We start from the raw sequence: 72,089 nt of genomic DNA, 5'->3' as shown, positions 1-72,089 counted from the left end.
CCAGATTTCTAACCCTTTTTCTTTTGACTTCTATTTTTCTTTCTTTTACTTTTCTTCCCTTTCACTTGATTTCTATTTGGATTGATAGGTCAAATTCATTGGAATTGGATAATTTCGAGCAAGCATGAGCAACGGAAAGGTTTCGTGTTTTTATGTGAATATATTCTTTTTTATCGAATTTTGAGGTACAATGGTAAGGTAATGTAGTGAGGTAATTTAAGGAAAGTTGTGTTAAAATTTGAAGCAAATTTGAACTTGTTGGGTTCACTGTGGTGCTCTCATTATTAGTGGATGTCAAACCCACTGTAATCATGTTTTGAAACTGCCATACTTGGTGGGTTCAATTACTCGGGATGATATTGGACAATGAACCCACAGTAGAATGCACCAAGCAAAAATTTCAAGAAGAAAGCCAAGTGGCGCGGGCGTGCCAAGCAAGTACGCAGGCGAGTTAAGGGTATGCGCGGCCACGCGCGACACTGGCGTGGGCGCGCAGCTAGGTCGTGCGATCGTGCACCCAGCTAGGCCGAGCCCCTTTATTTTCTTTCTTTCTTTTTTCTTTCCCTCATTTCCCCTTCACCCTCAACCTAGAACACTACTTCCTTTCTCACTCAAGAAACACCAAAACCCTAAGCTTTGCTCATTAAATTTGCATCTTCAATCATCAAAAATCCATCACAAATTATCAAATTCTTTCTACAAAATCATCCTTAACAACAAAAATCAAACTACTTTCTTCAATTATAAACCTCAAATATCTCTTCTCCATTGAAGACCAATTTGGGGTTTTTCTACTTGGTGGGAATTAGTGGCTAGTTCTTGATCAATCGTGCTTCAAGTGTGGTATAATCTTCTTCTATGACTCTATTTTACATAATTGTATCATATTGTTGCAAGATTTTGGTAGTTCATGTTAGTGAATAGTAGTAGTATGTGTTTTGGTGATTTTAATGATTAAATATGATTTTTTTTGTTGATTATATGTGATTGTTGTGGATTAATTTTGCTTAACATTGTATTGTTGTATGTTTGTAAAGAAAAATTGGTTAATTTGGTGGTGACTGCAAGAAGTTGAAATTTTGGAATTTTTGGTAGTGAGTTGTTGCTTGTGTGATTGATGTCATTGATCAAGGAGTTGTTAATATGGTATTTGGAAGTGTTTTTTTGGTGTTGTTGTGGTGTTTGTTGAGCTGGTAATTTGGATTTTGAATTGGTTTATTTGGAGGAATCACCATGTCAAAATATATTAAAAACCTTACCTCCAAAAAGAAAAAGACCACCATCACCATTGAAGAACCTTATTCAAACCCATCTACTTCTCAACCACAAAAGCTTACTCCCTTACCAAAACAAAATTCTGTGACCCAATACATAAAGACCGATATGCCAAGCTCAAAAGGCATCGTTCCTTCAAACCTTCTCATCATTACTTTTAACCGGATATGGTCAAATTGGGAATTGATGAGGATTTAAGGGAGTTGTTCATAAATCTTCGAACGAGCACTGGTTACCGCACTTACTTGGAGCTAACTTTGGAGTTCTTGGCTACGGCTAGATGTGATGCAGTAAAAGATGGGAACCATCGGGTCACTATTCAACTCTTCGACATTCACCAAGATCTTTCTCTCGCCGAGTTCAATGCGACGCTTGATCTAAATCCGGGGGCGGATGTCTTGGACCCCGAGTACTTCTTCGATGAATATGAACAAACTTATGGTGGAATGATTTTTCGAGGGAAGGTGACTTTATTACTCGGTATGCCGCGATGAGCAAAGTCTTCCAACCATGTCTTCGGATTCTTCATCGGCTTTTGGGATATTCGATAATCCCAAAGAAAGAATTGAGAAAATTGAGTTAATTAGAGCTCCGGATTCTATGGTTGGCTACTAGGGAAGAGTACCAAGGTCGTTTGAACTTATGGTTCATGTTTGTAAGATATTGCAAGAAGTTGCAATCTAGGGAGTTCGGAGAGATCCCTTGTGGTAGCATGGTTACAAGGCTCGTGACCAACCTTAATCTTGGCCACTATTCGCCTTCTTGTACTCCAGTGGGTAGTCCGAGCACTCCTTAACTTGATATTGCACAATTGAAGCAAGTTCAATTTTTTGGCAAAGAATGACGATGATGAGGTGTTCGAGTGGCTTAGAGAGAACAAACATTGGTGTTATCTCCCTAACCCTTCCTTCACTTCTATCCACCAGGAGGATGTGCCTAATGTATCGCATGTTCCCCTAAGTAACCGCCTCCCCCATGATGATGATGATAAGGAATAAGGAGAAGAAGAAAATGAAGAGGAAGAAGTGGCTCCACAACAACACTTTCAAAAACATCGCCAACAACAACAACAACGACAACCACAACAACAACATCAAGAGCAACAACAATACAACTTTGCTAACCCCGATATGGATGCTTGACAAGAGGAAAATGTATGTCGTTATCTACCCTTCCCCCAAGTTAAACAAAATTTGTAAACACCTAACCAACCTTATATGAATATAGGGCAAGTTAAGGGTCGATCCCTAGGGAATGCAATGATGAAAACTAGAGTCTTAGTCAAGCTACCTCGAAGATGGAGTTGAGATTATGGTTGGCACTATGGTAAACTGAAACAAGTCTAATCAAGTAAAACAAAGGTATAAACACTAGGGATATGGGTTCCACATGCAAGTTCAATGATAATGGTAGTTTAGAGCTCAATCAATTAATTCAAGTATTGCAATGGACAAACAATACTAGCAATCAAGAGAGTTCAAATGTTATCTCCTATAGGCCAATCTAGGTGTCACTATGAAAGGCAAATCAAGAAGAATCACAAGCAAACCCAATCAATTAGAGCAACTTTCAATTCAATTGTTCATGTCATTAAGAGTTGCAATGCAATCTAGATTAATCTTATAGGTTCATCACTCCTAGTCTAATCAATCACATGCAAAACTATGTCAACCAATTTAATTGCAACAAATCAATCAATCAAAGAGCATCAACTAGCAATTTCATTAATCAAACATGCTTCCCCCTTTCCCTAGCAACTAATCTACTCACTAATCATGGTGAAATTCAAGAACAAATTACTAGAAATTGCATTAATCTTCATTCTATATCAAAATATAAGAGAAATCAAAATATTCAACAATATCAAATTCAAATCCAAAGAAGAACAAGCAACAAGCAAAAATCAAATAGCAAGTAAGTAAAATATGAAAGAAGGAAGAGATTCTCACTAATATTGATGATTGAAAATGAAGAAATCCAAACTTGATTGATAAAATGTTGAGTTACAAATCCAAAACCAAGAACTTCTCTCTAACTTCTCTCTAAATTCTCTCTCTAAAACTAAGCTAATGAAACATTATCAAAAAGTTCCTTTTGAAAAGGAATTACAATTCTATTTATAGGTAAAGAAGAAATCGGCAAATCCCGCGGTCTCTCTCGATGAATCCGCGGCCGCGGAGAAATGGGTACGGAACCCTCCGCGGGCTTTCTGGGCAACACCCGCGCCCGCGGCCAAAGATGCCGCGCCCGCGGCCAATCCCCTGCTCCCAAAACTCAATCAGGGGGTCGCGGTCTCTCTGAGATGGAGCGCCCTCTCCAGATTTCCCGCGCCCGCGGAGAGCCCGCGGGACAACCGCGGGAAGCTCCTGCCAAAATCTTGCAATTTGCTCTTCTTAAGCCCGCGCCCGCGGCTCCATTGACCCGCGCCCGCGGCCTGCTGGAAATACCTTGGAGACCTCTCAGAGGCCTCTCCAAGGCCTCTCTAAGCCCTCTCTAGCCAAATGCTTCTTCCTTACTTGATCATTAAGGCCCCAACTCGATTCCTTTGCAAAGGTGATTCTCCAAATACCTACACAAGCAAACAAAGAAAGGAAATAAAAGGAAAAAGAGCCAAATAAAAGGAAAACACGAGAACCATAAAGAAAAGAGGAGAAAGAGAAACCTAAGGAAAAAGGACCAAAAATAAGAGAAGAAAGCATGAAAAAGGGAAAGAAATAACCCTAAAAGACTACCCTATGAGTGCCATAAATGACACTCATCAATGCTCTTAGTGCGCAAATGAAGGGGATGCAAATTCTTTTGGAAGGCATGTATGATCAAGATTTTGAAGCAATGTATAATCAAATGAGAGGCTTTTCGGAGATGCAACAAGGTATGTTTCTCCAACAACAACATTTGTATGATGCTAGTGTTAACCGTGGGGAGATCTCCCCCGCGGTTAACTATCCTTATTTTCCACCCCAACTTGGTCCTATTCTATCAAATGGGTATTCTTATTGGCAAGGACCTCCGGGGTCCAACACCGAGACTCGCTCATTCCCCGATGAGCACAGTAACTACGATTACCGTGTTCCTAGTAGGAGCTATTACAGGGGTGATCCTAACTACCCTTATGTCCACCCCGATCATCCACTACCTTTCGCTTTGCCCGAGCAATATTCTCCCTTGGTCCCTTAGGAACAACATAACTTTAGAGGCCATTATGGTTGTCCACCTGGTTACACCGGAGGATGGGATCCTTATGGTCCCCCATCCAGGTTTTCCTATGACAGGGATGACAATGATAATGGCGGGCCGAGTGGTTGTTAGTTCCCCTACTTTGTGCATTTTTCCTCAATCCCTTATTTTATGTGTTGTTTGCTTTATATTGATGGGATGTTGAGATTTATTCATGTTTAGCTTGGGGGAACTTTATCTTCTTAGGGGTTTGTGTCGGTGGCCAATATTGTTATTGGAAATTTCCTTGTCTACTTCTTGCCTCGATGATTGAATGTTACATGCCATTGTCACTTCTTGATGGTGTTTAGTTGTTGTTTCTATGAGCTTTCCATGTCTATTCTTTCTCTCTTGATGATGATGTTGTTGTTGTGTTGATTTCTTTTATGATGATGCATGTTGTTTGCTCCCGTGAATCCAAAGCCCTAATATCCAAAACCCTTGAATCCAAATACCTTCAATCCAAATCTTGTAGTTTAGATGATTAGTTTCAGGTTTAGTGTATAGATCTTTTGGATTTCTTTGTTTATTCTTACTATCTTTTTGGTAGTTTAATTTGATTTTGCTTTGTAGTTTCTCTTTGTTTAATTTTTCTTTCTTTTACTTTGTTTTGGAGTTACTAACCGTTTTCTTTTTTTATAACTCTATTTTCTATTTTTCTTCTCACTCGGCTTTGATGATGATGCTATTGATTCTTGGAGCTTGATGAAGGTGGTAGATTTTTTTTGCCTTATTTTTATTAGCATTGCTTGAAAGTCCGGTGAGATCCTTCTTATTTTCTTTCTTTTATTTCTTTACTTTTCTTGGATGCATAGATTAGGATTATTTTTAGGAGAAGTTGAATGGTTCAAGGATGTATGATTGTCACACCTAATTCAGTTGCGCTCAACACCACTGCTAGTGATGCGCTTGCGGAAGATTCATAATTTCATAAAAATATAAAATCGAATCTTACCATAATGTCGCGCGTAAGATATCCAATTGTGCTTCCTATAGCAGCGCAACTAAATTACTTGCCCTGGAATGCCGCGCGCAACCTTATTAGATGTGGCGACACTACTGTGGTTGAATATTTAAAACACTAATTGCACCCATTCCCTATAAATAGGGAATTAATACGAGGCTTAAAGACACAAACATTAACCTAAAACTCTGGAATAAAAATCTTGTGAACTTGTGCTACCAAACCCTTTTGTCCTAAACACTCACCCATCTTAATCTTTGTTAACCGAACAAGAAGGAGTCCATAAGTGTTCTAAACGGAGATCTAGCAAAGAGAAGTGGTAACTTCCCGAGCACTTAGATAAATTATATTTACTTTTCTTGTGTAAAAGAGCCTTAATCAATTAAATGGTGTTGTTTGACCACTTTAAAAGGATATTTAATTAATCAATTCCACATAGTATCTTGCATTAAATAATATTTGAATTGAATAATTAATTGATTGATTGATCACTTAAGCCAAGGCGGATCTTGTTTATTTTTGCTCCTTTCATAAATTTGAATTAAATAAAGAATAACGACTTTGCAATGTAATTCGTACGTGATTAATGCTTGTAAATAAAATTAACTAACTTAGCTTTAGGTATCACGTTGCATATATTGTTTGGTTATGAAATTGTGAAAAAGGAAGAGCTAGTAGCAGCCCCACTAGGGATAGAATAGTGGTTCTCTTCTAAAGGGAACTTTATTTTAGTACCCTTTCTCCCGTACTCATTTCTGGTTTATGTAGACCAATTTGGGCATGGGTAATCTTACGATTTGTGTTAATTATCCCATGAACTCCACACAGGAGAAAGGCATGAACGAGGTTTATGATTTTCCCAAAACTCATTGGCGACTCCTACTTGTTTCATACAAAAAAGTGTAATGATAGAATCAATTCTTATTCAAGGTCCCCCAAACATTCAGGAATTCAAATCCTAATACACTCTAACAAGTGTAAAGTCCTAGGCTTTTCAAGGGCCATGGGCATATAAGGAGAAGGACCCCCTACAATGGGAACACCCTCCTTACAGTGGCGACTCCTCTGGGGACTTAAAAGTTACAAGATTAGTTCTTAGTTATGGTCCAAGGTTTCCAACACTAGGTTGCCTATGGGTTGTAACAAGAATTAACTTGGATAATATCTAGTTAGAGGGAGAGACTTGAACGCATAATATCTTCCTTTTGCACAAAAGTAAAAACCAAACAAGCAACATTGCATCATGCATAATCATATCACACTTTAACCTTTAGGGATTGGCTCATCGACTAGGGTTTGCCAACATTGGGCTTCTATCCTGAAATTAATAAAAATCATCCCAGCCATATCGCCAACAAAATATTGGGAGAGCGATGCCATGAGTCAACACGTTGAGTGATTGATTTGTGCATCGTTTCTTAAGATATGGTATCTTTTGACACCCAAACTTTTGACCTTAGAATGGCATCGTGTGTATCTTGGCTTATGGAATGCTTATGTGATTACGTGAATATGTGCGACGTGTTATGATAGCTTTTTCTCTTTTTTCTTTGGCTCAGGTTCCGAATTACGAAGATGTCTCTTCGTAATTTTGAGTCATATTCGAAGGGTAACATAAAAAAAATCGAAAAAAAATAATAATGGCAAATATAAAAAAAAACGCCCGAAAAAAAAATTCTTACGAGCAGGTGGCGCGCGCAGATCAATGAGTTGAGGGACCCCATCCAGCACAAGTGATTCGGATGCGCGCGCCAAACACGCACAGCCTAGTTACTTGCGCGCGCCTACTTTTACGAGCCATTTAGATTTTTTATCGAAAAACAAATTGGCCCATTCAAACAATATCTTCATTGAAGAATTATTTAAAGGTGATGTTATCCGTTTGAATATATCTTGCGTTCTTTCCTCTTCTTTTTGACTTCTAAACAAGCGTATCAAATTACTTATCCTTTCGTACATCTTTTATAGGCGGTTTTCAAGCTTGGGAACGAAGACTCCCGGGCACTCGCATTCAACGTTTATCATCAAACAATCCACCCATTTCTAACTACCTTCCCTCGACAACTAGTTCTAGTCCAACAACAATGTCGACCATTGAAGAACTTCAAGAAGAGACTCTTCGTTTGAGAGAAGAAAAGGCTCAAGAAGCCGATGAGAAAAGAATTAAGAACCTCGAGAAGGCTGTAAGGAAAAATGCTGGAACTTTAGCCTTACAACAAAAGATGGAACAATTGTCCATCAAAGAAAAGTCGTTGGGGAAGCAAGTTCTTCGTTCTACAATGGGGAACAAGTACTTCAACGCAAAAAAGTTTGCTCCTCTCGCAGGACTTGCTTTACCGGAAAAGTTCGTAGCTACGGGCTTGCCGATATTTAAGGTGACCAATAATTACTAAACCATTTAATGTGTTTTACAGGCACCATGGCACTAAAGGGAGTTGATACTAAGCTTTATGCTTTAACTTTCCCTTTATCTTTAGACCCAACCGTGAGAGAGTGGTACTATGGGCTAGATCCAAAATTCAAAACAACATGGGAATATGTTGTTTTGGGCTTTCATTACCCAATATGAGAGTAACGTAGAGTTTAAATCGACTCTAAGTGAACTTGAAATGCTTAAGCAAGGCGACGATGAAGGTTTCCTTGCTTTCTATGGTAGATGGCAAGAAAAGGCAGCTCACCTTGCCCAAAGGCCACTTGAACACGAGTTAGTACAAAAAATCATTGATGATTGTCATGAAAAGTGCGCATCTATGTTACCTTGGTATAGACACTTTTCAAAAGGTCTATTATGTGGCTACTAGGATTAAAGATGATCTTGCTAAAGAAAAAGCAAACAAACCTTATCATCATCAACCTAGGAATAACTACAAAAAGGGGAATGATGATACCTCATCCTCTATTGATGTATTTGCGACCTCCATGCAATATAATAATACGAATCAATATAACAGTAATGGTCCTCGGAGAAGATGGAAAAAAAAAATTTTACACCATTTCTTGTGAGCTACAAAGAATTATTAGAAAAATTGAGCGAAAAAGGTCTACTTGCACCAACAGGGCCAACAACACCCACTCCACCAGAAAGAATGTGCGCTTAATGGGATGGCAGTGCTTATTATGCTTATCATAGGGGCCTCAGGCATGATACCGAACGTTGCTATGTCCTAAAACACAAAGGCAAGATCTAGTAGGCGATGGGAGAATTCCCACGCCTAAACCTAACAACAATATATCCCCACTAGGGGTATTTCACATTAATGAGGACCATATGGGAAGTGATACATTCAATCCTTTGGACTATATCACACTTATAGGGAAACCTATAACCACAACACTCATAGGGGCAACTAATGAAGTGTGTGGGTTATGGGACGACGACTTTCAAGACTTACATGTCTCTAAGTATGCCGCCCTCCCACCTCCATCTTGTTTACAAAATGAGACAAATGGTGTGCTTAATTGGGATCATTTCTTTGGGAAGTCACAAGCCTTATCAAATCTCTCCATGGATAAACAATGCCATCAAGCACAACTCATGGAACATCTTGAAATGGAGGCACGTTCAAAGCCTCTAAAAGAAAGTTTGTTCACGAGTCCTACAACTAACCTAAATGAGATAGATCATTTAACTCGTTCTAGGCGAGTTTATCAAACACCACCAAATGGATCTTCGACCACACAAAATCAAACTCAAGGTCAAGTACAAAACCTAATACCACCTCCACTTGAGGTAGAAGATCCATTGATTAAACAACTTCGCCAATCCACGACGAATGTTAGCATGTGGGAACTCCTAATAACTTCTTAAGAACATAAGAATTCTCTTATGATATTATACCAAGCACACCTAGATAAACTCATCGAGCTCTTTGAACATATTGATTTTAAATATCTCCTAAGGGATGATAATCAATTTGCCGATGCGCTAGCAAAATTAGCCTCAATGATCAACATTCCAGGTCACTTAAATATAATGCCATTATGAGTTGATAGAAGAGAAGAACCAGCATATTGCAACACAATAGAGGAAATAAATGACAGAAAAGGAGACAATCCTTGGTATGATTATATTCTCTAATATATTACCCATGGCACATATCTTGAAAATACTTCATCAAAAGACCAACGAGCCTTGAGAACACTCGTGGCCCAATATGGTCTGTTAAATGGTCAATTACGTAAAAAGGGGCCGAATGGTCAAAGCTTATGGTGTATAGACCAACCCGAATCTAAGCGCCTTATGGATAATACTTACAAAGGTGTTTGTGGACCTCACATGAAAGGTCAAATGCTTGCTAAAATAATTTCATGACAAGGGTACTATTGGTCCACTATGGAACATGATTGCATACAATATGTTAAAAAATGTTTAGAGTGTCAAATGTTCGCTAATTTACAAAACCTTCCACCATCCAAACTATACAATCTCACTTCCCCTTGGCCTTTTTCGACTTGGGAATTGACATAATTGGTAAAATTTCTCCAACAGAAGCAGGAGGGCACGAGTACGTATTAGTAGTCATCGATTACTTTAACAAGTGGATTGAGGATGATTCTTACGTGAATATTACTTCTAAACATGTCGCAATGTTTCCCGAAAGAAACATATTTTTAAGATATGGAGTTCCACACGAATTAATTAGTAATTAGGGATCTCAATTCAAAGCTGAAGTCGAGACCCTTTTAACTCGTTATAAAGTAAAACAACATCACTCATCTCCATATAGACCTCAAATGAATGGAGCTATAGAATCGGCAAATAAAAAAAATAACAGTCATCATTAAGAAAATGGCGGAAAATTATAAAGACTGGCTGAATAAACTACACTTTGCTCTATGGGGTTATAGAACGTCTATACAAACATCAATAGGAGTAACTCCATACTCCTTAGTTTTTGGAATGGACGCAGTTAAACTAGTAAAACTGGAAATACCATCCCTACGTACGCATCGTACTCGAAAGTAAGCTACCGGAAGCTGAATGGGTAAGAGCAAGGTATGAATAGCTTTTATTCCTCGATGAACGACGATTAAAAGCTTTGTATCAAGTACAAGTCTACCAACGACCCATTGCGCAACATTTTAACAAAAAGGTACAACTCAAAAATATCAAAGAAGGTGTCTTTGTACTAAAAGAGGTTAGAGGTCCACCAACCGATCCAAGAGGGAAATTCAAACCTAATTGGATAGGACCCTATCGCGTTATTCAAATTCTATCATGAGGAGTTGTTAGATTAATGGATATTTGAGGTGATGAAATTCGCCAGTTAATAAACATAGATCGACTTAAAAAATATTACATATGAAATCCGGATAAACTCGTTCATTCATATAATAAATCATTTTCTTTAGCATTCTATTAAAAGATTATAAGTGTTACACACTTTACCGAATAACACGGTAAAGTTCATAACACTTAGGGGGGAAATTTAAAAATAAAACATAGACCATTCGAGTGTTCAGATTATTTCGAACATCACGAAAAACTCTTCACACTTTGGGGGGGGGGGGGTAATAATGCGAAAAAAAAATTTAACACTCATAGCACAGTTGTCACGCACAACTAAAACAGTTGCACGCAGATGCACGCGGAACGGAATCAGTTGCGCGCGACAGGTTTACGCAACCTTAGACGTTGCGAGTGCCACCTGATGACGAACTGCGAACCTAGAATTTTTGTGCTTGAATAAAATTGCGATTTTTACTTGCGATAAATAAAGGGGGGCGTTTATCGAAAATAACATATACTCGGATAATAACAATTAAGCTTTGCTTTAAGTTACTTAACAAAGTTTGATTAATTTTTCATTTAATTTCTACATAAGAGGTTGAAGAAAAACTTATATATATATATATATATATATATATATATATATATATATATATATATATATATATATATATATATATGTATATAACTAAGAACTAATCTAGACCGTCAGATCTATCTTAAATTCGCGCATGATGAGTGGCTGTGATTAATTTAGAAAAATTAATGGAATTCATCAAAGAACAAGGGCACTTTTCTCTCTCTTAAACCTCACTCAAGCAATTTCTCTCTCCTCAAGCAATTTCTCAATCCTCACGCCATTTTTTCTCAAAATCGCCATTGATAACTGATAATCTACTCAAAATCTGCTATAAAATTTCTTTATTGTTTTATCAATATCTTCTGTAAAGGAAATTAGTACATTGTTGTAGATTTTCGAGTTGAATTTTGCTGAAATTGAAGTTGTTCAAAGTCGAGGTTGTATTGCGAGAAATGGAGGTTGCGCGAAATTGAAGGTGTTTGAAGTTGAAATTTTACATGAAATCAAGTAATATTTCTTAATTTTTCAATGATTCGTTGTTACTAGTACTTTTTTTTTTGCGATTTTGTTGTTTTTGTTTTTATGTGATATTCCTGTCACATATTGCCTCTGTTATTTTTTCATTGTAATCTTGCTTTGTTTATTCTTCTTATATGTTAATTATAACCAAGAATCCTAATGGAAATTTGGCTCATATTGTATGATTTTTAAAAAAAAACAAAAACTTTAACTTTAGCAGTAAAAGTAAGGAAGATTTGTATATTACCACCCAAAAAGAGGTCCTATTTTGAAATTACCACCCATTAAAAAATTTATTTTAAATAACCCCCCATTAAATTAAAAAACATTTCAGATTACCACCTTTTTTGAATTTCCGGTGGAATTTCCGATTGTGGGTACCACATTATTAACTTCCCTCCTTTTTTTTCTTCTTTTCTTCGGCCTAACACTCTGACTACTCCATTAAACTCAAAATTTAGCTTCTTTCACCAATTTCCTCACTTAATTCTTCCAAAATCATCAATTTTTTCCCTCTTTCTTCCTATATTTCTCTGTCAAATTCTCAACCACCCCTTTAGGGTTGAATAAAAACCCTAACTTCACTTTTTTTTTCTGAAAATTGAATGCTTTGGTTGTACTTGCATGTACTGTTAAAGTCGCCTTCCTGCAAATTAATTGCAAACAGGTAACCTAATTACAAAAAAAAAAACCCCAATTTAATTACCCCATGAACCCTAATTCCTAAATTAGCGAAAAAACCTAATTTATGAAGTAAATGATTCTTACCATAGATACGAATAGAGAGTCTGAACTTCAGTAGATAACTTATTCACACGATACCAGTTCAAATTTGGGAAAATTTGGATGAAATTTGGAGCAAAATTTGTGAATTCAAGTTGGAGAATTTATAAACAAGAGAAATCAGGGAGGAAAACAGTCAAAAGAGTCAAATTAGCCGTTAATAGCCGTTATGTGGGACCCTCAACCGGATATTCCACCGGAATTTCAAAAAAGGTGGTAATCTGAAAAGTTTTTTTAATTTAATGGGTGGTTATTTAAAATAAATGTTTTAATAGGTGGTAATTTCAAAACAGGACCCCTTTTTGGGTGGTAATTTACAAATTTTCCTAAAAGTAATTGGAAGAAGAATTGGAAAACAAGGTTCTCATTTTGCAGCGTGGCATACCAAATGTTCGATGAAATTCTTGTGAAAGATCATATATATATGTGGTCTATTGATTGTGGTTAAAAGTTATAAATACAGTTGATGTTCAATCTAGGGTCCATTTCATTAAGAAAATTTTGATTTAATTATGTATACATCTCATAAAAGTAAACTTAATCTCATCAAAAGTAAACTAAATTTTGTTTTAAAGTAAACTAATGCCAACAATGACTTTAAACTATCTGTGTCTTGGCTTTAGGTGTGTGGTCTTATAGATATCAATTGTGTTTTATAAGCCATGGAAATTTAGGGATTTTAGAGTCCGGTGTTTGTTTTAATTGACTGGTTTGTGATTATAAAAACTACATTGAGGCGTACAAATGGGGCAGCTGCTAGGAGCTCTTGAGTGCCACCTATTACTGGCAAAGTTCATGTCAATTCGGAGGAAACAATTTTGAAGGTAGGGGCTGGGGTTGGCTTGGGTGCTGTAATTAAGGATGAATGAGGGAACATAATGGATTTTATGGTGCGAAAATTGAATGTAGTGGTGCCTGTTGTTGTTTTGGGTGTTTTTGTCCCTCGGGAGAGTTACGTCACGAAGTCTGATCCGGCTGAGTTGTACCTGCAAAACAACGGAGACTCCGGGTGGTTGGAGCTCCGCCTCTGACGATCAAGTTAGTAACTTGAAAGGGAATAAAGAGTACGGAAATTTAGGTGGGGATCTGCCTGGATTCCAAGCTCAAGCTCAGGTATTTCTCTGATGTGAGAGAATACAGGTGTAATAAATGATTGAATGTGTCCCCAAAATGGGAAAATATCTTCCTATTTATAGGGTCCTTGGAGAACGTGCCCCTATCTAGGTCACTTGACCTAAATTTCAGTGGGCTGCGCCGAAAAACGGCGCTTCTAGGGATTTGGGCCCTTGAAGGCCGCCATTTCAGAGATGTATCTGAGGGCGCCAAGTGTCAAGAGGATATTAAGCCACATGGGCCATCCTGAGCTCGACACGTGGCCTCCTCTAATTGGTCCACGTGTTTAGGGTATTTTTACCCTAAACATTTGCCCCTCACAGGTCGCACGTGCATATCACGTGGGGCCTGTGACACGTGTCCACCTCTCAAAGGTGAACAGTAACGGGTAAAAATTTGAATTTCAAATCAAAGTTTTTCCCCCCGCTTTCACCTTCTATAAATAGAAAGTTACCCCCCCCCCCCTTTTCTCTCACCTTACGCTCATTTGACTTTTTAGAGAGAGAAAGAGAGAGCTTTTTAGAGAGAGATTCTCTACCTCCGTCTGCATCACAGCAAGTTCAAGCTTCCGTGTGCTAGCAGTTCAACACCCGGTTTACCGGCTGTAGCGGTTTTCAGATTTTTCAGAGTAAAAGCAAGGTAACCGCCTGTACCATTTTAGCTTTTCTCCCTTTCAACTTGTATACCATTTTTTCTCCGCCTGTATACCTAGTTTTTTAGAGAATATAAATGAGTTCTCAATCTACTCACTCGGCACTGCCTAGGACATTCAGCCGGTCCCCCGGAACGACTGAGTCTAGAATAGGGGGTGCCTTTACTGGACTGTCGGAACCGATATGCTCATCTCCGAATTCCTCCCTCTTTGTGTTTGTGCAGGACACAATGGCCAGAACGAAACAAACAGCCAAACGGTCTAGGAGCCGGCGCACTATGGAAGTGCCAGCCGATGAGGTTTTCCCAGACGGGGAACAGAGGGATTTGGAGGAGAGCAGGTCTGACGAAGAGGCTCCCTCTACTTCCGGGAGCTCCGGGGTACGAGAGGTAGGCGGCGAGGGAACCGCCTCCTCTAATGAAGCCGACAATGCTGAGGCCGGCGAAGGGTCAAGGGCCGAATCTTCCGGCTCTGACCAAGACAATTTTGCGGCTGACTATCAGCAGCCGCCTAAGGTCGCTGACAACCCCAACCCTAAACGGTCCCGGATGCTGCCAGGTAACATCGCCCTCCTCAAGAGCGGATTTAGGGCCTTCAAGGAAAAGCACCCCCTTGGAAGGGGCTGGGACATCATCGTTCCTCCGACTGACGCTGTAATGGCCTAGGGCGATGATATTGACAATGCAGACCACTACTTCATCTGCTAAGAGGCGGTTATCGAAGCCGGCCTCCGGTTCCCCCTCCACCCTGGGATTAGGAAAATCCTTAAGGGGTACGATGTAGGGGTTTGGCAGCTCACCCCTAATGCGTGGGTGAACATTCTTAGTTACATCGCCGCCTGCGAGTTTCAAAATATAAACCCCAGCTTCTCCGCCTTCGCTCACATGCATTATTTGAGCAAGGCCCCGGGCGGCCATGGGGCATGGTATACTCTGACTACCTTGCCCCAATATTTTATGACTTTGGACAAAGTGTCCAAATGGTCCGGGTGGAAGGACAAGTTCTACTTGATTTCTTCCCCCACTTTAAGACACAACCGGACACTGCGCCGGTACAACACTGAGCCGGCTCTTCTAGGCCGGAAATGCCCTCTCCCGGTGCTATCTACTAAGGCCCGGGAGAAAATAATAGAGCCGGGATTTTTTGAAACAACAACTGAGCCCATGGGGGATGGGACTCACATCATAGTTCCCAAGAACTGGATCCCCCATCCGGACTTAATTAAGGACGAGTGTTTCTTGTCCGCCTGCGGGCTGAGTACAATGTTTTCAAGTATTGAATACTTCTCATCCGGAATGATTGTTATTTAATTTTTATTGCAAACTTGCCATAATTTTTTCTAACCATGAATTCTTGTTCTTGCAGCCGACGCCTTCAGAATGGTCGACCCGGTGAAGACTCCGGCTAAGTCTGTGGCGCTGCTGCGCAAAGAGGCTGCACTTGCCAAGAAGGCAGCCGTTGAAGCCAAAGACTCCAAGAAAGGCGGGGTAAGACCGCCTGACTTTACGTGTTTAAATTTTTTTTTTTTTTTGACGGTTGGGTATACTTACCCTTTGCTTATTACTCAGGACTCCGCCAAAAAAATTCCACGATCTTTCTCCAAGTTGCTCAAAAGCCAAGGAGACGATCTAGAGAAAACTCCGGCTGCGAAGGCCGCCAGGAAGGACCCTCCTCCCCAGAAACAATCTACTGCCCAATCCGGTCGTCCAACGACTGGGGGCAAATCGCCTGCTGCGATGAGAATTCTGAGTGAAAGTTCATAACGCTCGCAGCAGAAAGCGTCGGATGTCTCTACGGCATCGAAAGGTGGCGAGCCACCTAATGTTGCAGTCGGTGCGGCACGCCTAGGGAGGAGCAGAAGCCTGAGACCCATCCGGAAACCCAAGGTAAGGGACGGATTGAAATACCTTGGCCACTTGATTTTATGAGAATCTAGACCAAGGTTGATCCCTCTGGGGGGTCGGTCAGCAGACGGCAACGGATGAATGCCAACTACGTTGCCTCTTTCTCACATAGTACTACTTTTGATGCATATCAGACTTCTGACGAGCCGGATCTTGCGGGTTTTGCAAAACGGATGGTGAGGACCCTCACCCGGTCTGAGAAGAACTCCATACCTGTCTGCAGGTCGTGGACTTCGACCAGATAATGGGCCAACTGGCTGAGGTAATGAATCCCACAACCTTGATATCTCTTACCTTTTATTCTACTAAGTAACTCATAATCCGGCTACTCTTTTCTCGGGTGATGTTGAGAGTGGATGGCCTCCGGGGCCCCTTCAGGCGGAAATAGGAAGAGGTAAATGACGCCAAATGGAGGGCCCTTGAAAACCTCGACTCTGCTGAATATGCTAATTATATGTGTAATTTAAAGATTAAAGCAGTAGAGTTGAAACAGGAGGAGCTAATCCGGAGTTTGACGGCTGCGAACGACGAAGCTAACAGCCGGGCTGATGACCTTGATAAGCAACTGAAGGATGCCAAATCAGATCTCAAGGCATTAGAAGATGCTGATAAGGAAAACGCCCAACTCCGTGCAGACGTTAACCGCCTGGGTGTTGAGCTTGTCAATCTGCGTAACAAGCAGTCGGACGAGCTTGCCCAAGAGCAAAAACGGCTGATGAAGGAGAATGAGCGCGATAACTTGGCCCGGCTGAAGATCACTTGCAGCCTCCTCTACCCAGACATAGACTTTGAGGTCTATAAGCTAAGGTATGATTACGCCACTGAGGTGTATGATGCCCAGCTACTAGGTGATGCTCCACCGCCTCGCTTCAAAGATTGGGCTGCTGAGCAGGGATATGAAGTCTCTGATAACGAGGAACCGGCGGATGAGCATAACAAAGGCCAAACCAGCCAAACTCAGCCGGAGCAGCAGCAGCCACCTCAGCCTTAGGCGGGCCTCCCAAACTTCTGCGGCAATATGCCAACTATTTTCTGATCTGGCTTGTATGCCGTTTTTTTTGTATCTTTACCAACCATGGGGTTGGGTTAACAATTTTCTGATCCAAATACAAGGACAGTTAACGAACAGACGTATATGAAAAAAAATATAAAAACAAATACATCTACAAAATAAACATACCGACTCAACCATCTCAAGAATAAACGGTATGTCCTCCTCCTCCTCCTCCGTTGCTGGGAGAATCTTGCGAATTACCGATCCAAAAGCATCAGTATATGTGACCTCCGCTGTATGAGGCACTCAACCACCTAGCACGACTCGCTGAAAACGCAACAAAAGAGTCAAAGATCCGAAAATAAAAGAAAAATAAAAAAGCATATGGTAAAATACTAACCGGAACAAAAGCTGGGAAAGGAGTCGGCCTGGATGCGATGAAAGCCTAGTAGGATGCATTCGGTAGCACCAGATGCATAGCTGGATAACCGAGGATCGCCTGAGCTCTATCCTTGGTTGACAGCAAGTCCGGACGCAACATCTGGATCGAAGGATCCACAGGAACCGCAAGCTCCTCGGATGAAGATTGCCAAGAAACACGCTCGCCTAAAAACCAAGCGTCTGTCCTCTATAGCACTGGAAGCCCCTTATAAAGGGCTCAGAAACGGAAATGAACCCTGCCAGACCGAACAGCCTCAAGGACTCCGACGATCAAACTCCAAGGATGGAGATTGATATACAAAACACAATCACATGAAAATCATCAAAAAAAAAATCAAAAAAAGATGCACATGTGTTGTTGAAGTAATCACCGACGCACGAGTCGTCGAAAGCATCCTCTAACAAAAGTCACCGGCCGAAGTGGCTCGCTTCTTCTTAATCGTGACTAGTCGATAGGAAAGTGAGCAGCCCCGAGTGTCCTGGGGGTTAAGAAAGGCAGGTACGAATATCCCAAAGCTTATAAGAAACGAAGAATAATAAGGAAAAAACAAAAATGGCGATTAAAAGAAAATTTTAAGGATAAGTACGTACCTCAAGGATACGAATATGCCATGTGAGGGAGATCCGAGGCACCTCAGTAGCTTCCGCGGAATCCATCACCTAGGTTGCCTTGCCCATAGCTCTAAGCATGCGGGCGTACGACACCTCCGCCCCACTCAAGTTACCTACCTGCCCCAAATCAATGAGGCAAATAAGTAACCCGATAGTGAAACACTCTCCCCGATCACTCAAGATAGGAACAGAAAGAACGTGAGCAATGTATATTTGAGCCAGATGCTCAGGTGTACAATGCCAATCAACCTCGACCCGACAACTCATAGGCAAGAACCGAGTACAGAAAAGACTGCGCATACATCTGAAGGGCCGCTGCAAGACGGTCCCCCACGAGTTCATGCAATCTCTCGTCTGACCCATTCACGACCTCCATAGCTACGGGCTCACTTCCAAAAGGAAAACTCATAATCATAGAGAAATCATGAGGGGTAACTGTCATCTCTCCCCATGGAAAGTTAAAGTGTTGGTGGAATCCCACTAAAACTCCAGCAATCCATGAAGGAAAGCTGACGACGCAGGCTGACTCGAGAAATCCCGAAGAACCGCCAGCTGGGGGCTGATCCCCGAAAGCTCCACAATCTCCTTTACCAACTCGGGTAACTCTCAAAACGGCCTTGAAAGTCACTAGAGCCGTATAGACGCATGCTAGGTAACTCTAAAAAAAGGAGGAGCACAAACAAGGTAAAAATATAGTTACAGCTTGTTTCGAGGAAAAGAAGAAAAGATATAAAAAAACGGACGCGCAAGGGAATCACAATGTCGCGCCAACCCCTGATCGAGACGTGATGGTCTGGGTCCCATTTAAGGACCCTAGGGTCCCAGTTGGGAGGAGTCTCCCAAACCACATCCTCCTAGCGACGTCGATAAGCTCCGACGCGTCGCTCTAGAACCTCCTCGTGGGGACGGGTCACCCTCTTTTGAGGGCGAACCGCCTTGTCAGACACGGGTTCTCCTAGAACCTCCTTGGCATCAACAAATGGAGGGGAATCCATGCTATAAATGGATAAAGTTTCTTTATTAGTTTATTTTTCTAAACTAAGCTAATGTACCTATTTTGGACCCATTTTGGCAGCATAACGGCTACCAAAAGGGCAAAACACAATAATTGAATGCCACCCATACTTGGGGGTTACGATACCTGCAATTAAACTCAGTAAATGGGGGCTTCTAACACCCAACAAAGCCATCCTATACCAGTTTTAACTAAGCATTCAAGGGATTATGTTCCGAAAATCTCAAAGAATCAGTCATTCTTAGGCAAATAATAGTAACAATAATACAATTATCGTCTACCAAACAATCTTGAAGTTCGAACATGGCAAAAATAAGCTAAGTGTACACTTCTCGCCAATTTTCGGATTCAAAATTTTCAAAACATTACTTATGAAGATATAATTAATTCTACTACAATAATTACTTCATAATAAAATAGTATAGCCAAAATGAGCAAGCAAAATAATAGGAATCAAACCAAATTCGGAGAAAAGTGCGAAAAACATACTCAAACGAAGAAATGCTCATACGAGGTTCAATACTTAACCATTTTTCATGAAATTTGTTGCAAAACACTCCTTAAACATATCATAATAACATGGAACAAACAATTTCAAGAATAATGGTCTGAATCAAAAACCCACAAATTCAAAAATTGGGGTTTAACGGTTCGAAAAATGCCCAAATTCAGCCAAGAACGAACGAATTTAAACAAAAAAACTTACAGTGCATTATGGCAAATGTGAATTGAGGGCGAGATCTACTTTCTTTGGCTTCAAAAATTGCAAAATCTGAGCTTCTTAGAGACAGAGAGTGAGTGATGAAAATGGCAAATGAAGAAGAAGAAGAGTGCGAAATGAAAATCACGCTCAGCAATTTATTTTTGCTGACTTAAATGTCGCGCCCAACTTTTTCAGTTGCGTACGACAGACCAGCGCAACTCATAATTATGGGCGTTTCTGGCCAGCGCGACCCACTGAGTTGCGCGCAGATACTGGTCACTAAAATGACCGGTATCTAGATTTTGATCCGTTTGATTATTTTCAACGGGTTTTTTGCTCGTTATTAGACGTAATGGCGCGCAAATTATCAAAATCTTTTTAAAATTGATTTGCATTTTGTAGTTTGTTTTCTTCTTTGATAGTTTTTTGCATCATTCTGCATGCACACCGTGTTTTGTGCCTTCCCTAAGCATACGTTTTGAACGTTTTTCGTAAAACTATCTTAAGACATTCCTTAGTGGTGCTTTACGTAAAAGCTCCCATAGAAAGGTTTGTCATTTAATTGTACTTACATTATCCACTGAGTTGCGCGCGGATACTGGTCACTAAAATGACCGGTATCCAGATTTTGATCCGTTTGATTATTTTCAACGTTTTTTTGCTCGTTATTAAACGTAATGGCTCGCAAATTATCAAAATCTTTTCAAAATTGCTTTGCATTTTGTAATTTGTTTTCTTCTTTGATAGTTTTTTGCATCATTCTACATGCATACCGTACTTTGTGTCGTCCCTAAGTATACGTTTTGAACGTTTTTCGTAAACGTGTCTTAAGACGTTCTGTAGTGGTGCTTTATGTAAAAGCTCCCATAGACAGGTGTAGGCGTCGTTTGAAGTGCGCCTACGTTAAAGCATGTGGTGAATATGCTTGGCACTCATAGGAAGTGGGAATTGACATATACGATTAGGGACAAGGAAAGTAGGGAGCCGCCAACAAGTTTTTAAGGAACTTGTAAACCGTTCACGGATCATAAAAGGCAACCACGATAAGGGACAACGATAGGCAACAACGATTGACCCGTGAAGGTTACACCCCATTCATAATCCATGAGATTACTAACTCCATATGGTTCGGAACCATGAAAGGAGGATCGGGGATGATGGTACGAAGTGAGTCATGGAGTCACATTCGCCCGTATTGGCCTCTACTCGATTCTTATATTGAAAAGCATTCCTGTGATCTCAAAGGCATACAAACAATAATTCAATTCGCTCCAAACTATTATTTAACTAAATTGGTTTAATATTAATGCACACATAATTCTAAAATATTTGTGATCACTTCAATTAATAATAAGATTAAAAGGGATCCTAAACCGGTTGTCCAAATTATCTTATTAGGCGTGATTTTCAATTACATATTCCCTTTAAACATGCAATATGGTGATCATAACAATTATAGAACATCATTAATATTAAAACCAATTTAATCACAATTCCAACAACATAAAATCGTTAGAAAAATAATAAAAACAAAAGGAGCATGACTCTTACTTTGATTCTGTTTGTTTGCAACTACAAAATAATAAACGAGTTAGTAACTTCAAGAAAATAAATAAACAGTAATTAAATTAAATTAAATAAGATAAAGTTGATTTTGGGGCCAAACCCTCAAACAGTTCTACCTTTCACGCCTTGGCTTAAGAATTCCCGTGACACGGTGGCAGTCTGCCGTGGCGCGGGAAATTCCAGTCCATTTTCCGTCTAAATTCATTTTTAACCCTAATTTCTTTCGGCTTTTTAAGTGCCGATTGATAATTTCGGGCCTTTTCTGACTTTTATTATTCGGGCTAAAAATACGAAAATAATTAAATAAAAATAAATAAAAGGTTTGGGCCAAAAATAAATAATAAAACAATAAAAAAAAAAGGTTTGGACTTAAAATAAGTTGGGCTGAAATTAAAACTATGCTTTTACCAAACAACAAGACTAATCCATAGACTGTTCAAAAATATGAATTTAATAAAATACGATTTTTTAAGCACTCTCGGGATTAAATACTAAACCCGACCAATAGTGGCGGTGAAAGGTTGTTCATCATCGGGTTTGGTTTTGGGGAGACATTTTTAGGTGTCTACAACAGGTTTGTCATTTTACTATACTGACGTTATAAATGTCCGGCTTTTCTTCTTTTTTCACGTCCATAGCAAAAAGGAAGGCGTCATCATGCAGAGTAAAAATGCAAGGTGTTATCATACAGCGTAAAATTGTATGACGTAGGTGTTGCGTAAAATTTCACTTATTCCCCAGCTTTGCAAAATCTACCTCTCGGAACTAAAAGGTAGAAAATTACTTTACTTTAGGCGTTAGCTCACGAGTCAACAGGCACGCCGAACCATTCAGGAACAGACACTTCTTGATTTGAAGCAAATACAGTAGTTAGTTAGCTTACTAGCTTACCGAACTGTTAAGGTGTCGTCCACCCCTTGTATAAAGAGCGACGAGACGATGTCGCACCTATCTAGTCACGTGCCCCAGTCCTGAGACACGTATACTCGTCTTGTAAACAAAAATGCTGAGAGAGTTGCCGATTTTCTTCTTTCTCACTGGATTTGGATATATGCCTCAATTCCTTAGACATGTATTTCTATCTTGTGGACATCGAGCATTGTGTTTTGACAAGCGAATTGTCAAGAAATTTGTTCCAGCTGCAAAAGCCGAAACGTTTAGGCTGCGAAAGCCAAAAGGTCGCGAAAGCCGAAAGGCTGCGAAAGCCAAAACATTCTTTTATCATCTATTCAAAATTGTTAAAATCAGGCTAAAGTTTCAATGACGTATCGAGGGACTTTAGACCAACGATGACATTATTAGGAGGACATCATACCCTTTTAATCCTTTTTAAATCGATCTCTTCTCATGACATGATATCACCCATAACACCTTTACTTGTAAAAGCGTTCTACAATTGCAAAGGATCAATCTAGCTAGATTCTTCAGCGCGTTAAGACTAGAAAATATTTTTTCTAGCCTTAATAGCTACTTGTTTCAAACACTTAGCGAATCAAAGATCGTTTCGACATCCTTAACATTTCTGAAAGATTCTCTACTCTTTGAGAAATTTGCAGATAAGTCTTGGATTTATTTCCTTGACTACTTTGATCCTCAAATATTCTAGACTCGATCAGAGTGGGGGCTAACTATAGACATCTACTTTTAGCCTCCTATCCCGACTAGAAGTGCAATGACGATAAATAAAACCATCTTCGTGTTGGATCAAAGTGCAGAATACTTATGGATGACTGGCTTAACCGCAAAGACACAAAAAGACTAGTCTAACCCAAAACTAAATACAAATAAGGTCCAATTAACTAAGCCCAATCATAATTAGGCTTAATCCCGTGCTTAAGACCAGATAATGACGGATTCATAGGCGCCTAGATTAAATTTAATGATGCTGCAGAAAAAGTCGCGTGCATTTCAATGAGTTGCGCTCGTCTGGCGCACGCAACACCCAGCGTAACTGCTATTGATGCGCTTGCGGAAGATTCAGAATTCCATAAAAATTTAAAATCGAATCTTACCATAATGCCGCGCGCAAGACATCAAGTTGCGCTGCCTATAGCAGCGCAACTAAATTACTTACGCTGGAATGCCGCGCGCAACCCAACCAGATTCGCGGGACACTTGCTGCGGCAGATTGTTTAAAACCCTAGTTGCACCTATTCCTTATAAATAGGGTCTTAATACGAGGCATAAAGACACATAAATAAACCTAAAACTCTGGCAGAAAATCTTGTGAACTTGTGCTACCAAACCCCTCTTGTCCTAAACACTCACCCGTCTTAATCTTTGTTACTACGGTGGAGGTTCCCAAACAAGAAGGAGTCCATAAGTTTTCTATACGGAGATCTAGCAAAGAGGAGTGGTAAATTCCCGAACACTTAGATAAATCATATTTACTTTTCTTGTGTAAAAGAACCTTAATCAATTAAATAGTGTTGTTTGATCACTTTAAAGGATATTTAATTAATCAATTCCACATAGTATCTTGCGTTAAATAAGATTAGAATTGAATAATTAATTTATTGATTGATCACTTAAGCCAAGGCGAATCTTGTTTATTTTTGCTCCTTTCACGAATTTGAATTAAACAAATAATAACGACTTTGCAATGTAATTCCTACGTGATTATTGCTTGTATATAAAATTAGCTAACTTAGATTTAGGTATCACGTTGCATATATTGTTTGGTATAAATTGTGAAAAAGGAAGAGCTAGTAGAGGCCGCACTTGGGCTAGAATAGCGATTCTCCTCTAAAGGGAACGTTATTTTAGCACCCTCGCTCTTAAACTCATTTATGGTTTATAATGTAGGCCAATTTGGGCATGGGTAAACTTATGATTTGTGTTAATTATCCCATGAACTCTACATGGGAGAAAGGCATTGATGAGTGCCATTTATGGCACTCTTACGCTAGGTTTTCTTCATATTTTTATGCTCGTGTTTAGTCTTTTATATCGTGTTTTTAAGTAATATTGCTTTTAATGATTTTCTTAATATTTTATTCATTTCTAGGCTATTTCTCTCGCTTCTCTATTTCTTTGACTTGTTTTGTAGGTGTATCAAGTTTCCCGGGATTTAATCATCAAGGGGGAGACTCAACCGCATTCAAGGGAGTCATCAGAGCCAAGTTCGAGAAGCCAAGCATGCAAGTCAACCAAAACCAAGCAAGCTCCGCAAGCATGAGTTCTAAGGTGGCGATCCCGATCATCAAGGCAGCGTGCCCGAGCACCTAGCCTTGCTGCCCAAGCTGCCATGCGCGCAGCACACGAGCAGCCACGCTTGCAGAAGCTCAGCCGCGCTCCTTGCAATGCAGCAGCACAGCCTAAGAGGATTAGGTTAGTTTAGGAGTTCCTCTCTCTAGATTAGGAGTAGTTTTAGAGAGAGAAAGTGAAGGATTTCAATGGTGATTGAGAGATTGAAGATACGAGGGTGACAATTGTGTTGAAGATCTTCTCTATTATCAATGAGCATTCTTAAGTCTATCTCACCTTATTGCTTTGTTTAATTTAATGTTTGTTTGATTTGATTTTGATGTTTGATGCTTGATTAGTGTAATTCTTCTTGATATATTTTGAATTCTTGATTTCATTAGTTGTTAGTTGATAGATGATGATTCTTGAATAGGTTTTGGCTAGGAATTGGGTAAAGCTTGTATTATTGATTAATTGTGATTAATTTGGGAATTGTGTTGATTGATTGTTGAGATTAAAGTGATTAATGAAGGTTTGCATGTGTGTAGTTCGATTAGGCCTTGAGAATTATGCTTGATTACATTGTAATTGCTAATGACACGAATAATTTATTTAGGAATTGCAATTATCGATTGGTTTTGATTATGATTCTCTTAGTTTGTTATTCATAGTGAACCCTAGCTTAACAATTAGGAGATAGCTCTTTCATTCCAAATGATTGCTCTTATCATTAGTCCACACAACCTTTGATTGGCATGGTCTTCCCAAGTTGTTGCAATTGACATGATTGCTTGTTGATTCTCGTTCCTAGTGTTTTATTTCCTTGGTTACTTGTTTTGTTAGTTGTTAGTATTCTCTCTTTACCTTCGATTTTGACCTAGCTTAGGCGCATAATTGAAAGTGCTTAAACATTACCGTTCCTTTGGGTTCGACCCTTGACTTGCCTCTATACTCGTATTTAGGTTTTTTAAGCGTTTATAAATTTAGTTTAACCGAGGGAAGATTAGATAACAACCTAGTTTTCCACTCGTCAAAATGGCGTCGTTGCCGGGGAACGGTGTCTTTGTTTGAGTGTTTTTGATTGCTTGAGTCTAGGTCTTTTTATATACTTTTCTTTTAATTGATTTTTGTTTGTTTTGTGAAAAAAAAATGGCATGTCTATCATTTCCTCAATTTGAAAATGAGCTTTTTGTGAATATTTTAATAGACTTGAAGAATTTTTAGACTATAATTGTTGTAGTATTTGGGAGGCTTGTGAGATTTGTTATTTTGGTTTGAATGAGCAAATTATGGATGAAGTTGAAAGCATGCATAATGGTGAATTTAGAGCATTGTCAATTGATGATGCTTAGGATTTTTATGTTTGGTTTGCTAGGGATGTCTATTATAGGGATAATCATGATTCTAATATTGATGTGCAATGTGTTGAATCTTCTAATATTAGCATGAATTCCCATGATTTGTCGCATGATCCCTTAAGTGAACCTAGAACACATTATTTCAACTCTATTTCCCCTTCTGTTCATGATGATGAGGTGCATGCTCAAGATGATACTAATGGTGTGTTTCAATATTCTTCATTATTTACCATGCCTTCTTGTGATGTGCTTCGTTCCCTCAATGATGAATCTCATGTGTTTGATTGTGCCCCCACTCCCCAATGTGATGTATATGCTCATGAGCTTAATGTTGATTCTTCTAATCTTGGTTGCACTTCTTCTTCTTCTTCTCTTGTTGAGCCTCAATCTTCTACATCTTTTAAATCTCTTGTTCATATATTTGAGTCTCAAATTAGGTGCATTGAGCTTGATAATGAGCTAAGGCCTAGTAAGGAGCGTCTTGAAGAGGGAAGGAGAAGAAAAGAAAAGTTAGAAAGCCAATTGTCATCCTTGATGCTTGTTTACGAAAAATCCCAATTTAATGTGTGTGTTGAGGATGATGATGATGATTTTCAGCATCTAAGAGAGTGTGAGGATCCCATTGGTGAGCATATGAGTGATGGTGAAGGAGTTGACAATGAAGAGAGTGTTAATTTAGAAAACCCCAACCCTCCTTCCCATCTTGATGAGTCTCTTATGCATGATTATGATTCTTCTATCCATGAGTATTTGGACTCGATTGAGGTTATGACCAATATGTTCTTTGAGTGTCAAATGAAAACACATAGCCTTTTGAGTGAGTTCATAGAGAATGATTCATGGGTGAGAGATGATTATGAAATGAATTTACATCCATTCATGCATGGCTTTTAGACTTTAGGCTTTAAGGAAGTTGAAAGAGTTGTTGTTCATGGTTGTAGTGAAGGGAATTACGTAGTTCCTCTTGGAAGTTGGATGTTTGAGGGAGATGATGATCATGAGTGTTCTTCTTTTGAGGATTTTATGATTGATTTTCATTCTCAAATTAGTGATTTGAGGCATGGTGGTGAGAAAGAGTTCATTTGTGAGACCATAGCCCCTATTCCCTCCTCTCATGTCCTTTTTTCAAGCAATTTCAACCACATCCCTTACACTCCTATATCACTCCCTTCCTTTGTTGATGATCTTAATGTCCCTCATTTGTCTATTGTTGAGGAAAAGGGTGATGTTGCCACCCAAAAATATTTTAGTGAGGAGGATTTGCCTTTTTCTTTTTCTTACCATTTGTTTATTCCCCCTTCTTCTTCTTCTTCTTATTTTCTTCTTTTTCCTTTTGATCCCTCTTCTTCTTTCTCTTGGCATCTTCCTTCTCACTTGCGTGGAATAATCTTGTTGCACGTTCTAATCCCGTCATTTTTCTACCGTTTGTCATATGAAATGTGTAGTAGTGCATTTGACAAGCTCTTGTGTGCGTTGAATTATTATTTTCTAGCGCGGTCAATCTTAGACCTTAAGCAAGCCTTTCTCGGGAAGTAACTCGTGTTTTATTACTTTCATTTTCTTTTCTTTTTAAGAATATATTTTCTCTCATCGAAATGTTTGTGTGCCTTTTTCTAGGTACATGAATTGATGATATACTTTAATGCATTGGTTTGAATCAATAATCAAGGAAGATTGACTCCTATTTTGCTATCATATAGAAAGCAAGTTTCAATTCTTGGGGAAATTGGCTTTGAAAGGTTGAATTGGGTCATTTGTCGGTATTTACACCCACCTAAATCTGGTAATATCTTTCCTTGCTCTCTCTCTAATGGTTGATGCCTTGTTGGACATGTATTGGTATTGTTGGATTGATCTCTTTGTTTTCCCCTCCAATGGATTATTTGATTTATGATTGAGTGTAATGTCTCATTCAAGCTTGGGAGAGGGTATTCTATCATGTTTGGTGGGATATTGATCCATATATGCTATGCACCTTTTTATATGCTTTCCATGTTCCTTTATTTTGAAAAACTCCAAATAGAATTTTGTTTCTATCAAGGCAAATTTGCAATGTATCCTTGTTTTGTTCTTGCTTTGGACATAATAACATTTGCTCTTGTATAATTAAATGCTTTTCTTCCTAAGTGGTAATGGTGTGCACGGTTTGAGAGTATGCTTGGTTGATTTTATGATAAATCATGATAAGGTAGTTGGTTAGAACTAGTGGGACCATGAAATTGGATTCTACTTGTTTGTGGCATGTTGGTAGTTGCTTCCTATAGTCGAATTTACACCAATAGTGAGTTTTTCCTACATCCATGTGAAGTTCATTATTTTTCAAGCCTTCAACATATATTTTCATGAGCGACATGGATCCTTGACTATTGCGGACCAAATCTAGAATCTTGACTCACAATTCTCAAACTCGAGACCGAGCCATCTAGGGAGGACAAAGGAATCTTTTCGGGGTGGTAATTTTACCTTTCTAGGTTAATTTTCTTTCTTTTTAGTTCATTGGGTTTACATTTTCCTTTTTGCTAACCATTTGAGCCTTTTCCTTTATTTTCAAGCCACATCTTTAGAACTTTGAGCCTTTTGTTTCTTTTTGTTCCATTTTTTGTTTTTGTGAAGCAAATGGTCATGTTTTTGGAGTTTGTGGTATATAAGGTTGGATATTGGTTTTATTTGTAAGCAAGCTTGTCTTTTGTATATATTGTGAATAATGGCAAATGAATGATGGAAAAAGCCGTCGTGGGTTTCTTGGTATTTTTGTTCCAAACCTAGCCTTGCTGCCCAAGCTGCCATGCGCGCAGCACACGAGCAGCCACGCTTGCAGAAGCTCAGCCGCGCTCCTTGCAATGCAGCAGCACAGCCTAAGAGGATTAGGTTAGTTTAGGAGTTCCTCTCTCTAGATTAGGAGTAGTTTTAGAGAGAGAAAGTGAAGGATTTTAATGGTGATTGAGAGATTGAAGATACAACGGTGACAATTGTGTTGAAGATTTTCTCTATTATCAGTGAGCATTCTTAACTCTATCTCACCTTATTGCTTTGTTTAATTTCATGTTTGTTTGATTTGATTTTGATGTTTGATCCTTGATTAGTGTAATTGTTCTTGATATATTGTGAATTCTTGATTTCATTAGTTGTTAGTTGATAGATGATGATTCTTGAATAGTTGTTTGGCTAGGAATTGGGTGAAACTTGTATTATTGATTAATTGTGATTAATTTGGGAATTGTGTTGATTGATTGTTGAGATTAAAGTGATTAATGAAGGTTTGCATGTGTGTAATTCGATTAGGCCTTGAGAATTATGCTAGATTGCATTGTAATTGCTAATGACACGAACAATTGATTTGGGAATTGCAATTATAGATTGGTTTTGATTATGATTCTCTTAGTTTGTAATTCATAGTGAACCCTAGCTTAACAATTAGGAGAAGATCTTTGATTCCAATTGATTGCTCTTATCATTAGTCCTCACAACCTTTGATTGGCATGATCTTCCCATGTTGTTGTAATTGACATGATTACTTGTTGATCCCCGTTCCTAGTGTTTTCTTTCCTTGGTTACTTGTTTTGTTAGTTGTTAGTATTCTCTCTTTACCTTCGATTTCGACCTAGCTTAGGCGTATAATTGAAAGTTCTTGAACATTACCGTTCCTTTAGGTTCACCCTTGACCTTCCTCTTTACTCATATTTAGGTTTTTTAAGTGGTTATAAATTTAGTTTGAGAGAGGGAAGATTAGATAACGACCTAGTTTTCCACTCGTCAGGCATGAACGAGGTTTATGAGTTTTCCCAAAACTCATTGGCGACTCCTACTTGTTTCTTACAAAAAAAGCGAAATAATAGAATCAATTCTAATTCAAGGTCCCCCAAACAGTCTGGAAATCAAATCCCAATACACCCTAGAAAATGTAAACTCCTAGGCTTTTAAAGGGTCATATCCATCTAAGGAGAAGGACCCCTTACGATGGGAACTCCCTCCTTACACTTCCTATGGTTGATTTGACCCCTACAGTGAGTTTTTGCAATATCCATGTGAGGTATACAATTTTTCAAGCCTTTTACAATTACTTGCATGAGTGGCTTGGATCCTTGACTATTATTGACCGAATCTTGAATCTTAACTCATAATTTTCAAACACGAGACCGAACCATATAGGGTGGACAAAGGCATCTTTTCGGGGTGGTAATTTTTCTCTTCTAGAATAATCTTCTTAATTTTTAGTTCTTGGGTTTACATTTGCCTACTTGCTAACTATTTGAGATTTTTCCTTTATTTTCAAGCCACATCTTTAGAACTTTGAGCCTTTTGTTTCTTTTTGTTCCAGTTTTGGAATCTGTGAAGCAAATGATCATGTTCTTGGAGTTTGTGGTATATAAATTTGGATATTGGTTATTCTTTGTAAGAAAGCTTGTGTTTTGCATTTCTTGTGAATAAATGAAAAGGTCGTTCTAAGTTTAAAAAAAAAAAAAAAAAAAAGCAAGGACATTCAAATGCAAAGTTGAAAAGGCCGTCCATAGTTAAAATAGGCGAGGACAATGAATAAAGTGAAAACATGAAATTATGAGAAAAAGCAAAGCTCAATCAAACGCTTTAGCAAAAATAAAAAATTAAAATATGAGAAAATTCAAAAATATTTTGATGTGATTCTTTTCTCCTTTCCAAGCATTGAGGACAATGCTTCCTTTAAGCTTGGGGGAGAAGCGTTTACGCTTTTTGTATATATGATTGTGGATATAGCTTTAAATTAGCTTGGGGGTGTTAGTTTTTTTTTTTTTTTTTTTTTTTTTGGTGATTACTTGGTTATGAGGAGAAGGTTTGATCACCCTTTTGCTTCACTAATTAAGAATACCATCAAATTCTAAATTTTAAGCCTACCCTCACCCTTTTTCCCTTACGTTACAACCATTGGGATAGACCTTTTGACGTAGAGGTTGAGTCACATATCGGGGGAGGGTATTATGAGTTAAAGCCTAAGGAAGGGGATGCAAAGTCAAGACGTCAAGTAGCCTAAAAAATGTTTTTTTTTGCGGCTCCTTCGAAGAGCTATTGACATGCTCACTAGAGGAAGATTTGAGACTACAGGGAGAACGCGGTAAGATCGAATGGGATGAATGTGGATTGTGATAACTAGCTCTCAACGCTTAGCATATTCTATGTTTCAATCAACCTCGGATATCTTAGAACGTGTGTAGACACCCAAATGTGTCTCCCAAAACCAAACCCAGTGATGAATAACTTTCACGTCATCTGATTATCGAACAAAGTGAATGTGTGAAAAGTCTAGTGATGTGGTTGTTTTTATTAAAATATCTCTCTTTCTGTTTTTGAAAATATTTCTTCTTATACTCTTTTTATGAAAGTATCCAGTCCAGTACAGTTTAGTCCATAGTAAGGGTCCAATAATGTTGTAGTTAAATGGGGCTTTAAAAGACCTTTCCAACGTTATATTATAAGCCCAATTTCGATGAATAATGAGGAAGTTATGGCAAAAATACTAAACTGGGCCCATACCGGATTTTACATACGGCCCAATGATCATGTATAGGGTCCAAAGGTTTAATACCATTCCTAAAATAATTAGGATTAATTAAAAGCTTCTATAAGTTTCTAAAAGATCTTAATTATCTTTTTTTTTTTTAAAAGATAAGATCAAAGAATTCGAAATTGAATAAAACTTCTCTTTTTAAGAGTCGTTGTTCTGCGTAAAATGGAATATGTTCAGATATTATTTTTGTGACTCATAATTTTTATCCAAATCTTATATAGTTAGATAGATATTGAAATTATCTTTCCAATGATATATTACTCCCTCCGTCCCGGTTTAGTTGCAACGGTTTGACTGGCGCTGGATTTTATGCAAAGTAATTGACTTGTTTATTATAATGTATGTAAGTTGGTAGTGGGCATTTTTTTTATTATAGCTAGTGGAAGTGGGCCATAACATTTTTTTGTTGGGGGGGGGGGGGGGGGGTGGGGTGTTAATTTTTTATCATTTTTTTTACAAAAGTGAAATAATAGTGGGCCATTGATATTTGAGATAAATATTAAAAAAATAGTGGGACCATGCCTTTTATAGAAATGTTGCAAGTAATTTGGGACGACCTTATAAGGAAAGTGATGCAAGTAATTTGGGACGGAGGGAGTATAATATTAATTCCAAGCTTTTAACGAAAAAGATATGAAAGGAATATGAAACTTTATCCAAAACTAACATATTATATGACTTATTTTAATTTGATCTACAAAATATTTTAATTTGATTCTAGTGAGGTTTGAGAGTAGACTTTAAAAGCTTTCCACAAACATATTATATGACTTATTTGGACTTTTGGATCAAAAGATATGATAAAACCAAAATCTAGAAAACAATTGTCCACGACAGCGTCTGTCGCAATACGACATAACCAATTTTATTCTGATTCGAATTCTTACTCTTTTCTATCGGTTTCGGACTATTTTCTTATAAATAGGGTCCTAGACCTCCATTTTCAAATCACCAAGAATTCTCTAATTCTCTCTCTTAAGCAATAGCTTATTCTTTCTCTCTCTAGCTTTCTAAACTAGCTTTTTCACAAACACCATACCGCACTCATTAGTTCTAGACACACCTTGCAAAGTTCAAAGTTTCCTTTTCCCTAGATGTGAAAGGTTGATTATTTCTGAGGGTTAGTTCCTAAATCTCTATTTAAATTATTTAAACGAAAATTTGTAATTATTAATCCCAACTTTAGGCCATTTACTTAGATTAATCCCAACAACCCATTATTCCTGAATAATCCCAACTTTTGGGGGTATTTATTTTTATAAGGTCCAAATGACTGATTACCTGAAGATAAGGTGAATTTTTTTAAATCGCCACATGTCAAGCTCTAAATGGTCCAAAAAATTGTCAACCGGCGACTTCTTCCACCCCTAACCCTAAACAACCGGCGACTGCTTCCACCACCAACCAGTGACACAACCAACGCTGACGACTTTCCCTTATCCCGAAAATCCCTCCTCACAGAGGCCTAACCCCCTTATCGGAAAATACCTCCTAAACAACCCACTGCGAACCACTAGCCCCCACTTGCCGCTTCCGCTACGAAAATTGAACCCCAACCCACTGGCTACTACAAATTTGCCCAAAAAACCACCATTATTGCTTGGTGCACGCGTCGCATGGTCTTCCAGGTGCGTGAGTCGCGTTGGAGTAGCCAAATCGAAGAAGTGGAAGGGAATGGGGCATTTTACAGGTAGGTGGAAGGGAAGGGAAGGGTTTCGGGGGTGGAAAAGGAAATTTCTTGGCGGGGGAAGGGCAGGGAAGGATTTTAAGTGGGGCTGCAAAGCCTTCAAATGGCCAAAAGTTAATAATTACAAATTTTCCTTTTTCAAATTAATTGTTTGATTTAATATTTTCCTTAAAGTTACTAACGCGTGTAGTTTGTTATTAGAAAGAGATATGAAGTATCCACGTAAGTAATTTAATTATTCTTTTGATATAGAAATCATGCTTTAATTATTTTGATTCCTAGTATCATGTTAGGATGTCTTTATGATTCCTACTGTCATGTTTAGGGTTATAACTAAAATTTCTGATATCATGTATGTTTCTAGTATCATGTTTAGGACGCTTCTTATTTCTTTTATCATTTTAGTATCATGTTAGGGATAAAGTTTTTATCTCTAATATTTAGTGACATGCTAGGATTTCTTATTAATCTTTTCAGTATCATGCCTATGATCTTGCTAATATTATGCTTTGAGATTGAGATTATTAATATGATGATGATGATGATGATTATTATTATTATTATTATTATTATTATTATTATTATTATTATTATTATTATTATTATTATTATTATTATTATTATTATTATTATTATTATTATTATTATTATTATTATTATTATTATTATTATTATTATTATTATTATTATTATGTTGCTTGATATATTATTATTGTTATTACTTGATCACGCCTTTTATGTATGTTTAAAGGGAATTTGTACTTGTAATCACGCTTAATAAGATAATTAATAATCTTGTTTAGGTTAATATGATTATAATTCAAGTGATCGCCAATAATAAATTTGCTTGTGCATTAATATTCAACCAACGTAGATAAACAGGTTTAGGGTTAACCTATTAATTGCATGTTAATCAGAAAGCGCACATGAATATGAGAAGAATAAAGTAAAAGTTTTTTTTAGGGCAAGTTCAATCTCTTTTAGGTTAGATTTGTACCTTCATCCCCAAACATCCAGTCATGGTTCCAGACCTATTGGAGTTGACGATCTCATGGATCGTGAAGGGGTGTTACCTTCACCCTATGAACGGTTTACAAGTTCCTAAAACTTGTTGGTAACTGTTTTACTTTAGCTTCCTTCCCTTTGAACACCACCATGCTTAAGTGTATGGTCACAGTGAGGCTCAAGTGTGGGATGCTTAAAATATTCCCTACAGTTTTTTAGTGACTCCACTGGGGAGGATTTCTATTTTAATTCCTAAAATTTATTTTGGCAATGATTTATAATGAGTGGATGAGACTCAAAAGTTCTAAGTATTTCATGTGCGTAATTTTGATTAACATTATTGGCATAAGCATAAAAAGGTTCTCATTGGAAAGACCATCCGTAATGCGATAAAAACATAGGATTTTTACATGTAGGAAATTTGGGAAATATCTTTCACAACTAAAGTCGAAATAACGCTACGAAGAAACTGAAAAATTCAAGAAAAGAAAGCTGTCGAGGCCTGTAGGAATTAGCGCTGAGAAAACAGCGCCATCGCCGAGCGATGACTGTGTTGCCTGGCGACAGTGGCATCGTCTGGCGACAGACTCTATTTTCTCGCACCGAATTCTTCCAATACCGAGTCAGAAATCTACCTTCTTGTTTCGACTAGTTTTCTATTACTGTTTGCTCGGTTTTACTTCCTGATTGAGTTTTTCCCTTTTTTCTGAAACCCATATGTGTTCTACATATGGCCATAACCCTCTTGGAATTCACGCTCCATCTATCTAATCAAACGCTCCTGACAACGAAGGGTACATCCGAGTTTGTGAATTCACCGAATTGTGGAAGCGAGTTTAACTCGCGGGGTCTCATCTACTCGCGCCAACCCTTCTAAAGGTAAGGCTTTCGCGCGGTGCATCCGGACTCATAACCATGGACCCTCTTTGACTAACCCTTATCCTTGAAATTTAGAGAACTAGAGCCATGGTTAGGTTGCAAACTCATCGCATCATATTGTGACTACTTGACTACTTGTGCATCTCTTACTTGTGCATACTTATTATGTGACTAAGCTAACCATTTGTCTTGACTTGTGTTTGTAATTAAAGTCTTAACCAAATAACCAACGGCTAAAAGACTTTGCTCAATTAATTTGAATCAATAAATATGCCTAAAATCAAGTCATAGTTCCTTTTAGTCAACCCGGATTTTTATTCCCGTGCACTACACAAACTTCAACATGTTTTGGTCATATACGGAGTTCTAGGAAGAGTTACGAGTCGTAGAACCTATGGATCTGTAGCCCCGAGTTTTATCTTTCATTTGGCGTTGGTTTTGTCCAATTCGAATTCGCATATCAAAAGTTATGACTAAAATACTACATCCTGTGCAGTTTAGTGCACATACGTGAAGTCTTAACTTAGTCTTTGTTTGATTCTAGTCACGTAGTCTAGTCCCATGTTCATGACACGAGTCAATGCACGTCACCTACACTCACTAGTTTTAGCACACACTTTGTACATATGTCACCATGGCCATGTCTTAGGTTCATGCATGAGTTGTTTTTCCATCATTTGAGTTGGGGGCCTATTCTATTCCTAATTCTTCCATATATATACATCTATATCATTTTTTCGGACGGGACAAAGTTCAGATTATTGCCAGCAATTTTTCCTTTTTAATAAATGTTCAAAATTTGTTATTGTTCATATATTTTTACTAAATGTTCAAAAGTATAGGCGTGGTGCATTGCGATTGTTCATATTTTTTTTACAAAATGTTCAAAGTTTGCGATGTTTAGATTTTTTTAGTAAATGTTCAAAATTTGCGATTGTTCAGAATTTTTTACTAAATGCTCAAAAGTATAGGCGTAATGCATTGCGATTGTTTAGATTTTTTAACTAAATGTTCAAAATTGGCAATATTCAAATAATTTTACTACATGTTCAAAATTCGCAAGTGTTCAGATTTTTTTTACTAAATGTTCAAAACTATAGGCGTGGTGCACCTATTTCTAGGTGCACCATGGTGCATCTTATAATTTGTGCAGTTTGGGTTGAATTGGGTAAGTTTGAAACGGGTTTAAACAATTTAAAGTAGGTTTCAGTTCAAAACAATTCGGGTCATATTCGGCTTAGGTTGTAATCGGTTCAGGTCATAATCAGTTTGGATTGGACTAAGTCGGTTTGAAAACAGATTTCGGTTCAAAACCGATCGGGTGAAATCGGTACAGCTTGGGTTGTAATCGGTTTGGGCCACAATTAATTTGGGTTGGAATGGGTCTGTTTGAAAACATATTTTTGTTCAAAACAGATAGGGTGAAATCGATACAGGCCATAATCAGTTTAGGTTGAACTGAATCGGTTTGAAAACGGGTTTATCAAGTTCAAATCATATTGAGTTCGAAATCGGGTCAGATCATTATCAAGTATGTTAGCCAGATGATGGTTAGGATTAAATAATCATTATATAATCAAGTTTAGTCCTAAATAAATTAGGTTAATCGAGTAGTGGATTGAAATGAGCCGGGTCATAAATATATTGGGTCATGGGTTGCAAACGACTCGTTCTCAACCGGTTAAGGGTTATAAACGATTTGGTCTCAATGGGTTACAGATTGTAAACGGTTCAGCCACAACTGATTATGGATTGTAAATGGTTTGGTCACAACGAGCAACGGTTTGGAACGATTCATGTTTTATGGATTTTTGCCGAGTTTAAAAGATTTCGATTAAGAATGGGTCTAATTACTATCGAGTTCCGATGTAATCGTTTAGGGTTGTATTTGGTTTTGGGTTGTAATGGTTTGGCTTGATTACGGGTTGGGTCATTAACGGTTTGCACAAATTAAGCTTAGTTCACTTTCGAGTTGGAAAAAATTGGGTCGCGTCGGGTTAGTTTTATAAAGACATGTTTTTAGTTGTTCGATTCCCTTTTGATTCGGTACTGAACAATTGGATTTAACGATTCGGGTTAGAAATTGACCGCTCTAGTTACTCATTCTATTTTATAATAACTGTTTAATTTTACTTGGCACATATATCGATGTAATTTTATAATCAATTATATATTTAATTATCAATTACTATAAATTGTAACAACTAAAAATCAATTATCTATTCGTTGTGACGATTCCAACAAAGTAGCCACAAAACTATATTTTTTGTTATAATATAACAAACATAAATCAAACTAGCGCAAGTAAATAGTGTAGAAATGTAATGGAACACTTAGGCTTCATTTGGTTTGATGAAAATTATGTTTACATGGAAAATGATTACCTTTATTTTCCATTTTCTTGTTTGATTTGTAAAAGGTTGGAAAATAATTTTCCCAATGGTGCATGGAAAATTATATCCATAACGATAGAAAACATTTTCCTTTCCAAAACGCGGGAAGCCACATTTTCATCCCTCTCCTTATCTTCTTTTTACTTTCCTCTCATCCATTCCCCACATTTACACTCCTATTTTAACTGTTTTTGTAAGAAACAAACAAAGGGAAACTATCTTATAATTTTGGCTTTCTTTGTAAATATGTTTTCCATGAAAACTAAAAATTCATTGAACATCAATCCGAACAGGGCCTTGTTAAAAAAAATAAAAATAAAAAATAAAAAAGAAAAGAAAAGAAGAAAAAAGGGGTGCTTTTTTGTTTTTCCCTTCATGTCTTGTTATTGAAATTTGTAAAAGTGTGTATATTCGTGTTTTTTTTACTACCTCCGTTAACTATTATTTGCAACAAAAGGGTATTATTTGTGAGATATAAAATATTCCTTTGTTGCAAATAATAGTTAACGGGGTTAGTATTTATTATGGTTTTTGTTCTCATGTTTGATGTGATCTCTGTCACTTGATTGGCAACATTGTGCTCAACATTGGGTTTTAAATTTTAATCTGAAATTGATTGATCATGTATTATTTCGTAAAAAGTTTTAAAATTACTTCTCCTGGTCCCTAATATTTAGTCGATATGGAATACGCTATTTTTTTTTTTTTTTTTTAATTGAAATGTCTTTTTCACTTTTGCCAACACATAAATTCGATAAACAATATATCTGATTTTCAATAAAATCATATAAACTGTATATGTTATAAATGACAGGGTTTCAAACTATTAACTCATGACTTAAAAAGTTAAAATCACAAATATATTCACCACCCTCTCTTGATTTATTCACTTTTTTTTATATATAAACACCTACTATTACCACCTTCTCTCTTAATTTATCCATTTTTTTCCTCTAGTCACTCATCGATTTACACTCCTTTGTTTTAGTTCTTGTGGCCTGGGAACATTATTGTTACACAGTAACCGCATTAAAAACAGGGTTAGTAGTGTTTAGCCTCTTTGACAAACAAGGTAGGAATAATAGTGCTCCGAATTGGGCCGGATTGGACATTATTGTATCGATCCATTCGATCGTGATGCTATTTGAGTTATGCTTAGAGCAACTCCAATAGTTGTAGTTATAGACTTGATTGGAATTTCAATAATTCCCTAACTACTAACTTGACCATTGAAGCTAGAAAGCTCAATTAACCTGGCTAAACAAATTGCTTAGGAATTAAACTTGCCAAAATAAAATGCTTATTGCTCCAATTTAGGCATTTAGCTCTTTCCATGTATTTTCTATCCAACTACTACTAAGCTAATAGCTAGCCATTGGAGCAAAAATTAGCTTAAATGATAATTAGCTAAAATGATAATTAGCTTAAAAGCTTATGTGACATGACAAGCTGATTGTCGAATTAGCTTGCCATTAGAGTTCCTTTTATTTGTTTAGAGAGCGTTAGTTTTTGTCAATTGCAGTACTATAGCATTGTAAGCAAACCCATAATATTACACCAGTTGAGAGATTTTGAAACTTGAAATTTATATTGATGCTGCTAGATTCTCCAAAACCTATCAAACAGCTTCCGTATGGTCAATGGTTAACAGCAAGAATTGGTGTATCAGACTTCCAAATATGCACTACTTTATGGAATGAAAGCCAACAAATTCTTACGACTCCTCTAGTCTAGTAATGAACTACAATGAACTTGCACCAAACTTACAATTAAATTCAACTGGTTACAGCGTTAATTAAGCCCAAAAAATAACATTACCACATCAAAAGCTAAACTGTGAAGGACAGCAAAAGACCATAATCTAATGCATTTATTAATTTATAGAACATGACCTGTGAAGAGTCCTTTAGAACAAACAAATGCGCTCCATAATTTACCCAACAGAATAATACAAGTATGAATTTTACTATCAAATCAAACTATCCAACAAACCTTTTTTCTCATTTCACAAAACATGCCATAAGCTTTTCACCTAAACTTCATTTACGGGACTAATCATGCACTTTTGAGTGTATAAATCGTACAAGGCATTTAATCAGGCACAGTTTTAATAATCACTTGTCAAGCAAATTTAGACAAGTGACGAGTTGAAATTCAAACTGCTGTAACATCCAAAATCAGATGTGAAAGTAAATAGCATGATTTAAGATTAAATATCAACCTCTTACTTAGGAATGACAATCAAAAAAGGCCTTAAAATGCCATAAACACATGTATCAAAAATCTGAAAACAAGACCCGCAGAGAGTACCCTAGATTATAGAAGAAACTACATTCGAAAAATGTCCATGCCAATTGCCACACAGAAGCCTACATTCTAGTAACGGGCGATTCCATAAACTCTAATAACACCATCTGTGTATCCACTGAACAGTGTTTGGCCATCAGCGCTCCAGCTCAAACTAGTGCAGTAAATAACCTGGAAAAACAAAAATGAGTTAGCTTATGTTAAAGCTTCTATATATAAGATTGCATAAACTCCCATGTAGTATAACAATTAATACAACAATTAAGAACGGAAAAGAAAATATTAATAAAGCTAAACCATTGCGACAAAGAGCAAAGGTCACCATGTAGTTATATGCCCAGCAGTAGCTAAAGCACAAAACAGAAACAAATTACTTCTAAACAACCTTTAAAAACAAAGCAGATGACATGACTTACCTTCTTCTTAGATGCAGTGGTGCCTGCACCCTCAACATCATGTTCGGCTTCGGTCTTAAGGTCAACCTTCAAGTCCTCAACAACACTCTTGCTCTCCAAATCCCAAATCTTAATACCACCCTCAGTAGCAGCACAGAGCCAATACCTGTTAGGGCTAAAGCAAAGGGCATGGATAATAGTACCAGCATCAAGAGAGTAAAGCCTCTTGCCCTCGGCCAAATCCCACAACAAAATGGTACTGTCTTTGCCACCACTAGCGCACAAGGAACCATCAGGGGATACAGCAACAGTGTTCACATAACCACTGTGACCAGCCAAGGTTGCCCTCAACTTGCAGTTGGTCAAATTCCAAATCTTGACGGTCTTATCCCATGAGGATGAGACAATGGTTGGCTGCAAAGTGTTAGGGCTGAACCTCACACAGCTAACCCAGTCTGAGTGACCATCACCATCTTGGATTGTGTACTTGCACTCACCTACATAGTTATATAACATCGCCACAATTCATTAGGCAATTTCAAAACAGAGCAATATAAACTAAGCAAACCACATAAACAAATACCACCATTGCTCTTCCAAACAAATAAACTGTGAAAAACGATATGTATATACACAATAACGAAATAATCGGAATTATGTGATTGATCCCAAAAACTTGATTCAATAGTCAAAACCTTAAGCTGTGTAACTGCACTACTATAAACACTACAAAACAATACACATGCAAGGTTCACCAATATATCAATCTACATTTCCACACCAAACAATGAAACTCCTAAACAAATATCGATTTCGAGTCCACTCTCTCTAATATTCACATTGTACAAATCACTGAACAAAACATCAAACTTCAACAATACTTTAAAAGAAACATATTCACATTGTACAAATCACTGAACAAAACATCAAACTTCAACAATACTTTAAAAGAAACAATGCATAACCCTAACCCTAACCCAAATACATTTCCTATAAATTAGCCAGATTTACATTGCGGAAGCAATTTAAGTTGGCCAAACCAAATCGCATATAATAAAATACAGTCTCGCATATAATAAAATACAGTCTCTTTCATTGCAAACCATATAATTAATACTAACCAAACACAAATTACCAAAAAAAAAAAAAAAACATAGTTCAAAAGCATAATACAACAAAAGATGATAATAAAACTGTAACAATATTCTAAGAGCAAAAATCGATAACTTGGACAATAATATTCCAAAACAAATTTCAAATATAAAATACCCAAATTCGACAAAATGAAGGAAAAATCTGCGAAATAATTGAAAATGAGAAGAGAGAAAATAGCATACCAAGAGTGTTCCAAAGCTTGATGGTACGATCCCTAGAAGCAGAAACAATCTGACGATTATCAATCGAGAAAGCGACGGAAAGCACATCCTTGGTGTGACCAACAAAGCGACGAGCAGTGGTACCAGCAGCAAGGTCCCAAAGACGAAGCTCACCATCCCAACTGCCAGAAAGAGCGAACTGACCATCAGAAGAAAGTACAACATCCTCAACAAAGTGAGAATGTCCAGTAAGACGGCGACTAGGAACACCATAGACCTTGTCCTCCTTAGTGATTTTCCAGAGGATGATGGATTTGTCCCTTGAAGCAGTGACAATCATGTCGCTGTTGTCGATTGGGGTTGCGATGGCGGTGACCATGTCGGTGTGAGCACGCATGGTGCCACGGAGTTGTAGCTGCTCTCCCATGGCGGATGATGGAGGTTTTTTGGGGAAGAAGGGGGGCTCTGGTTTTTGGGAGGAGGAGAGAGAATTTGATGGAAGTGGGGAGGCCGGAATGAAGGAAAGTGTGGGTTTTATATTTAGGGTGAGAATTTGTAGCTAGGGTTTTCGTTTTAGTGGATTTGGGTTGAGGTGTTTTACGGGCTTGGTTTTGTAAATTTATCGGGCTTGGTTTTGTAAATTTATCAATCAATCAATAATCATTAGGGATAGCTCAAGTGGTTAGAGCTTCCCTCCCGATTTCAAGAGATCCTAAGATTGATTTTCACCCCCGCCCTTGTGGCTCTCTAACATAAAAAAAAATATATATATATAAATATACTAAAAGACACACCAGTAATGACACGAGTCATCAATAATCAATAATCATCAATAATCAATAATATATACTAAAAGACACATCAGTAATGACACGTGTCATCTTTTGATGTGTCCTAAATTTATTTTTTTTTAAAAAAAATCTTTTAATGAAGGAAACAAATAATTTTCTAAACTAATAATATTTTTTTTCTTATATTCCATATTAACATGTAGTAATAATTATATTTGAAATAAAAAGATATTTCATAAATCTTTCTAAATAAACTTGGTATTAACCTAAAATTAATATTTTAAAATAATTTGTGATCTGTTTTACAATAACAAAAAATATAGTTCATATTGTTGGTCTACTTTTGTGTTTATTGTTTATTAGAATCTACAATTAAAAATTGCAAATGCAAAAACAATAATTTATAATTCCTTGAGTAATTTATGATTATAATAGTTTTCAATCAATAATCTATAACTATATATAGCTATAGGTAACCGTGTATGGCACGGGATCTAACCTAGTTATGTGCACTATGATACACCTAAAAATAGGTGCATCACATCTATATTTTTAAGGAAAATGGAAATTAAAAATCCAACCTTTGCGCTATTTGACAATAAAAATCCAACTTTCTATTAATCTCATAAAAATCCAGCCTTTATACTCCATCTTCTTTGGAAGATACATTACCTATTGATAACCAATTTTTGTAACTTATGTGCCACGTGTCCGTCATTTATTGGTCAATTATTTTTTTAATCATTAAAAAACAAAAAAAAAAGTAAAAGAAAAAAATTTGAAAAAAAAAATTTCATAAAAGCCCAACCCCCACCTGGAGTCCTGACCACCCCGTCCCCACCGTACCTAACCACCCCCATCCACCGCCCCACCGCTGCACCTGCTTCAAAGCAACCACCAATTCCCTTGCCACCACTACCACTTTCCCCTGCCACCACTCCCTCTCCCTCTTCCTCCCCTGTGCAGCGCAACATCCCTGTGGGGGTGCTAGGGTGGTGGTTATGGTGGGCACAGAGGAGGGATGAGGAGGTTACATAGGCCCTGACCTCCACGAACCCAGCTGCCTACCCCAACTTCCACCATTATCAAACCCCAATCGACGGCGCGGCGACCCTAAACCGACCCCATACCCTATCCCGGACCACCTCGTTTGGGAAGATTGCGTGAGGCTTGAGGTTGGGCGTTGGTTTAGGAGGAGAGAGAGTGAAGGAGGAAGAAGAGGGTTTCGGTTTCGGGTTTGGGTAGGGTGGGTAAGTGGTGGCAGAGGTGGTGGACTGGCGGTGGTGTAGAGAGGAGAGAGAAAGAAGAAGAGTGAGAAGGAAAGTGAGAATTGAAAAAAAAAAAAACATGTTTAACTGGTTAAAGGTCAAATGGATCTGTCAAAGAAGGTGGGGTATAAAGGTTGGATTTTTATGAGATTAATTGAAGGTTGGATTTTTATTGTTAGACCGCCAAAAGGTTGGATTTTTAGTTTCCATTTTTCCTACTTTTAAATATTTAGTAAAAAAAATTGAATTTTTATATTCATATTTAATAAAGAAATGTTCATTTTGTATAAAGTAAGGGTCTGTTCTAATAGATTAAAGTCAGCTGAACTGAATTGAACTGAACTAAGCTAAAATAAACTGAACTGAACTGAAATGAATATTTTATAAGAGAAGGAAATAAGGAGCTGAACTGAACTAAACTAAACTGAGCTGAATTGAACTGAAAATAAACGTATAAGAACAAGACCTAAATGTTCAGTTTATATTACAAAAATATTGAATTATTATGAGTCAGACAAACTTCTTTCAAAATTTATGCCATCTTCTGGTGTGTCCTTAGTTTTTTTTTTTTTTTTTAAAAATCTTTTAATGAAGGAAACAAATTATTTACAAAAATAATAATATTTTTTTCTTATATTTCATATTAACATGTAGTAATAATTATATTTGAAATAAAAAGATATTTCACAAATCTTTCTAAATAAATTTGGTATAAATCTAAAATTAATATTTTAAAATAATTTGTGATCTGTTTTACAATAACAAAAAATATAGTTCATATTGTTTGTCTACTTTTGTGTTTATTGTTTATTAGAATCTACAATTTAAAATTGCAAATGCCAAAACAATAATTTATTATTCCTCGACTAATTTATGATTATAATAGTTTTCAATCAATAATCTAAAACTATATATAGCTATAGGTAACCGTGCATGGCACGGGATCTAACCTAGTTATGTGCACTATGATACACCTAAAAATAGGTGCATCACATCTATATTTTTAAGGAAAAATGGAAATTAAAAATCCAACCTTTGCGCGATTTGACAATAAAAATTCAACCTTCTATTAATCTCATAAAAATCCAACCTTTATACCCCATCTTCATTAACAGATCCATTACCTATTGATAACCGATTTTTGTAAGTTATGTGCCACGTGTCCGTCATTTATTGGTCAATTATTTTTTTAATCATTAAAAACAAAAAAAAAGTAACAGAAAAAAATTTGAAAAAAAAAAATTCATAAAAGCCCAACCCACACCTGGAGTCCTGACCACCCCATCCCCATCCCTACCGTACCAAACCACCCCCATCCACCGCCCGACCGCTGCACCTGCTCCAAAGCAACCACCAATTCACCTGCTACCACTACCACCTTCCCCTGCCACAAGTAATGACACCTGTCATCTTCTGGCGTGTCCTTAGTTTATTTTTTTTTAAAAAAAAATCTTTTAATGAAGGAAACAAATCATTTACTAAAATAATAATATTTTTTTTCTTATATTCCATATTAACATTTAGTAATAATTATATTTGAAATAAAAAGATATTTCACAAATCTTTCTAAATAAATTTGGTATAAACCTAAAATTAATATTTTAAAATAATTTGTGAGCTGTTTTACAATAACAAAAAATATAGTTCATATTGTTTGTCTACTTTTGAGTTTATTGTTTATTAGAATCTACAATTAAAAATTGCAAATGCCAAAACAATAATTTATTATTCCTCAACTAATTTATGATTATACTACCTCCGTTTCGTATTAGTTGCAACTTTGGAATATTTTATATCTCACAAATAATACCCCAAAGTTGCAACTAATAAGAAACGGAGGTAGTAATAGTTTTCAATCAATAATCTATAACTATATATAGCTATAGGTAACCGTGCATGGCACGGGATCTAACCTAGTTATGTGCACTATGATACACCTAAAAATAGGTGCATCACATCTATATTTTTAAGGAAAAATGGAAATTAAAAATCCAACCTTTGCGCGATTGACAATAAAAATCCAACTTTCTATTAATCTCATAAAAATCCAACCTTTATACATCACCTTCTTTGACAGATCTATTACCTATTGATAACCGATTTTTGTAAGTTATGTGCCACGTGTCCGTCATTTATTGGTCAATTATTTTTTAATCATTAAAAAACAAAAAAAAAGTAAAATAAAATAATTTGAAAAAAAAAATTCATAAAAGCCCAACCCCCACCTGGAGTCCTGACCACCCCATCCCCACCGTACCTAACCACCCCATCCACCGTCCCACCGCTGCACCTGCTCCAAAGCAACCACCAATTCCCCTGTCACCACTACCACCTTCCCCTGCCACCACTCCCTCTCCATCTCCCTCCCCTGTGCAGCGCAACATCCCTGCCGGGGTGCTAGGGTGGTGGACTGGCGGTGGTGTAGAGAGGAGAGAGAAAGAAGAGGATTGAGAAGGAAAGAGAGAATTAAAAAAAAAAAACATGTTTAACTGGTTAAAGGTCAAATGGATCTGTCAAAGAAGGTGGGGTATAAAGGTTGGATTTTTATGAGATTAATTGAAGGTTGGATTTTTATTGTCAGACTGCCAAAAGGTTGGATTTTTAGTTTCCATTTTTCCTACTTTTAAATATTTAGTAAAAAAAATTGAATTTTTATATTCATATTTTATAAAGAAATGTTCATTTTGTATACAATAAGGGTCTGTTCTAATAGACTAAAATCAGCTGAACTGAATTGAACTGAACTGAACTGAGCTAAAATAAACTGAACTGAACTGAGCTAAAATAAACTGAACTGAACTGAACTGAAATGAATATTTTATAAGAGAAGGAAATAAGGAGCTGAACTGAACTGAACTGAATTGAGCTGAATTGAACTGAACTGAAAATAAACGTATGAGAACAAGCCCTAAATGTTCAGTTTATATTACAAAACTATTGAATTATTATGAGTCAGACAAACTTCTTTCAAAATTTTTCTGACTCGTAATAATTTAAAATTTGCGACTATTCAGATTTGTTACCAAATGTTCAAAATTATTTATTGTTCATATTTTTACTAAATTTTCAAAAGTAATGGTGTGGTACATTGTGATTGTTCATATTTTTTTACTAGATGTTCAAAATTTGCAATGTTAAGTTTTTTTAAATAAATGTTCAAAATTCGTGATTGTTCATATTTTTTTAATAAGTGTTCAAAAGTATTGGCGTGATGCATTGCTATTGTTCAGTTTTTGTAACTAAATGTTCAAAATCTGCGATGTTTAGATGTTTTTACTACATGTTCAAAATTTGTAATTATTCAGATATTAATACTAAATGTTCAAAAGTATAGGCGTGGTGCACCTTCTTAAAATTTGCGCTGCACCCTCAATTGGTCTTACATGCATCCTTATGCAACTAGGATACATGCAACACCAGCCCAATAAAGAAGTAGCTCAGCTACTAAACACGTCCAAATGCCCCAAAACGAAAACGCAACCCAACCCAAACCTTCATTTCCCAACGCGACCCACTCTAAATCCATATTTTGGTTTTCTAGGTGCATCATGGTGCATCTTAAAATTTGCGCTTGATGAGTGTCATTTATGACACTCATTTGATTCCTTTTAGGGTGAATTTCATTATTCCATGTTCTTTATTTTTTCTCTTTATATTTCTTTAGTTTGCATTTTCCTTAGTTGATTTTCCTTTTTCATGCAATTCTTGGTTTTTCTTGTGCTTTTCCCTTTCATTTGTTTGTTTTCTCTCATTTTTCAAATTAAGATCGTTGTCCAGGATTCCCGAGCTTTTCTTCCCGAGTTTTGCATTGATTAGGGTGCCTAGTGTCCTCCATTTGAAGCCCAAGTATGGAGATGTGCAAGTTCCGAGTGACCTTAGGCCGTGCATTCAAGCCGTGGGGGCACCAATTCTCGTGTTCAACCCACCATCAGGGTGTTTTAGGGTCTTCCATTCTCCGTGTTCATCAAGCACATCAAGTGGAGCGCATAAGGAGCATCAAGATGAAGGGGAAGAAGATGTCATGTTCCCAGGCGCGGGCGCGCGCACCCATGGGCGGCCGCGCGGCCTAATGGTGCGAGCGCGCCTACTGCTTCCCCTATTATGTACCCTTTTTCTCGCGGCCACGCATCTTCAAAGTAAAGGTTGCACTCGTACAGGTTCTTTTGGCATGACTAACTACTTTCTCCTTTGATAGTTTTACTATTTATAGTTTTCTTTTGGCACCTGTACGGGTTTGATTTTCTTAGAGAGAAAAATCTAGATTTTAGATTTTGTAGAGAGAGAAACATTGAAGATTGATGGTTGATGATAATTGCAATTGGTTTGAATTCAAGTACATTTCCTTTGATTTGATCAAGTTTGTAAGAATCTTCTTTACTTTAATTCAATCTTTAGCTTTTTATTTCAATTGTTTTGTTGATTGTTCAAGTTTATTGATTGTTTGATTTATTTGGTTTGATTGGAATGTTGATGAATGTTGATGAATAGTATAGATTTGTTCTTGATTTCTTTGATGGATTGTGAGTAGTTTTAGTGATGGATCATTAGCTAATTGGGGGGTTTTTTTTTATTGATTTAGCATTGTGATTAAATTGGTTGATTGATTTTATGCATGTGTATGGATTGTAAGGAGTTATCAACCTTGTTCTTCATGCTAGATTGCATTGTGTGTCTACATTGATACGTATTGTAGCTCGCATTTATCGATTGAGTTTGGTTACTGACGTTCTAGTTAGAGTCTTTCGTAGTTGACGCTAGTTTGGTCTCTAGGAGATAGCTTGTCGAGCTCTTGTGATTGCATTATCTATCTTCCCTCGTAATACTGACGAGGGAATAAACGCGTCGTAAATTGTCTATCCCTAGATCAAATACAATTTATACAACCTAAACAAACCTAATACGAGTATAAGGCAAGCATAGGGGTCGAACCACAGGGAACGAATAAACACCACCAAATGTTATCGACAATTAAGCTAGTCTGGAATAGGAGATAATTAAACTAAAGTCTAAAGATGCTAAAATAAGAAATAAAACATTAAGGGAAATGGTTTAGGTATATCATTCACTTGAACATAAACAAAGGCATAGAAATTGAATTAATTATGAACTAAACATGCATGAATATCGAAGTAAAGGATCCAATCTAGCCGCCTTCCGGGGTCAATTGGCTTCTCCTAACATAGCCTCTATGCTTCCACATTAGAACCATATACTAGGAGGTACTATTAAATAACAATCGATAATAATGAACCCTAGCTAAGTCAACTTCCGTTCCTTGTTAGCAAAGATTCACCTTTAATCAACCAACAATGTGCACTTGCAAGAAGATTAAAGAATATCAAGCATATAAAGACTTTAATCACAAATAAATCAATTCTAAACCCTAGAACATGCTCAAGGTCCAACTACACCACAACCATCCCCTTAATGGGGAAATTACTCGCTAATCATGCTAATAACAAGATTAATTAACAAATAATCAAGAATAAACATGATTAACTAGCAAAACCAACAACTAAAATAATAATAAAAAGAAAGCAATAAAAATAGAGGAGAGAGAGTTAGAGATTCTCATTGATTGAAGATGAAAGTCTATAGAAAAGATGATCAATTTCTTCTTCAAAATCCAAACTCAACAATGGTGAAACCCTTACTTTCTCTCTCTAAACTATCCTAATCCTAACCTAAACCTAGAGAGAGAAGCTCTCCTAAAAACTAATTAGAGAGTTGAATAATTGGTAATTGTTTCCCCCCTTAATTACCCCTAAAATTGGGTATTTATACTAAGCTAAAAATACTAAGTAAATACAAGAAAATAAAATAAAAATAAAAAGGAAAAAATAAAGAAAGAAACTAATTATAAAAAAATAAAAGAATGAAATAAGAAAAAGGGAAAAGAAAAGAAATAAAAAAAGGAAAGTAAAAGAAATGAAATTAAAAGAAAAAGAAAACAAAACCAAAAACAATTCCCCAAAAAAAAAAAAACATCAGACTTCCTCAAGCTTTCTTCTTCGAGCATTGAAGCGCATCACCGCATCACACCATCATCAATGGCTAATCATCAAACATCATTTTTCATCTTCGCTCTTAGCCGTTCGATCTCACTAAATATCATGTGCATAGCTCGTGAAATGGTTCGGTCGAACCATGGTTTGGTGTGGCCGAACTACGGGGTTGGTTCGGTCGAACCATGGGTGTGTTCGACCACACCTCCTCAATTTACAAAACTTCAAAAGTTTTTGACTCGCACTTCGACCGAACTCCTACGCTGTTTGCTCGAACCCAATTGGAATTGCATTTTGCTCTAATTTATCTGATGCTTGTGCGAATTGGTGATTGGATTAATTGTTGCAGGTGGTTTGTGATGGCTGGTAGATGCGGTGAAGGGCTGCTGTGCGTGGTGGCCGGAAATTGCGCGGCTTCTAGGAGTGGTACGGTGGTGATGTTGACGTGAGGGAGCAGGGGATTGTGATTGATTGTTGCGGTGGTGATTGGTGAGTTATGTGTGGGTTTGGTTGCTGCTGTTATTGCGCGGAGAGGTGTATTGAGGTGGCTGGTGAATTCGGGGGCTAATGGGTTGGTGTGAAATGGTGGTGGCATTGTGGTGATTTTGGTAGTAGATTAGAGGTGAGTGCGGTTAATTGCTGTGGTTGCTATGGTTTGGAGCTGGTGGTGTTTATGTGAGAAGAGGGAGCAGAGGAGGAGCAGGGGAAGTGGCTGCGGTGGTCGTTGGTGTGGGTTTTGGTGGACGGTAGTGCAGGGGATGCTGTTTTGGGTGGCTGAAAGTGGTGGAAGGAGGCAACAACAATCAAAGTAATGCACACTTGAACTCGTCCCCGAGCTCCAAACTCACTTGACATGAAACCCGAACACCTACACACAAAACCGAAAATAGAATTGGGACAAAGAATAAAATAAAATAAATAAAATAGAAAATAAAAGAAATAACACTAAACTATTAAAAGTTAAATAAAACTATACAAGTAAATAAAATCAAATAAATAACAAAATAAACTTAAAACTAATAAAAACTATGAAAGTAACAAAGAAAAGGAACGAAATAAAATAAATCGAAAGCAAATAAAATACGAAAATAAACTAGAAACCAATTAAATCAAGAAATTATATTAAAACATACTAAAACTAAGAAATAAACTAGAAACTTTATTAAAAAGAAAACAAGAGAATAAAAGGAAAAATAAGGTAAAATAAACACGAAAATGACTCTAAAAATACTTCCTAAGAGTGACATAAATGTCACTCATCAAATACTCGAATTAATCAATATCCTACCCAATTAGTGTGTATTCATTGCAATTATATGTGGATCCTAATTCCCTAGTGTTTGATATATTGATTTACTTTGTGTTTGCTTTGTTTGTTTAGTTGAATTTAATAACCTACATTTCCTTTTACGCTTTGAGATAGCTTGACTTTGGCAATAGCTGACTTCCCCCCATTCCTAAGGGTTCGACCCTTGACATGCCTCTATACTTGTATTTAGGTTTGTTAAGTGTTTACAAATTTAGTTTGATTTGCGGAATTTTATTTTCAACGACCTAGAATCCACCTCTCGTCAAAATGGCGTCGTTGCTGGGGAATGGCGTAGTTGTTTGCTATTGTTGTTGAGTTTATTTCACTTTATCTCAAAAATATAAAAAGATATTTCCCTTTAGGCTACATATGTAGCCGTGCTACTAATATTTTTCTTTGAGATTGTTTTTGCAAGAGAACATTGGAGAAGTCCCAAGGGTAACATTGAAGGAGTTGGGAACTTTGGGTGCATATAAGTATGAGAGTAGGATTGCTCTATCTTCAATTCCGGAAAGTGACTTTGAAATCAAACCGACAATGATAACTTTGATTGAAAGGTGACAATATAGTGGTGGAACAAATGAAAGTCCCCTCAATCATCTTAAGGAGTTCGAGAAATATTGCAACACGATTAAGGTGAGCGGGGTCGCACAAGAATTCATAAGGCCCAAGCTATTTCCTTTCTCTCTAATTGGAAGAGTTCAAGAGTGTCTAGACAAGGAAGTGAAGTCTAATTCATTGAGAACTTGGGATGAAGTCACTAAAGAATTTCTTTCCCGTTTCTTCTCTCAAAAGAAAACGGCGGAGGCTAGAGCTTTGATACAAGGTTTCAAGCAAAGGACTAGTGAAAGCCTCTATGAAGCATAGGAGAGGTACAAGGAATATCAACGAGAATATCCTCATCATGGAATCCCCACTTACCAAATCATTCAAATATTTTATGGTAGTTTGAGTCCACAAGGGAGGTCAAGTCTTGATGCTGGAGCCGAAGGCCCAATAATGAACAAGACGGAGGAAGAAGGTTGATATTATTGAAGATGTAGTGAGACACTACATGGATTGACAAGAGGGTGAGAAAGAGCCGACAAACAAGAGTAGCACCATGGGATGCTCAATTGATCAACTCAATGCTATCAACAATTTGTCCATGCAAATTTCGGACTTAGGGAAAGAGGTGGTATCTATTAAGGTTAAGCTCGAGAGTGCAACTTCACAAGCACCGATTCTTCCCTCCTAAATTAAGGGGAGAGGTACACCTCCTTACCCTAACACTCTTCCCTCTTCTTGTTGTATGATTAGTGAATGTTGGTTTTGTGATCTATGTGGAATGAATGATCATGATGCTTCTTTTTGTCCCAATGTTTCTTGTAATAGAAATGATGAATATGATGGAAATGGGAGTGAGCATGTGAATTATGTTGCTAATAATGATTTTGGACCTAGATTTGATGTTCAAAGGAATGTTGGGAATAGGAATTATCACAATAACCACGTGAACTATGATAATTATAACCAAAATAGTGGTTATGGGAACCAAAGAACCCAAGGGTTTTGTGGTAACTATAACAACCATGGTTTTAATGGACAAAGTCATGGGCAAGGATATTGAGATCATAACCAAGTGTAAGGAGGGTGTTCCCATCGTAGAGGGGTCCTTCCTTAGATGCCCATGGCCATTTAAAAGCCTAGGACTTTACACTTGTTAAGGTGTATTAGGATTTGAATTCCTGATTGTTTGGGGGACCTTGAATTAGAATTGATTTTGTCATCACGTTTTTTTTTATAAGAAACAAGTAGGGAGTCGCCAATGAGTTTTAGGAAAACTCATAAACCTCGTTCATGCCTTTCTCCCATGTGAAGTTCATGGGATAATTAGCACGAATCGTAAGTTTACCCATGCCCAAATTGGTCTACATAAACCAGAAATGAGTTCGGGAGCGAGGGTACTAAAATAACGTTTCTTTTAGAGGGGGGAATCACTATTCTAGCCTTAGTGCGGCCTCTACTAGCTCTTCCTTTTTCACAATTTCATCATCGAACAGTATATGCAACGTGATACCTAAAGACTAAGTTAGTTGATTTTATTTACACGCATTAATCATGTAGTTATTACATTGCAAAAGTCGTTATTCTTATTTAATCAATATTCGTGAAAGAACAATAAATAAACAAGTTTCGTTTTGTCTTAAGTTATAAAACAACAATTAATTATTCAAATTCTAGTCCTGATTAACGAAAGAGTACAATGTGAATTAATTAATTAAAAGTTTGTTTAAAGTGATCAAACAACACAAATTAATCAATTAAAGTTATTTAAACAATAAAAGAAAAGTGATTTATCTAAGTGCTCAGGAAACTGACCGTTCTTCTTTTATGTTAAATCTCCATTTAATGTGTTTATGGACTTTCTTTCTTCTTCGTACCTCCAAGGACTTCAATGGATTCAATTAGGGTTGGAAAGTCTTTGGGAAGAGAGAAGAAAAAGTAGTATGATAGTAAGAGAAGTTGAGAGATTAGGGTTTTGAGAATACTAGGGTTTTTAATTCTGAATTTTTTTTTGGTCCCCGTAATGTTGAACGAAGACCCCTATTTATAGGCGTAGGGATCTAGGTTTAGAGTTTTGGATCCGCGCCGTCAGGTGGCGCGCGCAACTCACTGAATCGCGTTAGGTGCCGCGCGCATCTCAATGAGTCGCGTGCAACTGATTGAGTTGCGCTGGTTTGCAGTTTGCCTTATACGAAAACGCGTTTTAAAAACTTCCATAACTTTTTATTGCGGAGTTGGATTAAGGCGTGTGAGATGTCGTTGGAAATCTCTGAATGTCTAATTTCCAATGCCATTAAAATTAGGTTAAAATATGTTATGGATCAAAAGTTATGGTCGTTAGAGTGCAAGGGTGTCGGTTTTAGGGCTCGGTTTAGTGTTTTGATCATAACTTCTTCGTTTTGGCTCGGAATTGGGCTTATAATATACCGTTGGAAAGCTCTTTGAAAGATATATCCATATGTATAGGTCTTGCATGGGAATTTGATGTTTGTTTATTTGTTTGGCTCGGTTTTTCAACAATGTAGGTTCTATTGGATCCAATCATTGCATTTGACGCATTTGGGTCCGTTATTAATCAAGTTTAAACATGTATGAACACGTTTTAGGTCTAATTAGTTATTGGATAAGGCTCTAAGATAAATTGGTCTCAAATATGGGTTTCAACTTACTTCATAATTCGTTTCATAGTCCATAAACACTTCAACTTTGATCTAGCATGAAGAACAGATTTTTGTAACATCATCACACTTCCTTTCGGGACAAGAGGCCAAAAGTAGGTGTCTACATGATAGAGGAATAAACGTGTTGTCAATTGTCTATCCCTAGATCAAACACAATTTATAACAACCTAAACAAACCTAATACAAGTATAAGGCAAGTATAGGGTCGAACCTAAAGGAGTGAGTCGGTATTAACTATAGCCTAAGTCAAGCTACTTCGAAGATTGTAGTGAGAAAACGATTGGTACTATGGTAACAAAGCAAGATTAATCAAGTAATTCAAGAAACTAAACACTAGGGATGTAGGTTCCACATGCAAGTTCAATAATCATGCTAATTGATAGTTCATTCAATTGATTCAAGTATTGCAAAGGACAAACAATAGTAGCAATCAAAAGAATTCAAGAGCTATCTCCTAGAGGCCAAGTTAGGGGTCACTATGAATGGCTAATCAAGGAATTCACAATCAAACTTAATCAATTAAAACAATTCTCAAATTGATGGTTCATGTCATTAAGAATTGCAATGCAATCTAGATTAATCTTATAGGCTGATCACTCCTAATCTAATTAATCACATGCAAAACTATGTCAACCAATTTAATTGCAAAAATTCAATCAATCAATGATCATCAACTAGCACAAATTATCAATCAAGAATGCTTCCCCTTCTCCCTAGTAACTAATATACTCACTAATCATGGTGTAACTCAACTAGAAATTGCATTGCTCATCATTCTAAATCAAAATCAAGAGAAAACAATATCAACTACAATATCAAATTCAAATAAAAAATAATCAAACAATCAAACATGAATCTAAAACAAACAAGTAAAGAGATGAACTAAAAGAAGAGATTCTCACTAATATTAATGATTGAAGATGAAGAAATCCAAGCACAATTGAACCAATGTTGAAATACAAATCCAAGAACTTCTCTATCTAAAACTAAGCTAATGAAAATTATCTAAAAGTTAGTTTTCAAAAAGGAATTACAAGTGTATTTATAAGCAAAGAAGGAAAATAGGATCCCCGCGCCCTCTCTAAGAAATCCCGCGCCCGCGGGGAAATGGGTACGGACCTTATAACAAACTCCGCGGGTTATCTGGGAAACACCCGCGCCCGCGGCAAGGGCGCGGCGAATCCCCAACTCCCAAAGAGTAATCAGAGGGCCGCGGTCTCTCTAATCTGGAGCGCTCTCTCCAATCTACCCGCGCCCGCGGGGAGTTTGCGGAGAGTTCCTGGTCGATTTTGGCTAATTTGGTGCAATCGAGCCCGCGCCCGCGGCAACCTGGCAAGAGTTGATGCCCTCTTCAAGGCCTCTCCAAGCCCTCTCTAAGCCCCCTCCAAACCCTCTCTGAGCAGATTGCTTCCTCCTTGCTTAGTCAATATACCTCATCTTGATCCCTTTGCAAAGACAACTCTTAGGTACCTACAAGAGCAAACGAAGGAAAGGAATAAAAGGGAAAAAGGGCCAAATAAAAGGAAAACACGAAGAAAACACGAAAAACATAAAGAAAGAAGGAAAGAGAGGAACTAAAGGAAAAAGGACCAAAAATAAGATAAGAAAGCATGAAAAAGGGATGAAATCATCCTAAAAGACTACCCTATGAGTGCCATAAATGACACTCATCAAATTCCCCCAAGCTAGACTTTTGCTCGTCTCGATCAAAACAAAGGCTAAAAAGGAAAAATAAGGGCTTATTAAAAAAAAAAAAAGAAAAAGAAGTAGGTGAGAATATACACTAACTCACTTTCGTAGGAATCACGGTGAATTTTAGCAACAAAAGACAATCCATTTAAACCTCTAGATCGCCCTAGAGGACGAGTGATGCTCTCGTAAAGGTTTCCTAGAGATAACATATAACTCTTATTAAGCAAAACAAAAGAAGCAAAAATGAGGCAAAATACAAGAATAAAGAGCAAAGTTTGAAAAACAACAGTTTCAAAAATCTTTGTGAAATGGACTTTACAAAGTGACTATAATTCAAATGAATAACAACCTTTCTAAAGTTAATCATGGTATGCACGTTATAAGATACCTAAGGTTGATTGAAACATAAATATGCTAAGCATAGGAACTAGTTGTCACACTCCACTTTCATCCCAAACGATCTTACTGCGTCCCCCCTACTAATCTCATATCTCCCCTTAGTGAGCATCTCATAGATTCCGCGAAGGAACTGGAAAAAGATCATTTTTTTTTGGGTACTCGACATCTTGACTTCGCATTCCCTTTCCTTAAGCTATAACCCATGATTCCCTCCACCGATGAATGACTCAACCCCTAGGTCAAAAGGTCTTCCCAAAGGTTGTAACGTAAGGCAAAAAGGGTTAAGGTAGGCTAAATTTAAAATCTGGTGGTTAACCTAAATTGTGAAGCAAATATTGCGCATTTCTTTACACCATAACCAAGAAATCACCAAACAAAAATACCAACACCCCCAAGCTTATTCAAAGCTAAGATCACAAACATATACACAAAAAGCGTGAGAACGCTTCCCCCCAAGCTTAAATGGAGCATTGTCCTCAACGCTCAAAAAGGAAGAGTACTCACACAAAAATACTTTTGCATTTTTACATTTTTCACTTATTTTTTTTTTATTTTTTTTGTTTTCTCTTTTGTTTTCTCTCTTTAGTGGTGCTTGTCCTCGCCTCTTTTAACTTTGGACGACTTTTATTTTTAAACTTGCATTTATTTGTCCTTGCCTTTTTGAATTGGGACGACTTTTTTTTTCCTAGACATTTGCCATTATTCACAATGTATATACAACACAAACTTGCTCATAAACTTGAACCAAGTTCCAAACTTATAATCTTCAACAACAATGACCATTGCTTCACAAAAACCAAAAATGAAATTGAAAATAAAACAAAAGGCTCAATCTAAAGATGTGGCTTGAAAAGAAGGGAAAAAGGCTCAAAGGGCTAGCAAGTAGGCAAATGTATCCCAAAAACCAAAAGTAAAAAGAAGGACACTATCCTAGAAAAAGGAAAAAAAATACCACCCCGAAAAGATGCCTTTGTCCTCCCTAGGTGGTTCGGTCTCGATTTTAGGAATCATACGTTAAGATTCTAGATTAGGTTTGCGAAAGTCAAGGATCCACGCCGCTCATGCAAGAATATGTTGAAAGCTTGAAAAAGTATGAATCTCACATGGTTGTAGCAAAAACTCACTAAGGTTATCAAATTGAAGATAGGGAGAAACTACCAAACAAGCCACAAACAAGTAGAATCCGGCTTCATGATCCCCCTAGTTCTAGATAACTACCTTAGCATGCTTTATCCTAGAATCAACCAAATGTATTCTCAAACCGTTCATACCATGACCACCTAGTAAGATTATTATTCAAAAGCAAGAGTCCATTGTTTACAAGTCCAAGTCAAAGTAGAAAGAGTGAAAAATAAAGCCTCAAAAAGCTATGTACAAAACCAAGAACAAAAAGAAAAGAAGAGAAAAGAGAATAAAAGATGGAAAGCAAAGATAAAGGAAAAGTAGGAGAACAAAGAAAAGGACAAAGATGCAATCATAACACGTATTTCCAAATTGACATACAAGTGGTCAAATGGCCACATCGCCAAAGACCCCAAACACACTAGGTGTTATAATCATACATCCTCGAACCGTTCAACTCCCCCTAAAACTAATCCTAATATAAGCAACCAAGAAAAGTAAAGGAGTAAAAGTAAAATGATAAAACTAGAAAGGTCTCACCAAGCATCCAAGATATGCTACAATAACCAAGGGGCAAGAACGACCTCCTTCAAGAAGCTTCGAAGACAAAAGCATAAGCTACGAGCAAGGTGAGAAAAAGAAAAGGACTATATGAAAAATGAAATTGTTAGTAACTTCCAAACAAAAGCAAACAAAAGAAAGCTTACTTGAAAACTATGTACAAAAACCTAAAGAAACCATCATCATCATGATCAAAAGAAACCTCAAAACATCATCATCATCATCAAAATCAAGACAACAAGACAAACATCATACAAACTATACTACCAAGAGCGAAGCAAGAAAATTCTACCAAAGCCTTTTCAAACACATCCCCATGAGTCCAAGGTGCCTCCCCCAAAACCTACCCTAAAACATCCTTTTGATTCCCCCCTCACAAAATAAGGGCATCGACCGCGATGCTAAAAAACATGCAAAGCTAAAAGGGAGGAAACAAAAAGGGAATAAAAAACCAAGGGGGAAACTATTGGCCACTAGGGCCGGCACCACCATCATCCACATCCCAACCTCTGGTAAAACCGGGAGGGAACCCATAACGACCCTTGAAAAGGTCGAGTTGGGATGTGGACAATTGGTCAAATGGCTCGGGCTGCATACAGAGCTCGGGGTGAGTGGGGTGAACATAGTAGTAGTCGGGGTCACCCTGATAATCACTCCCCCCCGAAACCCGGTAGTCATAATGACCGGACTCATCTGGGAAGTCACGCCTTGGCTCATCGGGGTGTGTAATCCCGGGCTAATAGGGGTACGTGGGGAGGTTTTCACCACCCCAAGATGGCACAGGCCCTTGTTAGGGCGGCACATATGGGTAGTTCACCGGAGGAGTGACCTCCCCCCTACGCACACTAGCGTCATATAGGGCGCTAATTTGAAAAGACAAGGTTTGATGGTTGAAATACATACCTTACATGCTCAGTTGCATGCTCTCCTTATGCTCGCACATAGCCTCCATCTCACGGAGACAAGCATCTTCTTGGTAGTCATGTTGTTGATGTTGTTGTCTTCTTCTTTATCTTTGCTGCGGTTGTTGTTGTTGTTGTTCATGTTGAAATTGTTGTTGTTGTTCTTGTTCTTCTTGTTCTTATTCTTCTCCATCTCCACCTTCTCCTTCCCCACCTTCTCCATCACCATCATCATCATCCTCATCCATATCATCCTCAACTCTCCCATTGTCCATAGGAATCCTCCAAACAATCCTATCCTCTCGAGTAATTGAGGTGGCAGCCGGGTTTGGGAGTAAACAATGGTGCACATTACGCACTAGCCAAGAATAAACACCGTCTCGCTTAGTTCTAGTAATGAAGCGCAAAGTGTTAAGTTACTTCAAATCTAGATACATGTCTTCACTCCCTCCAACCGAAGTGCAAGACCTCAAGAAACGTTCTTGCTTGAAATAATGCACCAATATAGTAACCATACCTCCACAATGTATTTCACCCGTTTTTTCCCCATTAAAGATAACCTGGAAACAATTCATAAAAATATACCCAAAATTCAACCTCGGCCCCAAATCCGGCCTTGTAGCCATCCAAAGAACTAAGATCTCCTCCCTCGAAAGCTTCCCAAGATCTTGCTTATTAAACATGGCATAGCCAAGAACCCGATGAAGAATTCTAAGAGCTGGGTGAATGATCTCGCTAGCAAGCAAATTCTTAGAGTCAAACACCTTATTTTTAGCAATGGCTCTCCATCATGCAACCTCATTGTAATCGGACTTGATAAGGGAAACCAAGGGCTCATAGATATCGGTATTTGGGTTGAAGCCAAGGGCTTTATTGAATTCGGCAAGGTTCATGGTATGCTTGGAATTGAATAGTTGGAAAGAGATGATATAGTCGGTATCCCCCGCCCTATTATACTCAAAGGTGGATAAAAACTCAATGCACGGTTCCAAATAAGTTCGCGGAGATGACTTTAAAAACTCATCCAAACCAAGGTTACAGAGTAAGATATCAAGATCGGCATCAACTCCTAATTTAACCATATCATCGGGAAGATAGTTGCGGGTAGGTCTAAATTTCCGGGATTTCATTTTGTTGTAGATAGGGTTATGTTTAGACCGATTGTGAAATTTGAGAGGAGGTAAAGGAGGAGGTGGGGTATTTTCTTGAGTAGTTTGGTTGTGAGGAGGTTCGGTGTTTGAAGGTTGGCTACGAGAGGATTGGCCTTGGGAGGATTAACCGGGGGATTGGTTTGAACTTTTCTTGCTACTCTTAACCTTTCTTAACAAATCCATAGTCACAAGCTCAACCAACACAAGAAATTGCACAATCACCCAAAATCAAAACCAACACTACCACCAATTTTTCAAACCACCTTCACAATAACACCCAAAACCACCACAAACTACAAAGTACCTGTTACAAGCAACAAAACAACCAAAAATCCAAACAACAACCAACAACATTAACAATCCATCTCAAAAATAAGCATAAATCACTCAAAACAATTCCAAAACCACCCCAAACTACCATAAACATCATATTCATGCTTAATCAAGGCAAACCAAAACCTATGTATAATAATCAATTGAAATTGACAAAAATAAATAAAGGTTAGAAGTATACCAAGATTGAAGACTCAAAGAAAGCTCAAAATCCCTTCAAGGACTCGAATTTCCCGAAAAACCACGAGAAAGGAGACAAATCTTGATGAAAATGGAGTATGAAGGAAATTGTGATGGAAAATTGAGTGAAAACAAGGATGAATTTGAGTGAATTTGTGTGAGAAAGATGATTTGGGGGTTAGGGTTTGAGAGGAGGAAGAGAGAGAAAGGGGAGAAATAAGGGGGAATTGAAAAATAAGAGACAAGAGAGAGAGAGAGAGAGGAGAAAAACCGGCCCTCTTGTAACCCAGCAAGCCGCGCCCTCTCCCGACTTCCCCGCGCTCGCGGGGAATCGCCCGTGTCCGCGGGACCTTACTGGAAAAATTCTTCGATTTTACCTCTAACTAGTGCCACGCCCTCTCCAGAAGGGTCGCGCCCTCTCCAAAGTTGCCGCGCCTGCGGGGAGCCCGCGGGGCAACCGCGGAGAGTTCCTGATCCATTTTTGACAAAACATGCCGCGCCCTCTCCAATTCTCCCCGCGGCCTCTCTAAGACACCTGCGCCCGCGGGGAGATCGCGGAGAGACCGCGGGAAGTTCCTGATTGGATTTCCCCTCTTTTAAAGCAAGGGCACCCAAGGCCTCTCCAAGCCCGCGGGGTGCCCTCTCCCCTACATTCCAAATTCTCTTTTTTGCATCCTCATCAAACACATTAAGTCCATAGATGATGAATGAAGGCAACCTACAAAACAAACCAAAAACACAAGGAAAGGAAAGAGCAAAAATCAACAAAGAAAAATAAAATAAAGGAAAGAAAAGAGAATAGAGGTGAGAATCCGGGTTGCCTCCCGTAAGTGCTTTTGTTTAACGTCGTTAGCTCGACGTTTACCACCCATTCAAGGTGGCTTGAAAAGAATCATTTTATGAATAAGACCAACAAACACTCCATCAAAATATCTCTTGAGCCGATGACCATTAACCTTAAAAGAAGATGAGGAATCCAAAGGAGAAATCTCCACGACACCATTCGCAAAAACATCTTTCACCACGAAAGGGCCACTCCATCTTGACATGAGCTTTCCGGGAAACAACTTCATTCTTGAATTGTAGAGGAGAACTTTATCACCAACACAAAACTCTTTTTTCTCAATAAGCTTATCATGAGCTTCCTTAGAACGAGCTTTGTAGGTGCTAGCACAATCATAAGCATCAAGTATAAGCTCCTCTAGCTCATGAAGATCCAACCACCTTTTCTCCCCCGCACTTTCTAAATCAAAGTTTATCTTCTTGATTGCCCACAAAGCACGGTGTTCAAGCTCCACCGGGAGATGGCATGATTTGCCATAGACAAGGCGATATGGAGTGGTGCCAATAGGTGTCTTGAAAGCCGTTCTATAGGCCAAAAGAGCATCATCCAACTTGTTCGACCAATCCTTTCTATTCCTTGCAACCGTCTTCTCAAGAATAAGCTTTATTTGACGATTAGAGACCTCGACTTGGCCACTTGTTTGTGGATGATATGGAAGGCCGAAGCGTTGATGAACCCCATGTTTCCTCAACATCTTTTAGAAGGCATTGTGAACAAAATGAGAACCGTTATTGCTTATCACTACCTTAGGCACACCAAACCTTGGGAAGATGATTTTTTTGAACAACTTCAAGACTAATTTGTGGTCATTTGTTGGGGAAGCAATGACCTTAACTCACTTAGAAACATAGTCCACATCCACAATTATGAATTGATTCCCGTATGAAGATGGGAATGGTCCTATGAAGTCAATCCCCCATACATCGAACACCTCCAACTCAAGAATAGGTTGTTGAAGCATCTCATTCCGCTTGGAGATATTCCCAACTCTTTGACATCGGTCACATGACTTTACAAAGCCCCATGAATCCTTGAAGTGATGTGGCCACCACAAACCACATTGAAGACCTTTAGTAGCGGTTTTGGAAACACCCATATGGCCACCACTAGGATCCGAATGGAACATCTTTAGAACACTAGGCACCTCTTCATTCGGAACACAACGCCTAAGCAAGCCATCAACCCCTTGTTTATACAAGATGGGATCATCCCACAAGTAATGTCTTGCCTCCCTCTTGAGTTTCTTTCGTTCGTTCTTGGAGAAAGAAGGTGGAAACTCCCCACATGCTAGCAAGTTCACCAAGTCGGCATACTATGGGAGCTCCTTTACCTTGATGGCATACAAGACATCATCAAGAATTCTATCTTCAATTGGTAAACCATCACCATGAATTTGATCACCCTCAAGGCGAGAAAGATGGTCCGCCACAACATTTTCCGCACCCTTCTTATCCCTAATCTCTATTTCAAAAGTTTGTAGTTCAAGCACCCAACGAATCAACCTTGGCTTGGACTCCTTCTTGGCAAAGAGATACTTGAGAGCCGCATGATCCATGAAGACAATGGTCTTGGAACCCAACAAATAACACCGGAATTTCTCAAAAGAGTGAATAATGGCCAAGAATTCTTTTTCCGTTGTTGTGTAATTCTTTTAGGCCCCATTTAGTGTCTTGGACATATAGTAAATCACATGAATCTTCTTGTCCACACGTTGTCCCAAAACACCTCCAATTACCCAACACTAGCATCACACATCAATTCAAAGGGTAGATCCAATCTTGGGGCTTGAACAATGGGGGTAGAGATTAGGGCCTTCTTCAACCTATTAAATGCCTCCAAGCATTTACCATCAAGCACAAACTCAACATCTTTTTGAAGAAGATCATTAAGGGGCTTGGAAATGAATGAGAAATCCTTGATGAATCTTCTATAGAAGCCTGCATGTCCCAAAAATAATCTCACTCCCTTGACATTCACCGGAGGTGGAAGCTTCTCAATAACCTCGATCTTGGCCTTATCCACCTCTATTCCTTTATGAGAGATTTTTTGTCCAAGCACTATTCCTTCCTCCACCATGAAGTGGCACTTCTCCCAATTCAAGACAAGATTAACCTTCACACACCTTGCCAAACATTTCTCAAGATTCAAAGGGCACTCTTCAAATGAAACCCCGCCTACGGAGAAATCATCCATAAACACCTCCATTTCTTCCTCCAACATGTCTCCAAAAATGCTCATCATGCACCTTTGGAAAGTTACGGGGGCATTACAAAGGCCAAAGGGCATTCTCCTATAAGCAAAGGTCCCATAGGGGCATGTAAATGTTGTCTTCTCTTGATCTTTGGGGTGGATTGGGATTTGGAAAAATCCCGAATAGCCATCAAGGAAGCAATAAAACTTGTGCCTTGTTAGTCTCTCTAACATTTGATCAATGAATGAAAGGGGAAAGTGACCCTTCTTGGTGGATGTATTTAGACGTCTATAGTCTATACACATCCTCCAATCGGTGACCGTCCTAGTCGGAATGAGCTCACCTCTCTCATTCTCGACTACGGTCATACCCCCCTTCTTAGGAACGACATGAATGGGAGAGACCCACCTAGAGCTTGAGATGGGGAATATGATTCCCGCATCCAAAATCTTGGTGATCTATTTTTTCACCACCTCTCCCATTTGAGGATGTAGCTTTCTTTGTCGTTCAATAGAAGGAAGGGTGCCTTCCTCAAGCGTTATGTGGTGTGTACACAAAGCGGGGTTTATACCCTTAAGAACATCAATAGTATAGCCCAAAGCACCTTGGTGCTTTCTCAAGACACAACATAACGCTTGAGCTTGGCTTTCACTCAAGGATACACTAACAATTACGGGGTAAGTGGAATTTGGGCCTAAGAATTCATACCTAAGGTGTGATGGTAGAGGTTTGAGCTCTACCATAGGCACACCTTTACCTTCTTTTGTTGCGGCCACTTACAAAGCTTCTTGGATTGAGATCTTCAAGCACATTTGTTCATCCACTTCCTCCATGCTTCCATTAAGCAATTCCTCATATAATGCCATCTCCTTGCATGGTGCACCTAGCTTATCTTTGTTCAACAAAACATTCTCAAGAGCATTGTTAGAGGTGAGCAAGTGCTCATGCATGGAAGACACAACATGATCAAGAGAGTTAATCATCATGCAATTTTCTAGAGAAGAACATGGATATTTCATGCTTTCATTCAAATCGAATTCTATGACCTCATCTCCTACCTTAAGCGAAATCTTTGCACTCTTGACATCTATCATAGCACCCTAGGTAGCAAGAAAGGGTCTACCTAGAATGATAGGAATGGTAGCATCTTCATCCATTTCTAGTACAACAAAATCCACCGGGAACACAAACTTCCCAACCCTCAATGGAACATCTTCCACTTTACCTTTTGGAAACTTGATTGACCTATCGGCTAGGTGCAAGGTAATGTTGGAAGGTAAGAGTTCCCCTAGATCAAGTCTTTGATAAACCGAATATGGCATTAGGCTTACACTAGCTCCTAAGTCACATAGGGCATTATCAATTTCCATCTTGTTAATAGCACAAGGGATAGAGAAGTTTCCGGGGTCTTTCAACTTGGGTGGCATTTTGTTCATGATGATCGCACTACAATTCTCAGTCAAGTTAATAGTATCCACAACATCACAAGTCCTTTTCCCACTCAAAATGTCTTTGAGGAATTTGGCATAGTTAGGCATTTGGTTGATCACATCGGTGAAAGGTAGAGAAAGGTGAAGTTGTTTGAGCATATCAATAAATCTCCCAAATTACTCATCCAATTTGTGTCTCATGAGTTTTTAGGGATAAGGGAGCTTGGGTTTCACAATCTCTTTCTCCACTCTCACCTCTCTAGGCGTCTCAACCACAACCTCATCTAAAGATTCTCTATCTCCCTTATTCTCAACCAAAGTTTCCTTGGGGACCTCCTTGTCTTCACTCTTCCTAGGCAATCTCTCCTCAAGATTCTTACTACTCCTTGTAACAATAACATTCACGGGTTTCTTGGGATCTAGGCCTTGGGAAGGTAAAGAAGAAGGGCTTCTTGTTCTTTCACAGCATTAGCAAGTTGAGAAATTTGGTTTTCGAGCATTTTGTTATGTGTCATCATCTCATTGAATTTCTTGTCACTAATGGCCATGTATGTGTTCAAAAACTTGGTTTGATTTTCAATTATTTCCTCCAAATTAGTCCTAGAAGAAGAAGTTTGTGAATAGGAATTTTCACCTTGAGTCTTTGGAACAAATCCGGGTAGGGGACCCCTTTGAGAATTATTTTGAAAATTGCCCCTACCTTGATTGTTCCAATTACCCCTATTTTGATTTTGACCATAACCTTGATTATGGTTTCCACTACCTTGGTTATTATTTCCATAACTTTGGTTTTGATTACCATAATTTTGGTTTTGATTTTGACTACTATAACCTTGATTGTTATAGTTACCACGAGAACCTTGGTTCCTATAACCACCACCTTGGTTATAGTTGTCAAAATTACCTTGGTTTTGGTAATTCCTATTCCATTAACCCCCTTGATTATCAAACCTTTGCACATTATTATTTGACACATAGTTCACATGCTCACTCTCATTGTTATCAAATTCATCAACACATTCTGGAGAAGCATGAGGGCAATTACAAGAGTCATGACATAAGATCCACATGCATCACAAAACAAGCAACCACTAGGCATATTATTTGATCAGGGAGGGGGTTGAGAGTTAGAAAGAGTACCTCTCCCCTTAAATTGGGAGGGGAGATTCGAAGCTTGAAAAGAAGAAGAGCTTTCCAATTTGGCCTTGATTGCGGTCATTTCTTTTCCCAAGTTTGTCATTTGTGAGGATAGGTTGTTGATCGCATTTATATGGTCTATAGAGTACACCGAAGAGCCACTCTTTCTAGTTAAGTCCCTCTCACCATCTTGCCAATCTCTATAGTACTTCACCACATCCTCAATAATGTCCACCACTTCTTCCTCCGTCCTATTCATAATGGGACCTTCGGCTCCCCCATCAAGGCATGATTTGCCTTGAGGACTTAGGCTACCATAGAAAATTTGAATGACTCGATAGGTTGGAATTCCGTGGTGGGGACACTCCCTTTGGTACTCTTTATACCTCTCCCATGCTTCGTAAAGGCTTTCATTAGGTCTTTGCTTGAACCCTTGAATCAAAGCTCTAGCCTCCACCGTTTTCTTTTGTGGGTAAAACCGGGACAAGAATTCCTTGGTGACTTCGTCCCATGTTCTTAGGGAGTTTGGCTTTACCTCCTTAACCAACCACTCCAAGGCTCGGCCTATGAGAGAAAAGGGAATCAACTTTAGCCGGATGAACTCTTGAGAAACTCCGTTTACTTTGATAGTATTGCAATACTTTTAGAACTCCTTGAGATGGTTCAACGAAATCTCATTCTTAGCTCCGCTATATTGTCTCCTCTCGATCAAGGCGATCATAGCCGGCCTAATTTTGAAATCATTCGCCGGTGTTGTAGGTGGAGCAATTCCACTCTGAAACTTGTACGCACCGGGAATTCCCAATTCTTTCAAAGCAACTCTTGGTTGTTCTTCCATGCTTAGTTCTTCTTCAAATCCTTCTTCGCTTGAGGAACTAAACTCCAAGGAACGACTAGAAATTCTTCTCCTTGAGAGAGTCCTTTCGATTTTCAAAAGGCACAATGGATCGATCACGAGCTCTATGCATGCAAAACTCAATGAAAATATTAGTAACACGGCTACAAATGTAGCCTTAAGAAACAAAATCTTTTTGTATTTTTTAAACTAAGTGAAATAGACTCAACAACTAAAGCTAAGCACCAATATCACTCCCCAGCAACGACGCCATTTTGATAGAGGAATAAACGTGTCGTTAATTGTCTATCCCTAGATCAAACACAATTTATAACAACCTAAACAAACCTAATACAAGTATAAGGCAAGTATAGGGTCGAACCCAAAGGAGTGAGTCGGTATTAACTGTAGCCTAAGTCTAGCTACTTCGAAGATTGTAATGAGAAAACGGTTGGTACTATGGTAACAAAGCTAAATTAATCAAATAATTCAAGAAACTAAAAACTAGGGATGTAGATTCCACATGAAAGTTCAATAATCATGCTAATTGATAGTTCATTCAATTGATTCAAGCACATTGCAAAGGACAAACAATAGTAGCAATCAATAGAATTCAAGAGCTATATCCTAGAGGCCAAGCTAGGGGTCACTATGAATGGCTAATCAAGGAAATTCACAATCAAACTAAATTAATTAAAACAATTCTTAAATTGATGGTTCATGTCATTAAGAATTGCAATGCAATCTAGATTAATCTTATAGGTTGATCACTCCTAATCTAATTAATCACATGCAAAACTATGTCAACCAATTTAATTGCAACAATTCAATCAATCAATGATCATCAACTAGCACAAATTATCAATCAAGCATGCTTCCCCTTCTCCCTAGCAACTAATATACTCACTAATCATGGTGTAACTCAAGAACAAATCACTAGAAATTGCATTGCTCATCATTCTAAATCAAAATCAAGAGAAAACAATATCAACTACAATATCAAATTCAAATAAAAAATAATCAAACAATCAAACATGAATCTAAAACAAACAAGTAAAGAGATGAACTAAAAGAAGAGATTCTCACTAATATTAATGATCGAAGATGAAGAAATCCAAGCACAATTGAACCAATGTTGAAATACAAATCCAAATCCAAGAACTTCTCTCTAACTTCTCTCTCTAAAACTAAGCTAATGAAAATTATCTAAAAGTTAGTTTTCAAAAAGGAATTACAAGTGAATTTATAAGCAAAGAAGGAAAATAGGATCCCCACGCCCTCTCTAAGAAATACCGCGCCCGCGGGGAAATGGGTACAGACCTTATAACAAACTCCGCGGGTTATCTGGGAAACACCCGCGCCCGTGGCAAGGGCGCAGCGAATCCCCTACTCCCAAAGAGTAATCAGAGGGTCGCGGTCTCTCTAATCTGGAGCGCTCTCTCCAATCTACCAGCGCACGCGGGGAGCCCGCTGCAAGACCGCGGAGAGTTCCTGGTCGATTTTTGGTTAATTTGGTGCAATCGAGCCCGCTCCCGCGGCCTTCAGGACCCGCGCCTGCGAAAACCTGGCAAGAGTTGATGCCCTCTCCAAGGCCTCTCCAAGGCCTCTTTGAGCCCTCTCCAAGCCCTCTCTTAGCAGATTACTTCCTCCTTGCTTAGTCAATATAGCTCATCTTGATCCCTTTGCAAAGACAACTCCTAGGTACCTACAAGAGCAAACGAAGGAAAGGAATAAAAGGGAAAAAGGGCCAAATAAAAGGAAAACACAAAGAAAACACGAAAAGCACAACGAAAGAAGGAAAAAGAGGAACTAAAGGAAAAAGGACCAAAAATAAGATAAGAAATTATGAAAAAGGGATGAAATCATCTTAAAAGACTACCCTATGAGTGCCATAAATTACACTTATCACTACACCAAGGTTATGGTAACCATAATAAAAATCATGGCCAAAATCAAGGTAGGGGTAATTGGAGTAATCAAAGTAGGGGAAATTTTCAAAACAATGCTCAAAGAGGTACCCCACTCGGATGTATTCCAAAGACCTAAGGCCAAAGTGATAGTTTCTATGATCAACCATCTTCATCTATGAGTTGGTTAGAGGATGTCATTGAGAACCAAACTAAGGTGTTGAATACTCATATAACCCTTAGTAATGAGAATATTAATGACATGATGACTTATAGTAAGGGGTTAGAGAATCAAATTTCTCAATTGGCTAGTATGTTGAAAGAGTTTGCAAATCTTTCTTCTTTGACTTCACAAGGCTTAGATCCTAAGATTTCTATGAATGCAATTGTGACTAGGAGTGTGTAGACACCCATTTGTGTCTCCCCAAAACCAAACCCGGTGATGAGTACCTTTCACGTCAAATCATAATCGAATGAAGTGAAAGTGTGGAAAGTTCAGTGTTGCAGATAGTTTTAATTTCTTTTCTCTTCTCTCTGTTTTTGAAAACTTATTTTAAGAAAATAGCCAATCCAGTTTTGTTGGTCCATGATATGGGTCCAATAGTAGTGTAGTTGGATGGGGCTTGACAAGAGCTTTCCAACGATATATTATAGGCCCAATTCCGATGAATATTGAGGAAGTTATGGCCAAAATGCTAAACTGGGCCCGATTCGGTTTTTATATGCGGCCCAATGATCTAGAGGAGGGCCTATTATTAATTATCATTCCTAAAGCTATTAGGATTGATTATAGTCTTTTAGAATACTCTAGAAGGTTCTTTTAAATCCTAATGGAGTTAGGATTGATAATTATGTTTTAAAGAGTTTGAAATTGAATAAAACTACTCCTTTTAAGAATCCTTGTTTTGTACGAAGTGGAATATATTCAGATTTTATTTTCGTGCCTAATAATATTTATCCAAATTTTATATGGTTGGATAGATCTTGAAATTATCTTTCCAATGATATATTATAATATTAAATTCGAGTTATAACGAAAAAGATATGAATGAGACATGAAACTTTATCCAAAACTGACACCCTTCCACTATTTTGGCCATATCTTTTTATATACAAAATATTTTAATCTGATTCTAATTGGGTTGGAAATAAAACTTTAAGAGCTTTCTAACGACATATTATATGCCTTATTTGGACTTTTGAATCAAAAGATATGATAAAAACAAAAACGCGTGAATTTCTGAAATCAGCGCCAAACGCCAGCCATTGACGCCTGGTGCTAGCCATTGGCGCCTGGCGCCAATAGCCTGGTGCTGGTGCCAGCTCTGTTTTGCGTGCGCCAATCTCGTTTTGCGTGCGCCAAGTGCTCTGTTTTGATATTTTATCTTTTTGGCTGATTTCTCTATAAATAACGTATTAAAAACTCCGTTTTCATTCACAAATTCTCACCTACAATGAGTTTTCATTTGCAATCATTAATTCTCTAATTATCTCTTAATCATTCACCAACTCTCATCAAGATTTTCTTGATTATTCTCTCTCTCTCTCTTTTTCTAAACTAGCCTTTTCTCAAATACAAAATTCCGCATTCGCAAGACTTAGATACACCTAGCCATATTCGAAGTTGCCTTCGCTCTAGACGTGAAAGGTTTAATTTCTGAGGGTTTGGTCCCAAATCTCTATTTCAATTATTTAATTTAATTGTTTTGATTATTATTTTCCTTGAAGTTACAAACGTGTGTATTTTGTTATTAGAAAGAGGTACGAAGCATCAAAGTAAGTGCTTTAATGGTTTTAATTGATGTTATGATGTAGAAATCATGTTTAAATTGTTATTATGATATTCCTAGTATCATGTTTAGGGAAAAGGTTATAATATCAAATATATTAAATATGATTGTTACAATGCTTCCTATTTTCTTCCTAATATTTATGATTGTTAGTATCATGTTAGGGTTAAAGCTTTGATTTTTATTGCTTAGTGACATGCTAGGGTTTGTTATTAATCTTGTTAGTATCATGTCTAGGATCTTGCTATTTCTATTGTGCTTTAACATGATTTATAATTATTTTATAATTGTTTTGATTATGATCATAATTTTAATTATTGCTATAATTATTATGATTAATATTATTATTATTATGATTATGATTATTGATTGTTATTATCATGATTATTTCAATTATTATTTATTATTATTATTATTATGTTGCTTGATATTTATTTTTATTGCTTGATCACACCTTTATTGCATGTTTAAAGGGAATTTGGTACTTGTAATCACGCTTAATAAGATAATTAATAATCTTGTTAGGGTTAATTTGATTATAATTTCAAGTGATCGCCAATAATAGATTTATTTGTGTATTATATTCAACCAACATAGATAAACAGGTTTAGGGTAAACTTATTGATTGCATGTTAATCAAAAAGCGCACATGAATACGATCAGAATAAAGTAGAGGCCTATTATTAGAGCAGGTTCAATCTCTTTTAGGTTGGATTTGTACCTTCATCCCCGAACCCTTATTTGGTTCAAGACCTTATGGAGTTGACGATCTCTTGGATCGTTAAGGGGTGTAACCTTCACCTCGTGAACGGTTTACAAGTTCCTAAAAAACTTGTTGGCGACTCTTTTGCTCTATCTTCTTCCCTTTTGGACGCCACCGTACTTTAGTGTATGATCACAGTGGGGTTCAAGCTAGGGGTTTAATGCTTGAAATTATTCCCTACAGAGTGGTAGGATTCTTGAGAGTGGATTTTCTAAGAAAAGTGATGCTAAGGAGAGTCCTAGCAAGGATCCAATTGAGAATGAGGGAGATGAGAGTCCTTTGGTTGAGAAAGTTTATGAGGATCAAGTTGAGAAAATGAAAGAGAAAGTGAGAGAAGTTATCAAACCTAAGCTCGCATACCCCCCAAAAGTTTAATAGGCACAAATTAGATGAACAATTCGACAAATTCATAGAGATGCTTAGGCAACTTCATCTTACCCTCCCATTCACCGATGTCATTGACCAAATGCCGAATTATGCAAAATTCCTTAAGGAAATCTTGAGTGGGAAGAGAACTTGTGATATGGCGAAAACGGTTAGTTTGACCGAGAATTGTAGTGCCATCATAATGAACAAGATGCCGCCTAAGTTGAAGGATCTCAGAAACTTTTCTATCCCTT

The 72,089-nt window shown here is 37.7% G+C and overlaps 1 protein-coding gene and 2 non-coding genes across 3 annotated transcripts; 1 reads left to right on the top strand and 2 right to left on the bottom strand.

The window, feature by feature from the left end:
* Positions 1-39,779: 39,779 nt before the first annotated feature.
* On the bottom strand, positions 39,780-42,152 carry LOC145598605 (small ribosomal subunit protein RACK1-like). Its single transcript, XM_081654983.1, has 3 exons — positions 41,654-42,152; positions 40,338-40,813; positions 39,780-40,092 (listed from the first exon to the last, which is right to left on the bottom strand). The coding sequence occupies exons 1-3, from the start codon at positions 42,057-42,059 to the stop codon at positions 39,991-39,993; spliced, it is 984 nt and encodes a 327-aa protein (XP_081511109.1). The 5' UTR covers positions 42,060-42,152; the 3' UTR covers positions 39,780-39,990.
* A 9,658-nt stretch (positions 42,153-51,810) lies between these two features.
* On the bottom strand, positions 51,811-51,916 carry LOC145608685 (small nucleolar RNA R71). The gene has a single exon (XR_014105864.1). It is a non-coding gene; the product is annotated as a small nucleolar RNA R71 (small nucleolar RNA).
* Positions 51,917-66,521: 14,605 nt separating this feature from the next.
* LOC145608375 (small nucleolar RNA R71) lies at positions 66,522-66,627 on the top strand. Its single transcript, XR_014105798.1, has one exon. It is a non-coding gene; the product is annotated as a small nucleolar RNA R71 (small nucleolar RNA).
* Positions 66,628-72,089: the final 5,462 nt, after the last annotated feature.

The sequence above is a fragment of the Chenopodium album genome, chromosome 2, assembly GCF_948465745.1.
Source record: "Chenopodium album chromosome 2, dcCheAlbu1.1, whole genome shotgun sequence".
NCBI classification, from domain to species: domain Eukaryota; kingdom Viridiplantae; phylum Streptophyta; class Magnoliopsida; order Caryophyllales; family Amaranthaceae; genus Chenopodium; species Chenopodium album.
Note: the sequence above shows the minus strand (reverse complement) of the source record. Positions and strands in the feature narration are given on the sequence as shown.

What these genes read in the sequence shown, in the direction of transcription:
- LOC145598605 (XM_081654983.1), bottom strand. Translation starts at nt 42,059, where the DNA reads ATGGGAGAGCAGCTACAACTCCGTGGCACCATGCGTGCTCACACCGAC. An exon ending in CAAGCTTTGGAACACTCTTG is followed by an intron (nt 40,814 to 41,653) that starts GTATGCTATTTT and finishes ATAACTATGTAG; the next exon opens with GTGAGTGCAAGTACACAATC. An exon ending in CCACTGCATCTAAGAAGAAG is followed by an intron (nt 40,093 to 40,337) that starts GTAAGTCATGTC and finishes TTGTTTTTCCAG; the next exon opens with GTTATTTACTGCACTAGTTT.